This window comes from Ambystoma mexicanum, chromosome 4p (genome assembly GCF_040938575.1).
Source record: "Ambystoma mexicanum isolate Mex_15411 chromosome 4p, UKY_AmexF1_1, whole genome shotgun sequence".
NCBI classification, from domain to species: Eukaryota; Metazoa; Chordata; class Amphibia; order Caudata; family Ambystomatidae; genus Ambystoma; species Ambystoma mexicanum.
This window is the reverse complement of record NC_090927.1, coordinates 434,200,165-434,272,253: the sequence shown is the minus strand read 5'-3', so window position 1 is coordinate 434,272,253 and position 72,089 is coordinate 434,200,165.

Here is a 72,089-nt window from a genome sequence, read left to right as displayed (position 1 = left end):
ACAGTCTTTTGCTCGGGCTCCATTGACCTCATTTCTCATCTTTCCCTGTAGTGTCTTTATCTCTTGTATAGCTGCAATTAGAGTTCCATTTGAGGCCTCACCATCAGGAATTGCAGTGCAGCAGCTTGACCCAAATTTGGTGCAGACCCCCCTCCAAGTGCTGTTAGGAGTTCCAGAAAAACTGATTTTGGAGGGCCACCAAGCACAAAGCCCCCATCTCTTCCTTGATTGTGTTCAATTGTTTGGCAGTTGAATTAGTCAGTTGCAATAGCTTTAGCATGTAGCGTGTTAGCTGTAGCCTGTACTCCTGGAAACAGCAGAGAGATCAAAAAGGGGGCCGCCGTGGAAAACAGCTGGAACTCATCAGGTTCTCTGCACTTTTTCCATGAGTAATACTTATTCTCCTGTTTTCTCCTTCTCACTATCGGTTGCTGCTCATTTTGCTGTGCCATTTTTCCCCTGCATTGTAATCTTCATGACAGTGCTATTTTACACCACCACAAGTGCATGGCTCTGCGAAATGACCAGTGCACAGATTCCATTCCAGTCATGTAACCACATAAATACATGAACATATTTTCCTCGAATTGCTTGGCAGTTGTCATTAACTCTTGCTACCACATTTTGCTCAAAACCAAACAGACCTTGAGCACAACACTGCATTATTCCCCCCTCCCATTTGTCCCAATAACAAACTGCTCCCTCTATTTTCATCAGTGGCTTCGTATGACACCAGGGGACACTCTGCCCTTCTTTACTCGTGCATTGAAATCTTTTTTGATCTCTTATTTCCCATACCCCCTCCCTAGGGCCATCAGTGACATACTCCATTATTGTGTCCTGTTTTCCTGGCTTTGAAGCATTTGGGTACATTTTAAATAGTTGTTCTCATATACATTTTCCCCTTCATCCACTTCAAGTTCTACAGAGAGACAGGTGCATTAGGCACTCCGCCTCGTCATAGGACACTGCCTGGGGCAGGAGAACTTTGGACATTCCAACTACATGTGGAATGAGAGAGCACACGCAGCATGTGCCATTTGCGCTCTCTCCCCACACACATCATTTCATCATACCAGATATTGCCTGTCAATGAATTATGCTCTTCCTCTGTGCCATGGTCGAAGACCTCCCTATTAATCATATTTTGCTTCCCCATTTTTTTTACATTCAATTGTTTTTCACTCTTTCCCTTAAAAAGCATATGAAACGAAAGCATTAAAACTTTGGCCTCTTTTGGAGTCACACTCGGTTACAAATACTAAAAAGAATTGCCTTCCTCCAACCAACACTAGGAGTCATTGACATAAGTAATGGACAGGAAAGGGCAAGGATCGAGTATGTCATGCACAGTGGCGACTGAGAGTCCATCCTTTGCAGCCACACATAGATTGCACTCTCAGTCTCAGCCAGGGGATGTTAATCAGTTGCATGCCCCTAATAAACCCTGGAATTTTCAAAAAGACTAGCCAATCTATACTACTTTTCTAACTCTTCCTGACTGGATCCTTTCTCAGTGTATTCCACTCCTTCAACTATCCTTATATGATACCAAGTAAAAGTCCTGTCTATTTAGACTAGCAAAGCCACTAGCAACCTCTGACCACTTCCTCTGCACACTAGACTGATAACAACCTCCAACCATGTGCAGCTTATAAAGCCTTGGGTCTAATGCACAAACACCATCTTTCCTAAACCTAAAAGGAGGCTGCAGAAAGATTCTAAAATCTTAAATTTAATTAAAAAAATAAAATTCTACAAAATTACATAAGACAAATCTGTGCCAAATAGCTGTAAAGTTCAATGAGGATAGATAAATGACAATTGTCTAAATAACGTCTTTCCCATAGAATTTCCCAAGTGTTCAGCCTAAAACCTTGAACAGCACGTCAAAAAGTGTTTTTTCTCAGGTTTTGCAAAACAGGACAGTCAAGGAGAAGATGGTTTAGTGATTCAGGTGATATAATACAATATCAACAATTTACGCCTGCTGCACTTTTTTCTTTCCAAACAAATCTTTTTTCCATAGTGGCTAAAAGATTTAGAACAAAACCGTAAAATTGTTCTGGCAAATTTCTAGGAGGAGTATTATATTAGGTAAGGTGCACTAGATCCAACTTTCTTGTTACTCATAAAAAGTCTATACATCTTTTAAAAGACTATTTTTTTCCAAAGGTTTGAACCGAGTCTTTTGCCACAGCTGTTTTTTACCAACAACAAATTTGTCTCAATCTATTCCAGATTGTTACATATTTTTCCTATTTCCTACAATTATGTGCAAAAGGGTATTTAATTTTGATCTTATCTTTATTCATCAATTCATAGATCGAATTAAGCAAAGGATGATAAATATTCCTACAAAGTTGGATTTTCTTCCATACATTCATAGTATTTAAAGAGATGAGACCAAATTCATAACGTATAAGGGTCATGGGAACCGCTATTGGTAACCCAAGTGTGCCCTTCCATAATATTCCTTCGTTATAATCAAAGTTGTAAGTGTTGTGGTTGGATGCCCCTCCCAGGGGTCATCCAGTGTCATGTGGTTAGTGACACGTGGTTCCCCATCCATTGGGCTAATAAAAGGGGTGCACTGCTGCCTTGCGGCAGTTACCCACCGAATTCACTGACTCCCGTGTCTCTGTAATGCAAGTATGCCATACTAGGCCCCATAATATTGGTGACGAGGTCTGAGGAAGCTTGTGTGCACCCTGGAGCGTGCTGGTGGGAGCACCCACAATGCAGAACTCTCATATCCTGTTTCAGATCTGGTCCGACGATCATCAGCATGGCTGACAAGGTCCTTTGGTGCATAGGCACCCGCCACTGGAGTCCCAGGTGCAGGCTTTACAGTGCAGTCCAGCAATATCAGGTGCAGTCCTGATGACCGTTGGTCCATCGGCAAGGGCTGCACACGCCGTTGGAGTGCTCGGGGTGAGTGTAGGGCCAGGAGGGATGATGTAATGCTCCTGCCTTAATTCAGAGGAAGTGGGCCTCCACCGCTGCAACCAGGGGAAAAGAGACCAAGCCATGCTAGACCACTGCCGGCAGCTAATGCTAAAGAAATTAACTGCCACCTGGGGGAGAGATGGAGCAGTGCAGCCACAGCTGTGCTGACGAAGGTGGCATAATGCAGCACTAAATGAAGAAAGGCTCCCACCTGGGGGGGAGAATGACTGCCTGGACCGCAGCCGCATTGAGGGACATGTTTCCCACCTGAGGGAGAGCGTGATACTGGCGACGCCACAACAGTGAATCATGTCAAGCTCCTGCCTGAGGTAGATGTGCGGTGAGGAACGCTGCAGAGTTTAGGAAAGCTGTGTGCTGCCACAGCAAATAAATACATCTCCCAATGGAGAGATAGGGGCGGGTGCGTCTCCTACCGCCGCCACTTTAAGATGGTTCATGCTGGCCTGGGTCAGCCTGGGGTAGTGTGGCCAAGACACCTTGCCACCAGTGTCTTGCTGCCTGCTGTCAGCCCCTTATAGTAATGACTCATTGCCATCCAGAATCGTGGTGCTGGTCCCGGTGCTGCAAGCTCTGTGGAGAATACCACCAATAATCCTGCAGGGAGCTGCAGTACGTTCGCCCCAAAGACCCTCTACCACCTCCTGATGGTCATTGCCTGCCTCCCTCCTTCCCAACTATGGACACTCAGTGCTCTGCTCAACAGATATGGCCCCTGGTGTATCCGGGTGCGGCTTTGCCGGCTAGAGGAGTGCTCTCCACTCATGAACTTATAATGTACTATTGCCCAAGTGTTTTGGGTCCAGTGAACTATGATGTGTTTTTGGAAGCTGTGATCCTGCATGTTCTAGCTGCTTAAAATGGGTGCAGTAAAAAGTTAGGATCCCGCATGTTCAACCTACGTAAAGTGGACCCAGCAAAAGCTGCGTTCTCTCATGTCCACAATGCTGAAAATGGATCCAGTAAAGCTGCATGCTATTGGTGCTCCATCTCTACTGGACAATTAAAGTGTTTTTGTGTTTGTGAAATGCCCAGTGCCCACTGGTTGTCTTTGAAATGTATGTGACTTCTGTTTTATCACCCTATAAACAACTAACTGCCTAATCCTAAATGTGTTCATATGTGATCCAAGAAACAATTTGTTTTGTAAATGTTTGGGGGCTATATATAATTTTGCATCTTGTCATTTGTTTTAATTTACACTTGGCATGGGATGTTGTGGTTGGATGCCCCTCCAGAGCTCATGACGTTCCACGTGGTTGGTGGCACGTGGTGCCCCATGTTATCGTGCTAATAAAAAGGGCGTGTGGCTGCGTGTGCGCCAGTTACCCACTGAACTCAATGACTCATGCGTCTCTGTAATGCAAGTATGCAGGAAGGGGCCTGGCCATAACAGGCCTCATCATAGTAATCATTTAGCTGTGTAGGGTCGGCTCCTTCGTGAGCTGATCATGCTGTCTCCTGTGCAGAGAGCCTTGCCCCTGTAGGGTTCATGAGATAGAAACTAGGTCGAAGAGACGGTTGGGGAAGTAGGACGTGGCTGGTGCCAGCAGGGCTCCCTTTAATATCCTTATCTGCAATTAATATATAAATACTTTAATATCACTTACCTGTCCACGGCCCATCGTTACAGACTAGCGACGAGCAGAAACATGCTTCAGCGAGCCCTGTGTCTGCTGCCAAAGTGAAGCCACGTTACGGCCCAGGGATGTAAACCTCGCCTCTCGTTGTGTGGAAGCTGCTGCATAGTGTACCTTCCATTTCAATACAGCCCTCTGCACTGCCAATCCATTACACCAAGAAAAGTGCTTTAACCCTTCCGGTGAGCACTGCGAACATAAACCCCCACCTCGCACGCAAGAGTAAGTGGGAGTGTCTGTCTGCCTGAAAAATAAGCTTGCTTTGAAACAAATTAGAAGAAAGGACATATACGATTGCAGAACCGTCTTCTCACTGATCTTCTTCCGAGTACCAGCAGGAGATTTCTTCTTTGTGTACACTATACTATTTTGCGACTTGCCCTGCAAGTGCATTTCAGCTGATCAATTACTTTACTGCATTCAGAGGCCACACTAACAGAAACATTGCCTGCTACCACTGCCAACCCAGCAGTTACGGTGTCTTTGAGGGGTGCAGGATATATGGCTCTCGACAGTGTTACGTCACATTCTTTCTTTGTACCAGAAGTTGGAGAGCCTACTATACCATGGAAAAGGTGGGTACAATCCTTAGAACATTATGCTAATGATAGGAGGAACTCACTACTTTTGCATTGCACAGGCTCAGCAGGGCAGGAGGCACTTGAGGATGTGCCTGATCTCCCAGAAGAAGAAAGTGCAGATCTAAATGAATATGAGAAATTCATCAAGAAAATGGGAAAGCACTTTGAAAAGAAGTGAAGCACTATCCTCGAAGGCTATACATTTGGGACACGCGCTCAGGAAGAGGGAGAGAGTTTAGAGCAATATATTATAGTGCTAAGAAAAATGGCCAGGACGTGTATGTTTGACCAACAACTAGATGAAAGACTAAATGATCCGTTCATGTTAGAGTGCCCTAGTAGCAAAGTTAGGGAGAATCTTTGGTCTGAAGATGATCCACCCCTTGACACCGACTTACGCGTTGCAAAAGAAGTCGAACACACAGAACAGTGTGTTAAGATGTTGGAAACCAGGATGAAACATTCGAGCATGAAGTCTGATCACCCAAGCAGGTGCCCACCCCAATCACCCCAATTGACTCAATTGCCAGTGTGAGAGGTGTGAATCCCCTGGAAAGGAAGAAACCGTCAAATGAGAGGCCGTATAGAGGAAGATGGAACGTTGAGAAAATTGGAAGGTTTAACACTCGAGGAAGGGATTGTGGTGACAGTAGGAGCTTCTGATGTGAGAGTGCATATCACTGGGCAGATGTCCCTGAATGCCCTGCTCTGAAGATCATTTCTAGATTATGCAAAGGGAAAGGACACTTGGCAAGTTTCTGCCAAGTCAGAAAACACACCAATTGGATTGGAAGCGATCGCAGCAAAGGGGAGCAGGAGGAGGGTATTCATTTAATAGTGGATCAAGATGAGGAAGTCGATAGCCCGAAAGCACATGTCATGGTGAATGGGGTTCCCACGATGATGAAGGTGCCAAGTATACATCGATGCCAGACAAAACCTGGCTGGGCATGGGACCCGAGTATCTTAATGAGGTTGACATATGTCCAAGGGCATATGGAGGAGTGACCATAGACTTAGTTGGGTGGTTCAATGCAACCCTGAGCTTCAAAGGAAGGAACACTTCTAAAAAGGTGTATGTCTCCAGGAAGGTAGCTTCACCACTCCTAAGTTGGACTCACCAAAAGAAATTATCAGTCAAATTTGATCCAGATGCCCAAGATGGAGTGCTTTCAGTAAGAGCTCCATTAGAAGGGATGGGTGCAGTACAAGAGATATTTTAGGACAAAGTTTGATGTCTACAAGGTTTTTTTTTTTTCACCAGATGAGACTAAAAGACAACTGTGCATCAGTAGTGCAAGGGATTCTGAACATTCCTCTTTGTGAGAGGTGAGGTTAAATCAGAACTAAAGAAGTTAGTTAAACAGGACATATTTGAGAACATTGATACTGCAGAGTGGGTTTCTCCATTGGTTGTGAAAGAGTTTGGGCAGGATACAAATCTGTGTAGACAGAGAACTGAATAGATGAAACATGGTTGGTGTGCGTCCACAGACAGTTAGGACATACCTTCCTTCACGTGATCCGCCGGAAAGTCCCTCATCTGCCAGACCACAAGGCACCCCATCCATACAACAACTAATATGCCATGCATATGGACTCACGCCTAGAGATCTAGATCAACATGCTCTAAACATGTCATCATGACTGATCATCACTCTGCTACCTTTCTCACCAATATGGGAGCTTATCATCTGCTAGACCATTTTGAACCCAATCCACAACCATACCATCCAATTGGGTTCACGCCTAGAGACCAGGCACCATATCACCAAAACTGATCTTGGCACACGTATAACTCTCACCCAATGTATCAGCCCGTGGCACCCCATGGCCCTCCCTCCTTTCCCCCCCCATCATAGCCTTTAACTAAGGCTTACACTAATCACCTCCCTGGTCCACCGTGGTACAATCATGCCCTGTGGCCACATCCACTAATCCCTTCGCACATGCGCACAAAGGCAATCACCAATTCACGAACCATGCGCATGCGCACCAGCAGACGTGCATGCACTACTCCCCCACACATGCGCACGGACAACTATCCGTGACTCAACATTTTGCATGCGCATAGCATTTAATCCAGCCAACTAGCACGGTACCCAGAACGGTCAGGACAGAACGCGTACCAGGAACGCCAGGTAAGAGCGAGCCCCTCTGCCTTAAAGATCACCTTATCAGGAGGCTCTGCGCCCATGCACAGCCCAAAAGCCCAGCCTCAGCCATCTCACCCGGCTGCCACACTCACCTAGGAGATGGCCAGCCCCCAATCTGCTGCAACCACGCACTAACACAGACATCCAATCACAGATAACCCCGGGAGGGACTGCACCCAACAATCCCAGGCAGACAGGCGGCCCACCCCTGCACCAACCGGCACAATTCTCTAGTATGTTTCCCAATGGGCACCTCCAGCCCATGCCATTGCCCCTCTGGAAACCTTTCCCTTGGCTAACCAGCACACAGCCAACTGGCACCTTAAAGCAACCAGCTGGTTGGTACAGCACTGCCACACCGCCACACGCAGAGCCTCCAGAACATCTGCACACAAGACCAAACTCAGACATGTGGATATGCCATTATCAGGGACAGTCCCTCAACATGCCACCACCAACTGGGCCCACACCCCCCAGGCACCGTACCACTCCACAAACAGTGCCACACATACTACTTAACCTTGACTATATTAAACCTCCCACTCCTTTTCCTTACAGGACCCAACAGGAACCACTGTACTTACAGGACAAGCTACCTACAGCTTTCTACCAGGACCGCACAGGGGGCACCAGACCTGAAACAATAGGTAAGAGGCCGCAATCCTCACACATGACTAAATTGGAACCAACCAAACCTCTTGCTAAACCTTTTCTCTCCTTCCTTCTTTCTCCCTCTGCTTCAACGTTGGCTGATAATGCATTGAATATATTGTGTCATGTTTAGAATGTATCTGTCTTTTTTCTAACACACCACTATCACTCAACACCACTCACTGTACACTAATGAAACAATTTATGTCATAACAATGTCACAATTGATCACCTCACATGGTTTTGAATACGTATCAGCCTTGATAAAGTCCTACGGTTTGAAACACGTGTCGGCTGACAACAGGGGATGTAAGAGCCCCAAATGTACTACATGTGTACTACAAATTGAAGAAGAACCTACCACTTTCACAAATAAAAGCAACATTATATCACAGCAAACAGCATGAACGAATATTTTCCTTAAAATACAAAAGCAAGATAGCCAGGAGCCCTCCCCCCCTTCTTCAACTGGATAGATGCATTGTACCAGAAAGACAACCACTTCCACATTTCCAAGAGATCATCTCCACCATGGGTCCAGCAAGTTTTTGATGTTAGATCTCACTTTGGCTTACAACCAGCTGCAATTTCACAAGAAGTCCAGGCATTTAACTGCATTCATAACTCCCAAGGGTCTGTTTCAGTATAAGCAAATACCTTTTGGGCTCATCTCTGCAGCGTCAGTCTCCCAGAAGACCATCTGTCGAGTATTTGATGGAGATCCAGGAGTTCTTTTCTTACAGGATGACATATTGGTTTATGCGGACAGCCTGGACACTCACAACAAGATTTCAATAATAAAGGGGATTGGCCAAAAATCTAAGGTCCTATGGGCTAAATAATCAACAAAATACGGAATGGAATCCTTAGATACCTCAATCCCTGAAATGCAATTCTGGCAGTTTTGTCACAATTTCTAGACAAACGTCCTGAACCCCATTCTCCGCCTACAGGGTTTATTTTAGAATGTGCATGTCTTGCCATGATGGAAAACCTTTTTCTATATAAACAAAATCTATACAAGCAAACGTGTGAAGTGAACATGGGGGTGACTTTTGCCCCTGATGTCGCAAATCTTTTCATGGCAGACTACGAAGAGAATTTTGTTACAGGACCAAATAGCCTCCTTAAGCAGCAAAGAGACCTGTGCCATAGCCTGGTGGCGTGGTACAGGTACATTGATGATATTTTCATCATATGGAGAGGCACCAGTACTTCCCTGTTAGCCTTCAAAGACTGACTGAACACCTGTAGTCACGAGATTAACTTTAATTTGTAATGGAATGAGACCAAAGTCAGTTCTTTGGACTTAATGATCAAACAAACAGGCAATACCTTGGTCACCACCCTGTATCGGAAGACCACCGATAGAAACACTTTACTTCACTTTTTAAGTTTTCATCCGGTGGGACTGCCATATGGTCAATTTTTGCGAGTGCGCCGTAATTGTTCCGAAAAGAGAGAATTTGACAAGCACGTAACATTTCTAAAAGACAGACTGAATCAAGGGGATACCCCAGAAAACTTGTGAGAGGCAATCTCAAGAGGGTATCCAACACCAACTGAGAAATCTGTCTGACTCCTCATAATGAACAAAAACAAGACCGTTTAGTTTGTGTGACAACCTACAATCCGGTGAGTAATGATATAAAAAGAATCATCGACCGGAATTGGGACCTAATAAAACGACCAGGGGTCCTGAGTAAAAAAACTATGTTTGCTTTCAAAAAAAGTAAAATCTAAAACAGCAACTGGTACATACTTATCAAGAAAAACAGAAAGATCAAACACTGTTGAACCAGTGGGGCTTACTACCCATTATAGGGCACCACAAATGTGGTAACTGTGTGGCCTGTCCCCTGACTGAAACTAGAACAGAGTTTATCCACAGAAAAATCAAATGGCAATTAAAACATCATACGAACTGTAGAACAAAAAATTCCATTTATATCATCATCTGCCCGTGCAAGCTGTTGTATGTAGGAAAAACTACACGTGATGTAAGACAGCGTATTGGGGAACACAGGAGCTGTATCTGCAACAAAGTAGCGGATAAGCCACTTGTGGAATATTTTATACATCTTAAACATCAAGACACTGATCTTAAATGGTTTGTTCTTCAAACCGTTAGTCCATCAAGAAGGGGAGGCGACATGGCCAATATATTGCACAAGATGGAACAGCGATGGATTTATTCCCTAGATAGTGTGAAACAAGGTTTGAACTTATCGGTTGAATGGAATACTCTTATTACCCACTAGTATTCTTAACCAAAGGGATCTAGGGTTCCCTGTCTGCAGCGGGGAGTACATTTAGAGACCTGAATTGGATTTTAGGTTGTAAGGTGTTCTTGTACATTTGGAATACTTCCATAATGGACAACACTCGGGGTAGTCCCTGTTGACCCATTAACCTGTGTCTTCCCCGTGTGCCGGTATCGCTAATCCTAAAACCTTATTAGTCTGCGGTATTGAATACATTGTGATCATAATTAAAATGGACCCTCATAGTACCAGTGGAACCTTTTGGTTTGTGCCTTTTTTGCGATGTTTATTTCAGTTTGCGTTTTTACTTAAACAAACTTTTTGCGAAGCAAGATATAAATTACTTTAAGATTTCCCAATGAAAATCTTTGAAGAAGCAATACAACTGTGTAGAAGCACACAAATATGTGAGGAAAAAGAGCAGTGAAGCCATGTAAATATACAAAGCAGTAGTCCTCTTTCTATGCCCTCGGATCTCGGTCATGTGACATATAAGCGTATTCCGCTATAGTCGCGCGTACTTTTGTGCTATCAGAGGAAGTAAACACAGGAATTGCTGCACGGAGAGCAGGTAAGCGGCTGCGGTGAACGTGTGGACAATGGGAGGTTCGGGAAATAAATGCCTAAAGCCAAGCCGATTTTTCATAACACCTGGGACAGGGAAAAGAATAATAGGCATTTGTGATGTAACAAGCGTACCCTTCACAGGACCTCGGTTTGGGTAGATGGCAAACTTTGTAATATCTAACAGGGAGTGGATCTTCCTAAACAAGAATGGCCCTTCAGCCCGTGCATGAGTAAGATTATCGTTGGGGGTAACGAGCGTAATATTGCATGTCGAACAGCGGCGGGGACAGATACCAGAAAAAAGTCTTTGACTAAAGAGTACGTGGTACGATGATAAGAGATGTGTGTACAGGGAGGTGGCACTCCCGTGATAAAAATTGGTGATGTGGTAAAAAGATAAGAAATACCCTCAAACGTGCCTTTGTTGCATTTTTTCAGAAAGAAAATATCCCAAGGATCATTTACTGAGACCGGGGTTTACCAAATAGAAGGAAGCGTTGACTGGCCACTATTCAGCCTAACATAGATGGTCAGCATAATAAGGTGAGAAGAAGGGAAGAGAGAAGAGGTAGATATGACTCTTTTTTTGTAACAACAATTAGTGATACTGTTGCCTTTTTTTTAGGTATGGTCCATGAATCTGAATCTGGGACAACAGACACATATGGTCTTTTGTGTTAAAGAAACTGTGCATACAAAAAAGAAGGCCCGGCTGAGGACAGGTTTTTGAGACATCCTTAGTGAGTCTTCACCTGTGGCTTTCCAAGTGAGTGATAATGAGTGCATGTATTGGTCAACGAAAATAGACCTAAGTCTCCACGTAAAGTGTATAGTCCTTATACTGTGTTGATTTGTATTGTTGTATGGCATCCTTGTAGGTTTGTTCTCATTGTCTAGGGACTCCTACTGGGGGTCAGACAGGATTTATCCAATCTTTAGTCGTTCTCCACATCGCTATTAACAGATGAAGGTGGACACAGCGCTATGTTCTATATGTAGACATTGTTTCACAATAATAGTGTTTGATTAAATAAGGAGGATGCCATATATGAGATATGTAACCAAGGTGTTTTTATTGTTTTAGGTAATCTGATCCACCCTACTAGATCTGAAGGGACGCTATGTTTCGTTCCTGTTGTCTGTCCTGAAGAGGGTTGGTGTACATAGTGGACTGATTAAAGTCTACAAAATACAACCCGAAACACGTGTCGACTCACTGTCTGATTAATGACAGGCAGTTATCTACATGTTAAAACTGTATCAAGAGGATCTAAACTGAATAATGATGTACTAGAGTATTAGAGTGTGACTGAATTTGTGAGGTTATTTAGTAGTTGTATGAATGCTGGTGTGATAAAGTGAAATTAATGGAATGTAGGGTTAAATGTTTTTTGTGGATCTTAAAGAAATGTAATTTGTGTTTTATGTCTTAAATAATTCCACACCATTTTGGTGTTATTTTGTATAAAAATGTATAAAAATATTAAAACTTTAAGTTGAAGTGAAAGTATTGAATCATTTGTTCTTATTTATAAAAACAACAAATGAACATGTCATCCTCCATCTAAGGGTTCCATTCTGTATTGTGTTCACTCACAACAAGAGACTTGAGGGGGTGTTTGAAAAACTACACAGAGCAAGGATGATGCCCAGTAGGGAAACATGCAAAATGAACAGGAGTGAGATTGAATATCTGGGCCACGTTATTTCGAATTTGGCAAACAGAGATATCAGTTGCAAACATTCTTGGGAATGGCTGAGTATTACTCGAGATTTGTTAACAGTTTTGCAACTCACACGGTTAACATGAGAGATCTTGGAAAAAGAATGGGGGATTTGTGTGGGGTTACACCTGCGAGACAGAGTTTGCGTTCATAAAAGATGCCTTTGCTAATTCTCCTGCGTTGCAGAATTACAGGAGAGGAAGAAGTGCAATCATTACAACGGATGCTAGCAACATGGGTATGGGGCTGTAATGACCCAACTGAAAGGTGCTACAGAGTACTTGATAGCTTTTGCTTCAAGGTTTTCAAAGGGAGCAAATGAAAATGATGCCAACATTGAAAAGGAGGCTCTGGCAGCAAAGTGGGCCACAGAGAAATTCAGAGGTTTTTGTATGGGGGACAAGTTTCGAGTTTCATACAGATCATAAGCCATTAGTTGAGATAAACACCTTGAAGGGGTTGGACAAGGTGTCAGGAAGAAACAGAAGATGGGTCTCTTGTCTTCAGGAATATGATTGCTCTGTTAAATATATTCCAGGAGTGGAGAATCATGCTGCCGACTGTCTCTCAAGTATGTCTACCAGTGTTGAAAAAGATGATGCAGATGAAGAGGATCGATAACAGTTCGGTCTCTAGGGAAGACTGGGATAGAGAGACGAGGAGATGAGGAGTGATGTCAATCTGGGTCAGTTCATGAGTGCAGCACAAAGAGGAGATCTCAACGATAACCAGGCGGAAACCTGGGGTCCCAAAAGCCTTTGGGAGGTAATGGATGAGTTATCGATTCAGAATGGACTGTTGGGGAGAGGTGATAAGATCATTCACCCGGAAAGGGGTCAGGTTGAATTGAGCCATAAAGGGCATCCGTGTATAGCAAAAACGAAAGAAAGAATTTTCATCAACTTCGTATCCGTTAGGGATAGGGTTAGGGATTGTATCCGTTTGCAAGGGAAGTGACAAAGTGTGTGTGAGTGGAAAATGTCAGATGGCGGTAACTGATACACCCACACAGCCGTGGGACAAACTTGGTATGGATGTTTTGGGTCACATTTGCTATGATGGAGTACAGTCATACTGTTTGGTTGTGTTGTATCTACTCACCAGATGGGCAGAAGTTTTAGTAAAACAGTGTGACCGCGGGTAGAATGGTGGATTTTCTGCAAGAATTGTGTGAGAGAGAGGGGTATGCCAAAGTGATTGTGACTGATATTGGTACACAGTTCAGATCAAAGGAATGGAGTGACTACTGCCGTCTGCATGACATCACCCACAAAACCTGCGACATTTACCACCCACAGACCAGTAGGGTGGCGCAGCGTTTCAATAGGGTTCTGAAGGAAGCAATCAGGTGGGCATGGGTGAATGGACACAATTGGAAAATGGATGTACAAGAGGTTGTAAGAGTTCACAGGTTTACACCGGATAGTACCACTGGTGTTTCACATTTTGAGCTCAGTTGGGGAAGGAAAGCCAACACAATGCTTTTTCCACCCTACCTTATCAGAGGAGAGAGTGAAACGTGTGAGAGAGAATATAGAGAGAAGTCAATTGAGGAACAAGGAGCTGTATGATCAGGTTGGAGTGAGAGACAGAATGGCACCATGTATCAGGGACACTGTAAGAATGAAACTGCCCCTGGCCCTTAGGGTTGGGGCAAGTAAGTAGTCAGATCCTATCAGAGTAAAGCACGTTTTCAAGTTTGGGGTCAAGACTGAGGATGGCAGGGTTTCTGTTTTAAGTTCCATGCCCAGCATTCCAGATGGGAGGTTTTCCAGTGGGATGCTACTCATGCAGAGCTGACTATTTAATATGTTCAGTTTCCCTTTGTTGTGCTCCTGTTGGACAGTCTCTGTGAAGAAGAGGGGATGTGTAGGGTTGTGAGCCGATCCTGCTGTCTCTCGTGCCTAGAACCCTGCACCTGCCTGGTTCACAAGAAAGGAACGAGGACAGAGAGAGACGGTAGGGGAAGGAGGACGTGGCGGTGCCAGTGGGGCTCCTTTTATTCACCCTTATCTCTAATTACTAAATAAATACTTCAATATCACCTACCTGTCCACGGCCCGTCATTGCAAGCTGGTGATGCACTTCTAGACTATACGATATGGCTGGAATCACCTAAAGCAAATATTACAATCCTCACCACTATTGCATCTTTCCGTTCATATTTTGAAACACTCTCAAAACGAATATTTGTTTACATTAAATATTCATCGTTCTATTCTCCCATTCCTCTCGTGTCACGTTACCTCATTTCCTGCCGTTCCCGGCACTTGTAATTCATGTCTCATGTCGATGTATATGTTATTCCTTCCTGTTCCGGGGCGTTCGTTCACCCAGGGTTAATTAAGTGTCTTAAACCTTCCTCTATGCTACATATCGCTGCCGTCTTCTGGAAGGATTCTTTATGACACACACACGAACCAAGGCAGTGCAGTTGCCAGTGTAATCTTCCATTGTTTATTTATTGATGTTTTGTATTACACTAAAGATGCAGAGCAGTTTGGCTTCGAATCACTGATGCGTGACGAGAGGAGAGGAGGGGAGTAGTGTGTGGAAAAGACAGAACATAAGGAAGGGGGCGTGCGGGGTTGGATTATTTGACCGAAAAACACATCAATTCGCATTCCAGTTGTAGGAGACAAACAAACTGAAAACATAAGATTTAAAGAAAAAAAAACACGTGTAGGTGTAATTTATAAAGTTTTGCAGGTGATTATCAACAAGGACGGTTTACTTCAGCATCAGAGCGTCACCAAGTGACTGACCATTGTTGTGGCAGCGGATAACGCAGCGTCAGCCACACTGAAAGCAACCCGCTGGTGCGAAGTTAGTGTTTGGTTTCTTGTTGAAATACGCCGACAGAGTGACATTTAAATGGCACCGATACTCATTTCTAAAGAGAAACAAAGCTATGGATGAAATGTAAAATCATTCCTTTAATAATCGTCGTCAACATTGCCAAAAATGGTACAAGTACATCTGACGCGGCTTGTGCATTTATCACGGACAGCTCCTGCCATCTAGTGGATTTTCGCAGAGTTGCAGGTCTGTTGTGTTTCATGTTACGTCATGTTCAATTTACAGATTTTGTTCTGTTTAAGGATCGCTCCAAGCAAAACGAGTTCGCATAACCGATAACTGTCAACATACTACCATAAAATTAGAATTCCTGGCAGAAATTCATCATGAAGCGAATGTGAAATGCAAGCTATGCAAAATGCATCTGTTAAGTCGTGCTGTTGCCGGAGGCCCAGCACGAGGGGCTGGCTCCGGTCCAAGAGGCCGCATGGCCTGGAGCGCGGCCTGGGCAGGAGAGCTCACAAGAAACACACACACACGCTGGCTTAGCTTCGCCCGGAACTACCTCCCACTCAGGGGGCGGGGCTTTTTTTAACTTGCCCTACGTCACCGCGCTGCGGGACGTAGGGCGGATATAACATTCCTCCTTTATTTCAAAATGACCTAACAACATCAACATAAACATAAACATGAACAGCAGGCTCAACTATAAACTTCTGTCATCGCTGCTGGAATTAGCATACATAGTCATTCAGCCTCGCAGGCGGTCTCGTGGCCTTTCTCAGACTGTACCGCTTCGCTTGGGGGCTGTCCCCGCTCGGTTCGTAAGTCTGCTCACCTTCGCTGCCTGTGTACTCACTGCTGGGCAGTCTCGGTGATTGCCAGCTGCAATCCCCCGCAGATTCTTCCTCGGGGTCTTGCGCCGACCCGTCGCTGCTTTGTTGCTCGTTGTCGTCGTGATGTTCTTCGCCATCCATCCAGAGGTGCTGGGGCACGGGCTTGAACCAGGACGCGTTCCTTGTTACTTCCCGACCTCCCCGTGTGACAGTTATCATGGTCCCACGCCGATTGCTGACGGTCCATGGCAGTTCATCATACCTGGTGTCCATCTTGGATTTCGTGGGATTACGCAACATGATGACTTGGTCGCCCACTCTGTGGTTTGAGGGCCTTGCTCTTCTCTTGGCGCTCATGTGAGCATTGGCACGTGTTCTCCTCGCTTCCACGCGTGCATGGTCGACGTCGTCAGGGGTTCTACTTGGATGATGAGGAATCGACGAGTTGATGACGGTTCCGAACATAAGGTCAGCAGGTGGTATGCCTGTGGTGCTGTGGGGGGTGACCCGATAGTTCCTTAGGAACCGGAATAGGTCGATCCTCCACGGGCTGGTGTTGGCCTTTGATACTCGGAGTACCTTGTTGATAGTCCTCATGAATCGCTCGACGTCCCCATTAGCTTGCGGCCACCTTGGCATAATATGGTGGTATTTGATGCCCAGTTCCTGTAGGTATGACCTGAATTCCTCCCCTGTGAATGGGGGCCCATTGTCGCTCTTAATGGTCGTGGGCAGACCATGGGTGGCAAACATCTTTTCTATCACCGGGATGACCACCTCCGCGGCGGTGGACTCCAGTATCTCGACCTCTGGATATCGTGAGTGATCATCGATTGCCACCAGTAGATGTAGACCCTCTCTGATTTTGCAAAAGTCAATGCTGATCGCTTCCCATCGTGCCCGGCCACGCTCGGCCGATAGGATCGGTTCTGGGTCTGGGGGTCCACTCGTTATTTGGCAGGGCAGACATGTGTTTACTAAGTCCTCCACACGATCGTCAATTTGAGGGAACCATACCCTGTGTCGGATCCGTGCCTTTGTTCTCGCAAGCCCTTGGTGTCCTTCGTGCGCTAGGGCAACTATCCTGTCTTGCAGCCTTGGGGGTATGATGATGCGGTCACCCCTTAGCAGGAGTCCTCCCTCAGTAATTGAGAGGTCTTGTCGAACCGTGAACATACCTGCTAGGAACGCCTTGGCCCCCTCGGTTCTGTTGCGGGTGTGCGACATGAAGTCTTTCCAGTTGCCTGACAAAATGGCATCTTTTACCAGATCGCAACATGGGTCATTCTGGGTTTCTGTTGTAATGTCCTCGATGTTTATCGCTTTGGGCCTCATAGTGTGGACCACTTGACAGATGTGCTCCTCCGTCTCTTCGGCGACTAACACTTCCTGCTGGGTGGCTGGTCGTGGGTGCCTCGACAGGAAGTCAGCGGGGTTGCCGCTGCCCGGTTGGTAGACAAGTTCGAAATCATATTGCTGGAGGTGTAGCAGCCACTTGGTGATTCTGGCTGGTGGGTGTGCCGATGACCCAATGAAGATTGGTAGCAGGGGCTTGTGGTCGGTGATCGCCGTGAACTTGCGCCCATATAGGTACATGTGGAAGTGTCGACACCCCCATAGAACGGCGATTGCCTCCTTTTCTATGTGGGAGTACCTTTGTTCCGTTGCTGTGAGCGCCCTGGATGCATAAGCAATCGACCTTTTTGTACCCTCCTTCGTGACCTGCATCAGGATTGCTCCGAGTCCGACTGGGCTGGCATCCACAAATAGCTCTGTCGGGAGGTCCGTGTCGTAATAGGCCATCTTGGTATCCGTTGACAGGGAGTCCTTTATGCTCTCAAATGCCTCCTGGCATTCGGGTCCCCAGTCCCACTTGGTGCTGGCCTTTGTTAGCTCCCGCAGTGGTTCGGATAGGGTTGCTAAATTCCGAATGAATCTGCCACAGTAAGTGGCCATACCCAGGAAACTGCGCACCTCGGTGGGAGTCGTGGGGGGGCTGGCAGCTTGTATGTCCGCCACTTTCTGGGGATCAGGCGATATGCCGGTGCGGTCGAACCTGTATCCAAAAAAAGTTATTTCTGGTTTTAGGAATTCGCACTTCTCACGATGGATAGTGAGTCCGGCGCTTTCCAGCCTGCCCAGTAGTGCCTTCAGTCTCACGATGTGTTCCTTGGTGTCCGGTGCATGTATCAGGATGTCATCGCTCACGTTCAATACCCCTGGTATGCCTCTGATGACCTCCTGGATGGTTTGTTGAAAGACCTCCGCGGCCGACGATATGCCGAAACTCAGGCGCTTATACCTCCTCAGGCCTAGGTGGGTTGAGAACGTGGTGATATAGCGCGATTCTCTGTGTAGCTTCAACTGGTGGTACCCCGCCTTTAGGTCTACCTTCGAGAACACACACGATCCCGTGAGGTCAGTGATGATTTCATCGATTGTCGGCGTTATGTGTCGCTCTCTCTTTATGGCTGCATTGGGCAGGCGCATGTCAATGCAGATCCGAACTTTCCCTGGCTGTTTGGGTTTCCGGGTGACCACCATCGGGGAAACCCACGGTGTTGGTCCCGTGACTTCTTCAATAATACCAGCGGCTTCGAGTGACCTTAACTCCTTCTCGACTTGTTCCCTCATGTGGAAGGGTGTCCTTCGGTGTCTTACTGCGCGTGGTTGCACTGATTGATCAATGTGTAGTTTGATGGTCTTTCCTTTGAGGCAGCCTATCCCCCTCTGTAGCATGGGGTGTTGCCTGAGGAAGTTCTCGACCTCGGATGTGTCGTCAACGTGGCATATGAATTTGACCACGCCCAGGTCTTCAGCCGCATCTCCGCTCAACAGGCTTTCGATTCCCGCCTTGACGACATAGATCTTCGACCACAACTTCTGTTCGCCATGCTCAAGCGTGGTGCGGAACCTCCCGATGACAGGTAGAGGTTTCCGACTGCCGTAGGCAAATAGGCGAGTGTCTGTGGGTTTTAGCTCGGGTCGTGGAGCGAGGGTTCGGAAAACGGTGGTTGGCATGACGTTTACCGAGGCCCCCGTGTCAATGGTCATTTGTATGTCCTGGCCTTGTATGTTGACCATGCATTTTCGTCGCCTGGCGGTTCTTTTTGACTGTGCTGGCCCGTGGTTTAGTGTGGATACTAAGTACACCTTTCGGCCCTTTCCTTCATTCTCCGTGCCTGCTGTTTGTCGTAGGGCTGAGAGGTCATCTCCTTCTTCTTCCGTCGAGGAGTTGACTACTGCTACCCTCCTCGCGCTGGCTTGTTTCTTTTTCTTCGATGACCCTTTCTCCTGGGATCCTTGTGGGGGTTGCAGTGGCGCGTTCACGGATCTGCACACTTTCGCGTAGTGATCCTTCCGGCCACATGCTCCGCACGTGGTGCCTTGCGCCGGGCAGTTTCGCCTTCCGTGCCTTTGGCCACCACACCATCCACATTCGGTTGGTCCTGGTGCTCGAGGCTGCCACCTGTTCTGGGTGTAACCGCTGCCATTTTCGCTCCTCGTTGATGGTCTGTCCGAGATTTGAGCAACCATCGCTGTGGACAGTGACGGCTGGAGTTTTTGTAGGGTCACTTCCATGTTGGCGGCCCTGGAGTGGGCAAGCTCCCTCTGTCGGCCCAGTTCCAGGATGCGTTGTAGAGGGATGCCCTTTTCACTGAGCACGAGACGCCTCAGCTTCTCCGAGTGAATTCCATTTATGATTTGCCTCCTAATCTCCCTTTCAGTGTTCGTAAACTCACACGACATGGCCAGCTTCCTCAGCCTCATGTGGTAGGCGTCGAGAGTCTCGTCGGTGGCCTAAATAGTCGTGCAGAATATAAAGGTTTCATAGTCTGGATTTAGTTGCGGGAGAAAATGTGCTGTTAGAGCGTCCTTCGCACTCTGGTATGCTTCTTGGCCGTCGTCCACATCCAGGGAGTTAAGGATGCGCAGCACCTCGTCGCCCACACTGAGGAGTAGATGAGCCTTCATCTTTCTGGATGACGTGACGTCCTTACATTCCATGGCCATCTCGAACTTCTGTAGCCATAGCTGCCATCTGGGCCCACTGGACGATGGGTCTGTGAATGGGTCGAATGGTTGGATCAACGTCGACGAGCTTCCCTGCGTGCGAGGCGGTGGTGATGCCATGGACAGGTTTGCCGCCATTCTGGACGGTGTGGAGTGTCCAGGGGTAGATAGCCCAGTCGCCATGGTGTTGCGTGCGCTCGGTCGCCGAGTGTCTGCCCTTCGGGTTCGTGCGTGCCCTGTGGTGAGGCAGCGTCTTACCGGCACATGTGCTCCGATGGATTGATGCAGGAGACGACGTGCTGGTGGTGACCGGGCCGATGCATGAAAAAAACTTTTCTTTTTTTTTTTTTTCACCCCCTGAGGATGAGATGTGGAAGGGGGAATAAAAAGAGAAGAGAAAAAAATTTTTTTTCTTTTTTTATTTTTTTATTTTTTGGGGGTGGGGGTCACGTGGTCGTGGGGGCCCCCACCGGGTGTCCAAAAATTTACACGGAGCGACCGTGTGGTCTCCGCGTGCGAACTCGCGTTGGAGCGCGTGGATGCTCGCTCACTTCCTCGTCGCCATTGTTAAGTCGTGCTGTTGCCGGAGGCCCAGCACGAGGGGCTGGCTCCGGTCCAAGAGGCCGCATGGCCTGGAGCGCGGCCTGGGCAGGAGAGCTCACAAGAAACACACACACACGCTGGCTTAGCTTTGCCCGGAACTACCTCCCACTCAGGGGGCGGGGCTTTTTTTAACTTGCCCTACGTCACCGCGCTGCGGGACGTAGGGCGGATATAACAGCATCTATGTCTTCTTTTCAATGACACTGATTTGAGAACAGAACAACAACCCTGTAATAGACTTCAAACAAGGGGATGACATATAATCACACCTTTACAGGACCACTTTCTATTAAGCAAGTCTCTTGAAAGAATAAACAATGCCTTTTTCCTGTACTGTCCTGAACTGTGGTTCAGCAGATAGGGGTGTGGGGGGCGGGCAGGGAATGTTTGCATTTGCAGGACCGAACTACCACTTGGATTTATAGTACTACGAGCAGGGACATAAATTCACCAAAATGCCAGGGGTAGTGAAAGTGACATACCATGACCCTTGAGCTTTGATGACGTCACAGGAAGTGATGTCATTTAACCCCACCCCGAAGTGACATCACGGGAAGCGATGGAACACAACCTTTCACCCCTTGACAAAACAGGAAGCGGCATCACATAGCATTGAACTCAAGTACACTACGAAAATGATGGTTACACTATCACTATAATGTTATATAAATTTCATCCAAGAATGGATCACCATATGTATTGTTAAAATCAATGTGAATAAGCTAATATTACCAAATTATTATGAATGCAAGCAGCAGACCTCCAAGACCCAATGATAATGATGTGTTATTATATATCACTTACGCTTAAGCACTTTATATAGAACAATACAATAGCACCCAACCTGTGTTGGTATTTATTTATCGACCAAAATCAGTGACTCACCCCATGAAGTCTGCATGAAATAAATCTTGAATGAGTCCAGCAATTATTGTATAGAATTCCAGAAAAACAATTATTTGTTATTCCTATTCTTTCTTATTTAGGGTCAAGGTTTAAAGTGTTACACTTGTGGAACCCCTTGTTTTTTTCAGAAGCCTTAACAAGAAAGCCAGCAACTCCAAAAACAAAGAGCCACATGTTGCTGGCCGCAGTCCAGGGGCTTACATTTAAAAACAAAAAAAACCTTTAAAATGTCTTTATTGGGGTAGCAAGGGAGACCACTGGGGTAATGGTAATTGTAATTGGTTATTTATAATGCGCATAATACCCAGAGGTTTCTAAGTGCAGACCCAGGGAACAAACCTGTGTTGCACCACGTTGTCTTGCTTCCAAGGCCAGTGCATTTCCCCTGAGCTATCGTCTTGAGGGGTAGCAAGGGAGACCTTGGTGGTCGCAGTTGCGACACCTGGTGACACCCAAATGACAACCCTGACTACGAGCACAAAAATACATTTTCGCTACCTCCCCACAAGGCAGGATTTGCACCAAAAATAAACATATTATTATTTTGTAAAAGCATATATATGATTCTAGACTCTGCTTGTGTATGTCGTACTAGGAGAAGCTTGGAGAAGGGGGAGATATCCCGGCTCCGACATTGCGTTGAACCTTACTAATGGTGCCAAAAAGGTGACAGAAAGAAGAATATTGCACAACACCGTAAGTAAAAACTACTAGATTGAATGATGGAAATATTTTGGAAATTAAATAATAGGAAATCAGAGTTATCATGTTTTATCATAAAGCAAAGGTATGTATTAGATGCAAACCAGCTCAACCTCATTACATGAAATTGGATTTCTGTGTTTCGGAACTTCAGGAGTCTCTAGCAGAAGATTATTTGCCATCCATGTCAAACTAAAGTACAGACATCGCCATATTCCAACTTCTCTGATTGAGCAGGGCCTGTAGCAGATGCAACACCTGACCCTAGCATCAGAGCTTAATTTGTGGGGGTGTTTTCCATGGCTCAGGCCTGGCACTTATTTCTGAGCCCTAGCACTTACTGTCTCAAACACAGTTTGATTATGATGTGGTGTTTTTGTTCTAAATGCCAGTCACGTGATAAAAAACAATAGAATCAGAGCAAAATGTAAATGATGATTGTGTTTAAAGACACGATTAAACATGTCTCATGTCAAGGCATGACGAGTATATTATTTTATGTGTATGTTGATTGGCATGTGTAAATCACACTTCTGTCGTGGTGAGTACAAAAGTCAACCACAATCTCTCTCTCTATTCTTCACTCGGACCGACACACTCTGCAGAGCACACCCTGGATGTTCTGATCTCCTCAGATCTCCCCCTCACCAACTCTCTCACCACTCCTCTCTCCTGGAGTGATCACTTTCTCCTTTCCTCCCACCTCTCCCTCTCTACCCCTCAGTTGAAGCCGACTCCAGCACAGCCACCTACCTTTTCGGTATCCGACCCATGAAGCGTATGTCTGCGGAGGCTTTTGCTCTACTTTATCTCCTCCTTCTGCACCTTTGGCTGACTCACACCCTGACACAGCCCTATCTAACCTTCATCTTTCTATCTCTAACACTCTTGATGTACTTGCCGCTGTCATGAGGATCTGCTGGAAGCCCAAATCCAAGTGCAACACTTGGTACGACTATGACCTTGTCACCCTCAAATGCAAGTGCAGGGTGGATGAGAGGAAGTGGAGGGCATCAGTTGTACCCTCTGACAAACTGGCCTGCCGCCTGCTCCAAAGACTCTCTGTCCTCACCAAGAAGAGAGCCCACATCCAAGCCTGTGTCTCTGCGGCATCTAACAACTCGGCCGAACTCTTCAAAATCTGCAAGGAGCTGGCCAATCCTGCTGCAGTCTCTACCTCTCCTATTCCTTCCCAGGCCCAATATACAGTCTTGGCTTCTCATTTCATCACTAAAACCCAGGACATCCTGTCCATCCTCTCTTCCTCTTCCTCCCCTCCTCCTCCTCCAATCCTAGCCCACCTGTGGCCGTCCCTCCTTCTCCCTTCTCTTCCTTTTCTTTGTTCACCTCAGACAATGTTTCTAGACAAGTCTGATCTATGAAAGTCTTGTCAAAACAGGTTCTCCCCTGTTAATCCAGAACCATCAAGGATCACATTGACACCCTTGCTCCAGCCCTGGCCAATTTCTGCAAACACTCCTGTGCCACTGGAACCTTCCCCTCCCACCTCAGGCACTCTCTTGTCCACTCCCTGCTAAAGAAACCCTCTGCTGGTCATTCCTCTCCAGCTAACTATTGCCCCATCTCCATCACTCCTTTCCTGGGCTAACCTTTGGATAAGCTAGCCATCTCCCAGCTTAATCCGCACACTGATTCTGTTGGTTGCCTCCACAACCACCAGTCTGGTTTCAGAGCTGCCAGAAGCACAGACACTGCTCTCCTGAATACCTGCGAAGACCTGCTCTCTAACCTTCCTTCTATCCTCATTCTCTTCGATCTTTCTTCTGCCTTTAATATAGTCAATCAGGCCATCCTGCTAAATCACCCCCATGATAACCTGGGTATCACTGATCAGGCCCTGGCCTGGTTGACCTCCTGTCTCACTGACCGGCCCTCTCAGGTCCAGCTGGGGTCCTTGCTCTCTTCTATCTCTCTCTCTACTTGTGGTGTTCCCCAGGGGTCTACCTGGGGAACACCACACCTCTCTACCTGGCTGTTCAGCCAATACCTGGCACCTCTTGTCACTGTATCACTTCCTTCTGCTCCAACTTTCAGTGTTATGCGGATGACACACAGCTCTCCTACATGCTCCCTCTCATCCATCTCTCATTCCAGATTGTCTGACTGCAATTCAGGAATGGTGTGCCACCAATGATCTCTGCCTTCATGCCAGTAAGACTGAGATCCTCCTCATCAGAACACCAGCTCCCTCCTTTCCTCTCTCTCTCTGGCCGCCCACTCTGGGCCCTCTTCCTGCTCCTACCTGTGAGGCTAAGTATCTTGGGGTCATCTTCGACTCCACCCTCTCCTTCTCTTCTCACACCTCTGACGTTTCTTGAGCTGCACCTCCTCAGAGGTATTCTTCCTTTTCTCACTTTCCCCCAGAAGCTCACTGTGCCCAGAGCTCTGGTCCCCTCTAGGCTGGACTACTGCAACATCCTCTTTCAAAATCTTCTTAGCTCTACTCTTCAACCTCTACAAATTATTCAGAACAGGACTGCAAGACTTGTCCTTGGACTCAAGCCCAGGCATCGCATCTATCCAGGTCTGAAATCTCTTCATTGGCTCCCAATGGTGGCAACAATCAAGTTCAAGACCCTCTGCATCATCCACAAGGCTCTTTGGGACCTGGGACTGTACTACCTCCAACTCTCTCTTCCTAAATATTCTCTCTTTTAGAGCTCTACGCTCATCCACCCCCAACTCTCTGAGGGTCAGTCGCTTTTCCAAGCCGAGAGTTGGTGGCAGACCTCTGTCTTCGGCTGGGGCCTCCCTCTGAAGCAGCCTCCCTGCCCTTCTCAAACTTGGGCCTAGGCTCCTGCATGTCCAGTTGCACTTTGCACTGCCTCCGAGCTCCCTTAGTACTTGTGGTCTGTTTCTGTAACCCTACAGTCCCTTCTCTCTGCACTAATTAGCCACCCGCTGGCTGCACATTTTGAATTACCTTCACTGAGCGACACGCTGGCTGCACTTTTTGAGTTACCTGCACTTCTCTCCCCCCATCGGCACGTCTCCCCTTCCACTTCCCTGCACTTGCGTGATCTGGATGACACAAGACCTAGCAAGATAGTTGTTTTGACCTCCCTTGTTTCCCCCTCCTTGTCTTGTCACGCCTAGAAACACTTGTGTACAGGCACATTATAAATACCATATCATATCATATCAAAGCCGGTGGGAGTTGCAGCTTTAACACCATAAATGTTGACGGCATGGGGAGCAGCTGTGGGTGGTGGCAATAGTGGGTGGGGAGATGCCCATACTGTCGTGTCATGTGCATGTTAGAACATATTTGAGTCCCGGCGCTTATTATTATTATTTTTTACTAATTAAGCTCTGCTTAGCTTAACAAAATATGTCATGCAATATTCAATAAGCACCTCCAAAGAGCCACCCTGAATACCACTCAGCTCGAGCGTGGATGAAGAATGTGGGAAGCAGTGGACATGTGTCTGAAGTTTAGGTAGTGATTTACAATTTTGGTACATCATTATAATCACCTAAAGCACTTTCTGAGCATTGATTGTGCACTCGTACACAATTACTAAGATGCATCAAGGATGATGCCAATAACAACAGATAGAATGCAACATCCATACACATGACACAGTAAAAGCATAAAATAAAAGCATCACATATCGGGTGGTATGATTAACAGGGGGACAAACAACCAATAGGAACACATGCATCCCCTTGCCTCTTAGGTTTCTAGCTACTTAGAGGAACCCCCCGCATTCCTCTAAATACATAACAACAGAACAACACCTTATAGAACAATGGATGAGTACAATTAGGATCACAGCGATTTTTATTGAGTGAATACTTCCATCAAGGGAAGGCAATCACCAATATAGTGTGCACAAACCAAAAGAAATGCCAACTTGGTTGGTGACATATTCACAGCTAGACGTGCGGTCCCTTTGCCCGCCCTTGTTCGCACTACAAGGCCATGTAGCAAGATGGAGACAGCTCAACCGGAGTTTCAAGTATATAATTCTAGCTTGCAGTGGAACCCAGTACCTAAATACTCTTCTGGACAGAGTGTCGACTTTCTCATTAAAACAGGCTGGGTAAAAAGTGTTCTTGGCTCCTCATCAAGTTGTGCATTTCTAGTAAAGCACCAAAAAGGTATACATGGGTCTGTGTGTTGCATCTGTTTAGATTTGCCAGAATTCCTATCTACCACCCGCACAGGTTGCAATGCAATACTCAGTGCTGCAATTTAGCTTATGGCTAAAGAATAGATATCGTATGTTGGCAGCATTGGCATCACTTAACAGTCTGCCTGCATAGTAGAAGCTCCTGCTCCCATCCCTGTGAATTGTACACAAGGCCTGTTGGTGGATTGGGTACCTCTGACCTGCTGATTTGTCAAATTGGTCATGGACCAAAGAGATTGGTCAGGAGAACGCTTCTTCCTACTTGTGGAAATATGATGCACTCAACATTTTCACCTTGGAGGAAGACCTTGCTCTTTGAATGCCCTCCATAAGATATGGTATCCAATGTTACCTCCTAGTTGCATACATGTTGAATTGAAGGCTGTCTAGTTTAGCACAGGAAGCCTTGTTAGGTATTTGTAATTTCATAGACTTGTCAACTGTATCATAACTGGTGTTTAACTAAAAGCTTTCGCGTTGTAATAAAACATGCTTAAATGATCATTGTAATTCACCTGACTTTAAACACCAAAGGAAAATAGTCTAAAATCTGGAGAAGTCAAAAGTGAGGACATGGTTGTCGTCTATATTGTCAGCTCTATGACACTACACAAAGCTATTGTAGTCTGTATTTCGATATTTGATGAAGACATGTTCATATGAACATGAATGTGGATAATGTAAGAGTGCTGAAGTAAGACTCTGACATGGAGGAGGAGTCAGAGTGATTAGCAGAAAGGTTTATTTAAGTGAAACAATTAAAAGAAAACCCCATCTTGCCCTAACATGGCATCTTGAGCCTCCTGCGACAGCTCTTAACATTTGTCCCGGTAGAGGACCATTCTATGGTGTTGGGGGCTATAGTGAATGCCCGCTTAGTCTATGGTAACGACCTGATGGCAGGCATCCCACTCAATCAAATGCAGAGTTTGCAGAAAGCCCAGAACGCTGCTGTAAGGCTGATTTATGGAGTAAGGAAGTCCTCTACAATCTCAAGTCTCCATCGTTCCTTGCACTGGTCAAGGACTGTGTAGACTTTAAGATACTGTGCTTAGTGTACACATGTATAAATCATTTGGCTCGATTCTACTTGTCCAAGCAAATCAGGCAGTATCACCCAACCTGCCAATTGCAAATCAGTGACAAAATCTCTGCTGGAAATACATGTGTCGAAGCACATGTTTAGAGGTGACCACACACTAAAATTGGTCTATTAGTTTGGCTTAGTTGTGATTGGTGTGCTGACCTGTGTAGTGGTCCTTCTGTGACCTATGGTCAGAACTTTGTTTCAACCTACACCTAGATAAGATTGATTTTGTCAAGTGCGCGTTACAAATATTTCAAATCAAATCGAATTCTAAGAGGGGTTTCCCTGCCTCAACCAAAATAACTGGTGTCAGAATCTCCAGAAGCAAAAGTCCCAATGTCCAATGTCAGAATTATAACTCTGTCCCTCACACTTTAGTTAGGCCAAACAAAGTGACACCCTTCCCCTGGACATAAAAAAAAAACAGTTCTGTAATCTTCAGTTCCTCAAGTGTTAGGGAATTTCTCCCTACCCCGGACTCACTTAGGCTTCTTGTAAAGTTTGTCAAATACTGGGGGAATGTCTCCAGGCGCAGCATTCCTCAGGCTTGAAATACAGTGCAACAATTACTGGGAAAATCTCTGTTCCGTAGTTGTCCCTTTTATGGCTTCTTCTCTGTCTCTGAGCCCCTGACCCTGATTGGTAGAACTGGTTCTCTTTTTTCCAGGCACAGTTGCAAGGTAGAGAAGTTTGAATGCATCTCCAAACTATGGTGAGTCTGTGGCCCCCGTTGGAAGAGCTGTTTTCTTCCTAACATGCATTGCAACAAAGAATAGTAGCGTGGATGCACTTCCAAGTTCTGCTGGGTCCTTGACCCTGGTTGGCAGACATGGTTTCCTGCTACCAGGGACTATGATGAAGAGTAGCTTGGAGCACTTCCAAGCTATGATATCAAATACAGACTTGCATTACTCCACTGCCAAGTGCTGCTTTCATGTATATCACTCTCGCAGTTCTCCTTCTGGTTTCTTGAGTTCACATACAGGCTTGGTTTTATATGGGTGTGGGTCCCAGGCTCGCACTGCAGGCTTTCACCAGTATGCCTCTAAACTTGTTCCCCTATTCTGCCAATTGTTTTTATCTCATTTTAGTTTTCTAAATGTCCCTTGACTTACACCAGGGTCCCAGACCCAATCATGTGGCTTATTTTGCTTACTCGCTCCCTCAAGTTGTCCCTGCCACTCTACAGGTGCCCCAGTGTCTCCCCATCCATCAGCTTACTTTATTTTGTGGTTTGTGATGGTTTTGGGTCGTCCCATGTGCCTTCCGTCTGTAGTGGAGCTTCTTCTGCTTTCTTCTCTCATCTCTGGGTACCAGCGGCTCCACTGTGCCTGCTTCTTTCTTGTCAACATGGGACCATTCATCCATGGGTGCCGACTGTCGAGGATGCAGGGAGCATCTTCCTTGCTGCTGACCACACTGTCTCTGCACATCGCACCAGCTTGACAGCAACCTCCTTCTTTCTTTGCTCCCCGTTTGCCTCTCTCCTGCCCTGAATGTACTTTGTCGTGCTTTTTCTCTGAGGCAGGCTTAACACTTTGTCAAGTCCTTCCTTGCTTTTAACTTGGTTCTTTACAATCGGCTGTTGAGAACCACTAGACTGGGCAAAGTGGTCTGGGAGGTACTCTGTACTGCTCTGCATCTCCTCCTCTTCACAGTACTGATCAGGGAATTATGTTTTGACTCACTAGAGATCTTCCTCATCTTAACACGTTCTACTTCTTGGTTGCTACAGAAGTACAGGGGACAGGAGGGTAGTGGTGAAGAGGAAGGGGGCAAAGGAGAATTGGGGGTGTTCTAGGGATACCACATTCTCCCGATATAGTCATCACTGATTTTGTAGGCGGTTCCCCTCCCATGAGATCCACCTACTGAGTACCACCCCCCGGAGACTATCGGAAAGAGGCCTCAGCTCCCTGCCCCATGGGAAAGGGCTCCCCCTACAGAAGCAGTGATGACAGCCTAGGATTTGTCACTAAATAAAGCTCTCTCAGCTGCAAAGATCTCCTTCATTACTAGCAAATATCACATTTACATTAAGAATGATTGAGCAGGTTGCTATGCCCCACTATTAAGATCATACTGAATTATGACAGAGGTCTACCACAAACTTTGACTATCCATATGTTTTGGACTACAAATACCACCATTTTGTCCTCTTGACAAGATCATTAATTTTGCTACCAGCACTCTCTTTGAACTGTGTCACTTCACACCAACTTTTTCTTACTATCTCCTTGCTGAATTGCTGACAATGCAAAACAGGGTCAGATTTAAATTTCTTTTCCTGGTTCACACATCTATGCACAGTAAGGAACCAGTGTATCTATCCTCCTCTATCCAACTCTACAAGTCTTCCTGTAATCCCTGCTCTGCCTTCTCGACTGCCCATTTGAGACGTTGCTCTTCATGTGATTCCTCTCGATTCAGCTCTTTTCTTCTCCTTACTTCGCTTGCATGGAATTCTCTTCCACAAGACATCCAAAAAACAGTCCACTCCGATTTGTTAAAAGTGAAATTGAAAGTCTATCCGCTCACCTCCGAGTTATCCTCTTAACCTAACTCTCATCTACTTTCGAGCTAACATTTTCCCACCAGACCAACCTTGGCCTAGTCAGTTGTGAGGGATCATGGGAGTTGTAGTCCAAAACATGTGGAGAGACAAAGGTTGGAGACCTATGAATTAGGCCAAATATGGACAATGAACTTAGAGCACATTACCGAAAGTCCAAACAGGCCGTTCAAGCCTTGGGACAATTGCATCTGAATTGATAGGTATGTTGTTAACTTATTTTCTGTTCATTGAATTTCACAAGCCATCACTGATGAGCTCTGATTTCAAGATGGTATGCTACGTTTAGCTGCCCAATCAGTCATGATGATTCTCCATTCGCTCCCATGTGACCTCCTTTACTAGCTTGTTGTGAAATGATATTCCTAAAACAAAAGGCCACAACTCACCATTTCACTTAGTCAGGTATAAGTAACAGAAACCACAACAGCAAATCAATACTCTTATACAGACCTGAACATAACTTAAACAGAGGGGACTGAATGTGCTTGTGCCAACCTTGAACAAGGTGAAAAAGACAAAGGGCCTCATTATGAGTTTGGAGGTGTGTGAAAAAAGTGGAGGTAATTCCGTTACCAATTCAATATAGGTGAAATTTGGGAGGTCCCCATATAAAGGTCTATTGCACAGACCTACTGACATCCACTGCCTGGGGACACCACGACAATGTTACTATATATTCATTTAAGGAAATCAGACTTAATTATTCCTAGCTGTACTCACGCCTAAAGGTGTCAAAAAAGCTCATAACATTATTTTCAACTATAAACCATATTAAAAAAATATACAATTTTATTTGAAAGTTACACGATTTCATACAAAAATAAATCTTTTTTAAAAGAAAATCATTCAAAACCCTACAACCAGGTTGAAAAGACGATCACACAAAACACATAACTGCATATTACATAACACATATTGCAGATTTATTTGAAACTCAACAACACTAAACATAACATTCTTTTGCAATCGTTTGTTGTGTTCTACTTATAACCCAACATGTTTCTGTCCAACGGCTTATTACTGTCTGACATTCATCGGGTGATCCTGTTTTCTGTTTTTTAATTCCGTAATTCTTGTTTAAGATTCTTTATTGTACTCTTCAAAATTCATGTTACAAAGCTCCATTCATGGAAACTGATGTCTCATATCCGTTTAGGTAGGACTTCAATAGAGTGTATCTATCCGGAGCCCAAGTGAAGGGTATTTGAAGAATTGATGAAGTCCTACCTGTTAAACTTGATAGGCATCTTGAGCCTTTTGTATCGACCACTCAATGTTGTGATATATTGTGCCCTACATGGGATCTACAGAGGTTAGTCTCTATTACTACTTGAAGACTTCTGTAATACTGAAGGCTGCCTAAACTAGCAATGTAGCTATACCTCCTTTCCACACCACCCCAGAAGCTGCATCCATATGTGTTTACTGCACTGACTAGATTGATATCCATACCAGAGGCAGAGATTTGGTGTTAATGGGCTTGCTTTGACCTATTGTCTCTTAAGGGTACTTGCCTACTTATAGCTCCAAAATCTGTCTTTACAATAAAACATAGAAGTGATGTAGGATTGTGAGTGGTAGCTAAATAATGACTAAGGAGGGGGAGTGAAGGTGTTGCTGTTGAACCACAGAAAAGACAAGCTTGTGATTCAAGAAGGGGAGCCAGTTGCCAAAATCATTTGTGAAAAGTTAATCTACTGTATCCCTAAGTAGGACACAATTCTAAGTAACACCAAGATGTGGTTAAAGAGGTCTTGGGTCTTTCCACTCAGCCCGACTGGAACTCAGCATGTTATCTGTCACCTACCGATTACTCTCCGTCCATATTTTTTGGCATCTCAAAGGAATGACACCCTTGATATGGTTGACTTTTGAACAAATTATAATGGAGGAAGTTGGGGAACACAGGACTGATCAATACATTTTTAAATAGATGGGGATTCTTTTACAGAATGGAAAATAATAATGAGGGGGGTGGCCAGAGACAATATAATTTGTTAGTTCCACCGCATTTAGAAGGGAGTTTTGGACTACAGACATTCCTATTCACCAGTCACTCATTATGGGGTCACCAATTAAAAAGTTATTTTGGCAAGTATTATGTAATCAGATCAAGAAATACTGTGAAACCAGTAGTGTCTGCCAAAAGATACTGCACGCCAATGTAAGGTAGGCCCCACTGCAACCCCTTCCTATAATATTTCCCTTACATGTATTCATAGGGACATTATGGACACTTCAGTCCTTCATTATTCAAAATAACACCTCACATAACATAATCAAACACATGGTTCAATATGTCTTTATTGTAGGTTCCCAAAGGAAATCCATACTAACCAGTGTAAGTTTCTGTCCATTCTAATTTGTGATTTAAAAGTTCTCTCCCATATTGGCATACTTCAAACTTCCATCAATCAAACCCAAATGGAAGTCTTCATGGGGGGGTTCAGCCAGACCCTTAATTAGCTTCTGTGGTAGCTAGTAGAGGAAGATTCCAAGAAATTGATGATCTATTGCCTTGTACCTACTTTGCAGTTTTGAAGGTGACCCAAGCTTCCACTGGATTTTCCCTCTTCAATTTGATCTATGTCAGAGAGCCACATGAAGTCCTCGATATTCTGCAGGAGGTGTGGGGAAGCCAGAAGAATCACGTCCGTTTTCTCCATATCAGTGCAGAGAGGATCCATCTGGTGAGAAGTTTAGCTCTGCAACACCTGCAGCTCTACTGCAAAGGTTTAAAGCTGTGATGCTGCCTACTTAAAAAAACAAATATCTCACCAAATATCCTCTTGAGTAACCTAGGTTTTGGGTGCCTTAAACATTGAGCTTTAGCAGGACTATTTGGGAAAGACTTTCCAGGCTTATAACATGAACTGGCTTAAAGACTGGAAGACCTTAAGAAACTGAACACATCACTATCACTGAGCAAAACATCTACCAAAGAAAACAGCCAAGGTACATAAATGCTCCTGCCGGCCTCAAGCCACTTCATGGAAAAAAAACCATGAAATGACTGACATTACTTTAAGGACTTGTTCACCAGTACACTCAGATAAGCTACTGCTTTGTAATGCTTTGTACATTGAAGAGAAACTCCAGCTGAAAAAGCAGTATGTTTACATCCTATTATTTCACCATGGGTGATGCATCAAGCCAGCACAACTGAAATGCAGACGATGCGTGACCTCAGAACAATTGAATGATTCCAAAGCAATTGGTCATCCTCCATTGTGCTTGTGGGAACACTCAATGGTTCCTGACAGTTCTATGTTGATAATAGACACGTCAATGAACTACCAAGGTTTGTCGCCCACTCAATGCCCAATGTGGATGAAATAATTGAATGAATTTTGCCAGCCAAATGAAATTCTACCTTAGATATAATTAAGGGATTTTGGAAGAGACCTTAGCACGAGAAGGTCGGGAGAAGAATATTATTTGCAAAACTCGGGGGTCTGTTCCTCTTCACTGTCCTTCTGTTTGGCCTCTATGGAGTCCTGGGAACCTTCCAGAGAGTCATGGACTGTGTTGTTGAGCCACATGAGGCATATACTGTGACACACCATTTAGGAATTTTCATCTATAGCAAGACCTGGCGCTAAAGCTTGACAAGTCTGTACCAGGTGACCCAGATCTGAAATATTCACTTTAAGGCATTTTGGGGCCTGATGCTCAGGCATGTGGGGCCATTCCCAGACTGAAGCAAAGAAGGAATCCAGAATTTCTGGTGATCCTCCCCTTGTAACAATCACAACCCATAGCTTGGCATAATTCCCTAGCATCAAAATAAGCCTGGGTGTTCCGTTACTCCCTTCATGCTTTCTGGATTCAAAATGATAAACAAGTGGCAGTTAAAGGTCAACATTAGCAGTCCACAACAAGAATAGTTGTGTCCTTGCCCAGATACAGCACATTTTTGAACAATTGCAACCACGCGGAAGCTATACAGGCTGTAGTGTAAATACATGGCCTAGGTCAGTAGCTGTATGAAAAAAGGCTCACAAGCATGCACACAGGAGACCAAATGGAAGCTGTGGAAAAGTTTCACATATCCTAACTTTGGTATTGAATATGGAGATTAACTTAATTTGGGGGTAAACATGCAGGTTATATGCAATGCCAAGGGAATCATCACCTCTGTCTATGCAAACTATCCTGGGTCCACCCATGACAGTTTCATATTCAGAATGTCGGCCCTACACCGGGACCTGGAAGCTGGGAGGCATGGCAACACATGGCTCATTGGTGAGTACAAATGCCTGTGCACATGCATGCATGTCACACAGAGACAAATAAACAAACCCAATTAATGACAACCATTATCACCTCCCCAGGGGACAGTGCCTACCCTCTGAGCACCCACATGATGACACCAATATGGAAACCCACCACACCACACCACCCCAGGTAAGATACAACGCAGCCCATATTGCAACCCGGGGAATAGTGGAACACACATTCAGAGTGCTCAAGTCACGTTTCCACTCCCTTGACCGCTCCGGTGGGCAGCTACTATATGCGCCCCAGTAGTGTGCAGGATCATTGTGGCAGCTTGTGTCCTGCACAACATTGCAACCCGACGGGGCATACTGGTGGACATGGTGGTGCCCCCACATCACCAACCACATGCACGCCCGCTGTGCATGGGAGGGGAAAGGGCACGTGGCGAGGCAGCCCGTACCTAGGTTGTGGCTACATTTTTTCACCTAAACTCCCCCCGCTGTGGAGTGCACACAGGCCTGGCATATTCCAGGTGACAATCGATGATGACAAATGGAGAGTCAACTGTCACAACCTTAACACCCTGAGAATGTGTCCTTGGAAATGGAGCATTGTGTGCATCCCTAGCCACTTAAACAAACACAATCCCTTGTGACCAAAAGGCACACATGCAAGCCACAGATTCCGAACACCCCATGCAAAATAGCGCATTCAAATGCTGGTATGTCACCTAAACCTCCCTCAACCCCAGGTCACCCACCCCACACACCGTGAAAACCTCAATAAAAATATCAACACACATGACACAGATGTCACAAAGCGCACTGTTACAAATGGAAACAGGCCGCAGACAATCCCCTCAGACAAGCACTCTGAAGAAAAGAGTGAGCAAAATCATCCAGCCTATACTAAAAGTACGTAAATGCATGTCAACAAAGGCCTGATCCCCAAAACCTCGAACCTTTGGTGGCATGCATTTCAGGGAATCCCAAAAAAGAAAAGAAAATGCAGTGTGCTGCAGGGTTGTCCCCCGCAACACCCCGCTGACTACACCACTCAGTACAGTGAGTGGTGTCAGTGGCCTGGAAACCCCTGCAGCTGCATAAAAAACACAGGAAAAAAATGAGCCAGCAGCACCAGTTCACGATCACGAAAGTGAATGTGAACATGTGCAGCAGGGACACAGCATGTCTCAGAAGGCAAGTAGTGTGTGGGTGGATGGATGTTGGGGTGGGGTGGGGTTGGGGCTGTGTTGTGTGTGTCGTGGGGGGTGTTTGCAGGGCGATTCAATGCATGTTAGCATGGGAAATGCATGAACACACAGTGTAGCATACATTTTTCATGTTAACCACTCGGTAGTGGACACATCTGCAACGGAAACATATTGTTGATCCTGTGATACATCATAAGCAAAGCCAACACAGGACTATCAATTTACCAGTATACCACATCATGAACACAGGACCCAACAGTGACAATGTCAGACAGTGAGTAAACACCATAGCACAAGTGCCTCAATGTGACATTGCTACCACAAGTCCCCCTACCATCATGAGAGTAGCCTTGACAGCTAAAGGCAAACATGAATTAGCAGAATTAAATCATGGACAGTCAACAATATACTCACCAAAATGCTGCCCAAACATGCACTGGAGAAACCATCATGAATCCCCACTAGGGGTGTATACACAAGTTAGACTTCAGACTGGCCACAGATAAGATGGAAGTCCAATGCCTCTGTGTAAGTTACTGTCACACGATGACATCCTTGCAAGCCCACTGAAAGGGGAAGTAGAAGTGACATATGTGTCTGGACCCCAAGCCACAAACACGAGACAAGCCCCAGCCGGAACACACAGTGGATGCCATTGGGTGCCAAATAGCAGCACACTGCAACATAAACACACAATAGACAACCAATAAAAATGGCCATAGTGGACCCGTGGGGGTGGGGGCCACCCAGGAGGGGGGAGGTGCATGGTGTACCTAAACACCCACATGTGACGATGTTGAGACTAAAAACGAAATTCCTCCATGGGCTCATGGTCTTCACGGCATGACTTGAGTGAGAGATAGATTGAGTCATTGTCACCCCCTGGTTGTACATCAGGAGGTGCGCGTGGCACAGGTGCCTGACCATGCAAAGCCCCAGAAAATCCCTCCATGGCAGCAAGCATGCGGGCCTGGTGAGCCTGGTTCTGAATTAATATGGCACAGATGTCCCCATGCATCACCTCACGTATAACACAGAGTTCTGCTAGGGAGGCCTCATGTGCCAGATGGTCCTCCTCCTTCAGCTGAGAGTGTGCATTCCAGCTACACCATCCTCTGGTCTGCCCGTGTATACTGGGCCATGATGAGTGCACCCAGATTACTTCTGAGGGAAGAGTAATATTCCCTTAGGGCATCCCTGTTGGCCTGTGCGTCAGCAGCAATAGCTAAGCGCAGAGCCGCCATTTCAGCCTTGTGGGCCCTGTTGGACGCTGCTGTGCCCAGCCTGAGTGAGAGGCACGTGGATTGCGTTGCTAGCTGCTGGAGTGCCACCTGCCTATCAGGGGGGAGAATGGAATCAGCCACACATTCCATGCCTTGAGCCAACATCTCAATTGCTCCCCCCTGTTGCTGTGCAATGGCATACATGGATTGCTCCCACTCAGTGTTCCCCGGTGGCGCATGGCCATCGCGTTGACGGGCACCACACCTGCGGGGCCCGAGGAGACGTGTTCCTTGCTGTACCGGCACAGACTGCAGCTGCAGGACTTCATTCCACCATCGATCTGCTGCCCCAGGAACAGCAGCAACTAGTGTGGAGTGTGAATCTGCACCCGAAACCACCACAGGCTGACATACCAACACTGACTGGTCCCTTGAGGGGTCTACCGTCACTGCTGTTGTGACAGACAGAACAGAATCCATTGCAGAATCACCCACTGTCGACGGCATGGATTCATGAGCATCTGATTCAACATCAGAGTCAGAGAGATCCTCAGAGCCATACCCAAAGGCAGGCCTGGACAGGATGGCCTGGAGCACCGAGGGATGTTCGTGGCCTATCAACCCACGACCACCACTGGTGCATGGTTGGTGACCTGAACCCTCCACCTTGTCTGCCATCTCCTCCTCCACTGCTTCTGGTGCATCATCACCTGTAAAAAAGATAAAATAAGCATGAGTACACATGTCAGCAGCACATACCACAGACATATATAACACAATATTGAGGGCCAACACATGAGGCAGCCATGTCACACACAACACACACTCCGGCATGTATGCAATGGCAATGAAATGGAAGAGGACCCTGAAAGCAGACATGGATGCGTGTCAAATTCGAAACCCACACATGTACTGCATGTTGCATATCAACTGCATCACACACAACCTTCTGGCAGGCCTATATCTTTGTCAAAAATGACAGATTTCAACAAAGAGATGGCACGCAGCATAGCCATTGCACAATTCCCAAATAGCCACAGCAGTAAATCAAATAGAAGTGTCCATGACACATGCAAAATGCATGTCAACATGCACTACAATAACATAAATATCAATAAAAGCACATGTGTCACAGGAAGCAACAACGCAAGTGCCTTGAAATACAATGAAGGGAGGCAAATGGATACATACATGCCAGGTCACTTTGACAACACACAAGTGAATATGCATGTTGAAGGGTGAAACATGGCTCAGAAGTGCGTGGGTACAGTGCAGCACAAGGGTACGTCCTCAACTAGCAACAGAACCAGAAATGTACTGATGTCCATCTTGTGACATGACAGCACTGTAAGGGCAAGTGCAGTCATAATGTGAAAAGTGTTGGCACTGGGTTGTAGGGATGCACTGCACCCCCACAAGCACCCTGGGAATGGCAGGGAGTCAGTGCCTGGCTCTGAATGGCTGACCACAGTACAGTGAAGTCACAGTGTTTGAATGTGTCAATTGCATATTCTGAGACAAATGAGACTACAGCAGATGAGAGCGGGACAGAAAGCAGGACACATGAGGGACCAGCACAAGTACATCTATGCAGGCAGAAGTCACAACACCAGTCGCCTTGAGGCAGGGTGGCTGTAACAGAGGGAGGCATGTGCTCGACACAGACAAGGACACCATAAACATGTGCATGATAATAAAGTGACCCTGAGTGAGCATGATATGGATGACCAAATATCACAAGACGGATAAAATACTGGAGATGTGGTACAATGAATAGCCTGCCACGGTCCCATGGGTGCTTGCAGGGAATGCAATGGTCCATGAATGAACACTCATGTGCACGCTGAGCCTGTGCCATCTGCACAGTCCAAATGAGACACCTTGCATCAAGGACAAAGGATGTACCCCACAACAAAGGTATGGCAGGGTTGGACAGGGAAGTGTGCATGTCACAGGAAAGGGGAACAGGCCATTGCAGTAGTCCAACACAAAAACCGCCAGTACCATGGAGACAGTGAGCTGCAGGGTAGTGGAAAGGCAAGGAAGCATGCCCGTGAGGGGGAGCAGCTTGCAGGGTGACCTCACATAGCTGTCAGTCATGTGATGACATAGGCTGAGTATTGGGTGGAACTACACCACAGGATATATGCACACATGTCAGTGAGCCTGTACATGGACAGGAGAGGCAGCCAAGTGACTTGCATGTAAATAGGGTGCATGTGTGGTGATGAGGACTGCTCCGTGTGCAGCACATGTCCTGCATGCAGACTGCATGTTGACAAGCACGCATCAGTAAAGCATTGCATGTGTCACAATTGTCACTCATTAATACATAGCCTGAACTGGCAGTCAATCACAACACATCACACAAGCAAAATACACATGGGCTGGACACACACGCATCAAGACTCACCGGACGTTGTGTCATAATCCTGCATCTCTCCCACTCCCTGGATAAGTCCCTGATCGATGAACTCCACAGTGATGTCCTCATGCGGATTGAGTACATCCTCCTCTGGTGGAGGCCCACTGCCAGGGTCAGGGAGTAATTAGATGCCTGCTTTTGTTTTGCACAGCGTCAGAGGTCAGTCCAACGCTTGTAGCAATCCTGAGCTCTGTGCCTCTCATATCCCATTGCATTCACACCATCCTCAATGAACTGCCAGTGGACCTGACGCTGGGCAGGCGTAGAATGGCAACCTGAGAAATCCAGCAGATCGTGTTTGTGTGCAGACACGTAGTCCATAAGGAAGTCCAGCTCGTCTTTATTGAAGGGCTTCTTCCTTGCCGTGCCAGAGGCCGATGCTGTGTCTGGGGTCCTAGCCTCATGCGCAGAAGCACACTTCCTCCTCTTGGCCAGTTGTGCGGACCCTGAGGGGTAAATGCCGCTGTGGTCAGTTGGGGCAGTGGTGATGGTAGACTGGTCAAAGGGAGTAGGAATTGCCATGAGGACGGAAGGCCTGCATTTTGTGATTGGCTTCTAGGTGCTGTTGCCAGGACCCAGCAGCACAACTGCCTCAGTGCTAAGGGCTGTGACCAACACAGTCCTGGCTGGCAGACTCACTGCCGGGATGGTGTCGGCTGCATCTGCCCATGTACCTCCCACCACCTGGATGCTTGGGGCAGCAGATGTCAAAACTGCACCAGGAACATGTGCCTTGATCACAGCTACCTTGGACACACATGGCTTGGCCTTCCTCACCTGAAAATCTGCCTGCGAGTCCTGTGGCAAGGCAGCCTGCGCTGGCGGACCCCAAGCCTGGGTGGTGGTTGCCACAGCTGCACCTGTAGCTTCCACCACCTGGTGGCCCGTGAAAGCAGATGACAGTGCCTGTGGAGCCAGGTGTGCACTGGGGATGACTGCAACAGCAGCATCTCCCTGAGGCATTGGGAGTGGTAACATGGCTGTCCCAGCAAGTTGCTGGACATCCTGCCCCGGTGGTACACCCTGGCCACGTCCCCCTCCGTGTCCACCTTGGCCTCCCTGGACTCCACGGACTCCATGGCCACCCCAGCCACGTGCCCCACCACGCCCAGCCTTGGGAGGTCGCCCAGCTTTGCCACACTTCCCTTTTGGTATCTTCCCAACCATGGCACAGATAGTATGTTGCCAATGGGAGGTGCACACAACAATTGTCCTGGGCAATTGGGGTGAAGGGGGCAGGGTACGTGATGTTAGACGCACCCCTGTGCTCTTGCAAGGCTGTCTGTGACCCCTGGTGATAAAAGACAGGTCACACAATGCTCAGGCACCCCAAAAAATGATAATAAATGTGCACACAACCCCCTGTAGCCCACGTGCGTGAAATAAACCTCCCGCAGTATGCTTTGGCACCCAGGGACACAAAAAATACGTATTTGTGGAACACGCAGGCTACTCTAATCTCAAAAATGGGTGCGCGACACACAGGGGCAACCACAGTGGGAACAATAAGCGTGCGCGACTCACCGTCTGCCTTGCATGGAAAAGAAAAACACACACACGTGTGTGTGTGTGTGTGTGTGTGTGTGTGTGTGTGTGTAGGCACCGCCCCGCCAAAACAAGAAGTACAAACTTTAAGCGCTGTGAAGTAATCGTGTGTGAACTGTCAAGAAGAAGAAACACACGCGGTCGGTCTTCATGAAAAAAATGTACAGCGAACTGCTTACCTGCACAGACCTTTAACCCCTGGTGAAGACAACACCCATGCACGTCATGTCACTTACGTGCTTACGCGCTAAGGGCCTTTCCTCAAATTATGTGCTCACATGCTGTTTTTTCATGTGCAGACTCACTCTGCATCAAGCTGGCCACGCGACAACACATGGAAGACCACACTCCTGCCCAGAAGGCCATTTACCTGCCCCCCAGAACCACGAGCAGCCTTCTACGAACCATCTGCTGCTGCCAGCCTGCCTGCTGGCAACATGCTGTGCTATTTGGTGCCTGCACACAAGCCATAGCAAGAGATCCTGTACCTGAGACCACCTCTGCTGACCCAGAAGACTCCCGACTGGTGTACCATCGCTCCACAGCCCAGCCCCAGGATAAAGTTGCCCACCCACACCTGCCTCAGGGGTTGCCAGGTCCAACTCAACACCATCTAGGGCCAGTGGCAACCCCCAGTCAGAGAGGCAGAGGGCTGCCAGCTTCACTGAAAATGAAGTTGGCATCCTGGTGGAGCGAGTCCTGTGGAATTATAATGCCCTCTCCTCAAGTTCGTGCCTTGACAGGGATGGACAGAGGACGATCTGGAAGAACATTGTGGATGCCATGAACAAGGAGTTGGTGGCATCCTGCGATTATGACCGTGTTCTGAAGTGCTGGGAGGACATCAGGTCCAGGGCCCTCAGGAAGGCCTGGCGTCTCGTTGATGCTCGTGGAGAAGTGCGATGCCGGGACCAGCTTACCAACATCCAGATGAGGGTCCTGGAGTGCATTAACCCAGCGTTTCACCACCAGGTCCTCGAGATGCAGACCCAGCCAGAGTTGAGTGATAAGTGTCCATGTGCTCATCTCCAGCGTAGTGCATGTTGAGGTGTGTCAGGTGTGTGCACCTTTGACGTATGTCTGGTATGCCCCATGTATGGATGTCTGTGTGCAGAGACATGACAGTGAAGCATGTGAGTCTGGTGTGTGTGTTGCTAGGCATGATGTGAACCTGCATGTGATGATGCACACATGATTGCATGCCTGTGTCTGCACCTAGCCATGTCTGTTGTGTGAATCATGGATGCTGATGTCAACCTCATGGACGTGCATGGTGTACATGTGCGTGTTACTGAGTGGTGAGTGTGTGACTGGGAAACACCATAGATGTATGACACATGCACATCTCGATGCGTGCATTGACTGTTGTGGCCTCGCTGTCCATGAATGCGCTGTGATGGGAGGTGGACACGGATGGATACATGACTGTGCGGTGGTGTATGTGCATGTGTGTTGCTTGCAAGGACACGTGTGTTGTGGAAGGCGATGATGGCTATGACGTATGACAGTGCCACACATGTGCATTTGCTTTGTGTCTAGCAGACTTACATTCAGTACCATGAACCATGTACCCAGAAAAAACATTGCATGCAAACAATGACAAAGTATCTAACATTTCCCCATTGCTCGTCTTGTCATTTTCATTGTTAAATACTCACTCTCTTTATAAGCATGGAGTAGAAATTGCAGACAATGTGAATGAAAACAACCCTGACATTTTCGGCATAACCAAAACATGGCTTAACCAAAGCCACGCTCTCAACTCCTGACGAGTACACCCTTCATAGGGTAGATCGTTTAAAAGGCAGAGGAGGCGGAGTAGCACTTATGTGCAAGTCCAGCCTTAATTGCCACGTTTTACCACATATTTCACCTGATGTATGTGAATCTTTGTGGGTAAAAATTAAAACCTCCCCGCATACATCCCTCAACGTGCTCACCATATATCAACTCCCTAAGGTCATGCCCCTCTTCGAAAGAACAATTGATCAATCTAATGGCCCACATCTGTAAAATTAAAAGCCCTCTTATCATCATGGGCTACTTTAACTATTGGGCTAATGAACAACTGGATAAAGCGGGTCTCAGCCTACTAGACTTTATCAGCTTAATAGGACAAAACAATGAATTAAAACTCCTACACAAAACAGTGGACATACACTCTATTTTCTCCTATCACAAAATGTAGACATTTCCCAACTTATAGTAACACCATGCATGTGGTCAGATCATGCTCTTATCCAGGTGAAAATCTTCCTGCCCAGTTCTCCACCGAAACTCAATTCCTACCCACGCCTCCACAAATTAACGTGTAACCTGAAAAACACAACTGCCCCCAAGTTCTCAACTCTGCTATCGTCCAAACTGCAGCCTTTAATCAACTTTGCTGACTCTTACGCTTGTTGATTATTTGGCTCTTGCTATCAAGCAAGTTGTGAATGAATTAGCCCTTTTGAACATGAAAGTAATAAATCGGAAGCCATTAAAAACACTGGGTTCTCTGAAGAAATTGTCACCGCCAGACAATCCAAAAGGGCCCTAGAAAGAACTTGGAGGAAGAACCCCAATGCTAATAATTTATCTGCCTACAAAAATCCATACAATAATTTAAAAACTCATAGCCAACGCTAAAATGGCACACTATGACAAAAGAATCATTAACGCCCAATCTAATGTTGGAGAGCTGTTTAAGATTCTGGCAGAATTTCAAGACCAGTCTCCACCATCTAACAACATAACAAAGGATTCAGAATGGTGCCAAGACATCCAGGATGACTTTCTGTCTAAAATCAATTCCCATAAGGAAAAATTAAGAAATCGCTTAACAACGTGGCCCCGTCGCTTACCACAAAAACTATAACACATCCCACCAATGCTCAGAGCAATATATCACAATTCTCCTTCTGTCATTACTCGGAAAAGGATGTACTCAAAGTGATACAGGACTTAAAAGCCACCTCTTGCCCAGGAGATGACTGCCCCATGAATATTTTCAAGGAATCGACAGATCTACTGGTCCCTTGGATTACTAAATTAATAAACGTATCTTTTGATAAAGGCACGGTACCGGTTGAACTTAAATCCGCCTGGATAACTTCCTTGTTGAAAAAAGAGAATTTAAATCCCACCAATAAAGACAATGACAGACCAATAACTAATGTACCCTTCATATTGAAGATTTTGGACAAACTTGCATACATCCAACTTCAGGCCCATGTTGAAGAGCACAACATCTTAGGCACTCAACAGTCAGGCTACAGGACTCGACACGGAACAGAAACTGCCATGCTCGACTTGTCTATTATAGCTGGCATACCGGATAAAAATCAAGCTGCATTGTTGATGCTGCTCGACCTCTTCGCAGCCTTTGATCTTGTTGATCATAGCTTGCTAGTGACAAGGCTCGGTGAGGTCGCGAATTGCTCCAGATTGGCATCCAAATGGATAGCGTTCTTCTTGGGTCATCGCATGGTAAGGGTCTGTTTGGGTAATAATCACTCCATCCCCATCTCTCAAACATGTGGTGTTCCACAGGGCTCATGCCTGTCGCCTCTGCTTTTCAATTTGTATATACGACCACTACTGGATCTCCTAAATGAATTAGGTTTTCAACATACAAGCTACGCGGACTACACTCAGATTGTCATCCAGCTGAGAGGTCACTATAAAAATGATGCTGAAACTATCAATACCATCTGTAAAGCCATCCAGGACTGGATGGTCTACAACTCATTGGTCCTGAATAACAATAAAACAGAGCTCATGATAGTATCCTCTAAGAACACCCGAAACAAGCTAGCCACAGACTATGCCAACTTCACTATCGCGGACAATGTCATCATGATTCCAGGAAGGACAACCCACATCATCACGAACAGCTGTGTGCCACCCAGAACTGGCTAGGACGGCTCATTGTTGCAGGGTTCCTCCATGTGCTGGCCGCTCTTGCAACCGTCTCCTCCTCTGCACCCACTATGCACCAGTTGTCCTCCATGCCGTCTTCCGGTCCAGTTGCCACCAGGGCACCCTGTGGACCTGCCTCATCCACTGAGGCCAGGGTGGTGGTGATCCCATCCCTGCCACAGTCGGGTGTTGGAGGTTCAGCAGAGGTGGTCACCCAAGCAACAGGATCCCTGGTAATGGAGGATATGCAGGCAACTTCCAGCAGTGCACATCCACAACAGCCCCAGGGGTCATCAGCATCCCGGAACCAGTCGTGGTGGCACAGGCAGATGACATCAAGGCAGCAGCACCAGGCTCGACGTAGGAGGCATCCGGACTCGGGACATAGAACATCACGGGGCAGGCATCGGCCGAAGGGCAGTAGGACCCTGGACTATGTGTGTCTTCCGTGTGGCAGCAGATGGGCCAGCAAATGGATGCAGAGCAGCGGCGGGCAGAGAGGCTCACCATGGTCAGGGCGGAGAACTCCATGGGGCGGGCATTGAGGCGGGCACAGTTTCTCGAAGAGACTCGCAGGGAGTTGGTGGAGAGCATGTTGGCATCCCTGCGAGCCCTAGAGGACAGAGCCCAGTCCGGCCTCCGGGACATAGACCCAGAGTTTGATGATGCCCTGGCCAAGACTCTTGGTAAGAACGGTGAGCTGTAGGACTAGCCCGCCATCATTGTATATAGTTATTTAGGCTTAGGTTTCCTTTGTTTATTTTTTTTATTTGGAGTCCACAGACATTGCTCCACTTTTTTAGTTGTATTCTTGTAGGTTTTTTGGTAAGTTTCATTTTTGTTTGGGGATCATGGACCCTGAGAGCTTCATAGTCAATAGTTCAGGTACTGTGGATTGTTTTCTTCTATTTATTTACACCCATGAAGGAATGTTTTTTTTTTTTTTCTTTTTGATTCTGATTTTTTTACTTTGGACATGGACCACTTTGAGGATTTGATATTTTTTATTTTGGGTCACATCTATTTTTTAATTTTGCATTTCTGTTCAATTCACATTCATTTATTTGTCATTGTCATGCTTGCTTTTCATTTGGTAGATTTGTGTTTCTTAATACATTTCATCAGTTCATATATTTGTGTTGTCTGCTCTCATTTGTTTGGTGCATGTGTCAGTCGTCATTGCCTCAGTCATGTGTTGCTGCTGTGTGGCCATATGGGGCATGTCTTTGGGTGCATGTATGTGTGCTTCTGTGAATGACATGCCATGGGGCCTGTACTGGGAAATGGAGAGAATGGATTGGTGTGGAGTTGCACTGTGGGGGTGGGGGGCAGCGTGGGGTGGCATTTAGGTGGACATTTGCTACATGCATGTATGTAGTGACAATGTGTTGGCTGGGAGGACATGAGTCTGGGCCTGCTGGCAGGTGCCCATCAGTGGTGGGGGTCATGAGTCGGGCCTGCTGGCAGGTCCCCATCACTAGTGGGGGGACATGAGTCTGAGCTTGCATGTGCAGGGTGCCATGTGGGCTTCCTGCAGGTCATGGTCTCGGGTGATGTGCTGCCTGTGGGTCATGGTCAGGGGTGACAGGCTGCCTGGGGGTCATGGTCAGGGGTGACGGGCTGCCTGTGGGTCATGGTCAGGGGAGTTGGGTGGTCCCCTGTGGTGTGGGCTGCCTGCCGCTCCTGGTCAGAGGTGATGGGCTGCCTGTGGGGCATGGCTAGGGGCGTTGGGTGGTCCCCTGTGGTGTGGGCTGCCTGCGAGGCATGGTCAGGGATGTTGGGTAGTCCCCTGTGATGTGGGATGCCTGCGGGTCAGGGGAATTGGGTGGTCCCCTGTGGTGTGGGCTACCTGCGGGTCATGGTCAGGGGTGATGGGCTGCCTGCGGGACATGGCCAGGGGTGTTGGGTAGTTCCCTTTGGTGTTGGCTGCCCGCGGGCCATGGTTAGGGGTGTTGGGCAGTCCCATGTGGTGTAGGCTACCTGCGGGGCATGGTCAGGGGAGTTGGGTGATCCCCTGTGGTGTGGACTGCCTGCGGATCATGGTCAGGGGTGTTGGGTGGTCCCGTGTGGTATGGGTTGCCTGCGGGTCATGGTCAGGGGAGTTGGGTGGTCCCCTGTGGTGTGGGCTGCCTGCGGGTCATGGTCAGGGGTGATGGGCTGCCTGCGGGGCATGGCCAGGGGTGTTGGGTGGTCCCCTGTGGTGTGGGCTGCCTGCGGGGCATGGGCAGGGGTGTTGGGCGGTCCCCTGTGGTGTGGGCTGCCTGCGGGTCGTGGTCAGGAGTGATGGGCTGCCTTTCAGGGAATGGCCACTGTTGATGGGCTGCCTGCGGGGCATGGGGAGGGGGAGTTGCCACCCCACAGCCAAATCACGTGAAAAGCGCACTTGTGTACCCCAGAATACATGTATCCCGCTCGCTCCAACCAAATCGCGTGAAAAGTGCCCTCGCGTACCCCGGAATACACATGCCCCGCTCACGCCAGCCAAACCGCTTGAAAAGCTCTCTCGCATACCCCGGAATACACGCACCCTGCTTGCGCCAGCCAAATCGCGTGAAAAGCACACTTGCGTACCCCGGAATACACATACCTCGCTCGCACTAGCCAAATCACGTGAAAAGCGCACTTGTGTACCCCCTGAATCACGCATCCGCATGGTGAGGAGCCGCGTGCACTCCCTGCAGGCAGCCTGTCACCCCTGACCGTGACCCGCAAGCAGCCCGTCACCCCTCGCCATGCCCCGCAGGCAGCCCAAACCACAGGGAACAACAGACACACCTGCCCATGCCCCTCAGGCAGCCCATCACCCCTGACCATGACAGGCAGGCAGCCCACTCCACAAGGGACCACCGAACACCCCTGACCATGACCCGAAGCCAGCACAGACCAGATGGGGACCACCCAACACCCCTGGCCATGCCCCGCAGGCAGCCAACACCACAGGGGGGACCCCCCAACACCTGTCACCACACGCACAGCCCTTTCCATCTGTTTTGGCTGCTGCGTGCAGGGTATGCGTATTCAAGGGGGTGTGCCGGGATATTTTCACGTGTAAGCGAGGTACGCATATTCAAAGGGGTGCACAGGGATATTTTCATGTGTAAATGGGGTACGCTTATTCAAGGGGGTGCACGGGGAAACTTTCACGTGTTTTGGCTGGCGCGAGCGGGTTACACATATTCAAGGAGGGGCGCTGGGATATTTTCACGTGTTTTGGCTGGCATGATTGGGGTACGCATATTCAAGAGGGTGCACAGGGAGGTTTTCACGCGTTTTAGCTGGCGCAAGCGGGGAACGCATAGTTTTACACACAATTACTATGTAGGGCGGCTGTAAGCTGGTCAGAGATAGCGGCCCTTTGTGCCATATTGGGGATCTCTATGACTTTTTCTGGTGCAAGGTTTTTTTTTGGAGTTGTGACTGGCGCTGCGGGATGTTCGCTGCGCCACAGCTGCAAATGGCTTGGAAAATCCATGACTACGCGGTGCGCCAAAATCCTGTTTGGCACATGTGGCTGGCGGACGCTGGTGCACACTCCCACTCTGCGCCAGCCGCGTGTGCTACATCTGCGCCAGATTCTATGAATTGACCCCAGAGTTGGTGCCAGTGGTATGGAGAGGTGTAGAGGGTGAGTATTTAGTTAGAGACATTTGCAATTAGTGTGGTCCCTTGTCCCAGACAGCCTTGTGGATGAGGCAGAGGGATTTGAATTTGATCTGTGCAGCAACCGAGAGAGATGCGGTCCCTGCGCTTAAGGCCAAGGATAAGTCTTGCTGCCATATTCTGGATTAGCTGGAGGGGTTGCAGAGTGTAAGAAGGTATGTTCAGGAGGAGGTTATTGCAACAGTAAAGCCTAGAGGGGACCAGGGCTAGGGTAACATTGAGCTTCTGTGGGAAAGTGAGAAAAGGGAGAATTCCTTTGAGAAGGAAGAGTTGAAAGTGGGACTGCTTGGTAATGTCCTGAGTGTGAGGGAGGAAGGAGAGAGAGGAGCTGAAGATGGATCCAAGGTTTCTGGCTTCAGAAGAGGGAACGGGAGGCGAGCCCGTGGAGACAGGCCAGAGTGAAGAGAAGAAGGTGGGAGCAGGAGTTCCAATGGGAAAGATTTCAGTTTTGCTGGCATTGAGGCAGAGATCACTGGAAGTGCACTAGGACTGGATGGCAGATAGGCAGTCAGCGTTGATGGAAGGAGCAAGATGGTCAGAAGGAAGTTTGAAAATTAGTTGAGTGTTGTCTGCATAACACATGAAGTTGGGGGAGAAGGAGGAGATGAGGAGTGCCAACTGAGCAAGATAGATATTAAAGAGCCAAGGGGAGATGATATAAGCCTGGGGGACACCAGAGGTGGACTAGGAAGTAGGAGAGGAGAAGTTAGCCAAGATGACTTGGAAGGTTCAGTCAGTTAGGAAGGAGGTCAGCCAGTCCAGTGCCCGCTCTGAGATGCAAAGAGTGTCATGGAGCCTTTGTATGAGGATGGAGTGGTTTACCGTGTCAACAGCAGAGGAGAGATCAAGAAGGATGAAGACAGCTGGGGAGTTGGAATCTAGAGATGCGAGCAGTTCTTTACGGGTGTTCAGCAGAGCAGTTTCCATGCCTCTGATGCTCAGAACTCAGATTGATGTTCACGGAGACCACCAACATGTTCAGTGTGAGAGTTGAGTTGGGGCATCAGCAATTTCTCCAGCGGTTTCCCCAGGAAGGGGCTGATGGAGACAGGGCAGTAGTTGACTGGACAGGTGGGGTCTGCTGATGTTTTTTTTTCAGGAGGGGCACACAAGGGGGTGCTTGAGGGAGGATGGGAAAGAACCAGTAGCAAAGGAGTGTTTGCAGAGATCAGTGAGTGCAGGGGTAAGAGAGCCAATGTTGGCCTTGATGGTTCTGGATGAGCCAGGGGAAATCTGTTTGGAACAGACCTTCACAGAGCAAACAACTCTGGTGACTTGTTCAGGTGTGACAAGGGCAAAGGGGGAGAAGGAGGAAGGAGGAGGATGAGTGGCCAAATGAGGCAAGGGGATGAGGGAGGGGTTGGGAGAGTGAGTTTTCGTGGTGAAGTGATTGGTGAGTGCATTGCAGAGGGCCTGAGAAGGAATTGGGGAGGAGAAGACTGCGGACGGATTGGCTAGTTCCCTGCAGATTGTGAAAAGTTCACCCATGTTGTTGGATGTTCTTAAAATGACCCTCTTTTTATACAGTAGAAGGGTTAAAGATAGCTCGGTGAGTTAAGCTAAGTGCGTGTTGCTTCTCGGTTTTAGTTCCAAGAAATGACTCTCACGCACATCATTACAATGTTGATGACTCTTATACTATAGTTTGGATTGCATTAATATCTGTTCATTGTAGTGATAAAAAATGAAAAGTTTGTCAAGCAGTGTACAGAAAGAAATACACAATTACCTTTACCCAATGTGTTTGATAACTTCTTTTTTTATTTTCAGTTTGATTTAGAATGTGCTTTGGTGCTTTGTAAATCCGTTTTATAAAACACAAGCAACGATTCTGCTCATGAATAAAACAATCCAGAAATATTAGTGTGTTCGATTTATGTTCGATGTTAAGCAAGGAAGACACACAATGTGGCCAAACGTGTATATTTAAAAATCAGAATCAAGGATGGCTGTTCTCAAATAGTGGGTTCTGCACTTAATCAAAATGTGTGATCCTGGGCAAATCAATTTTCCTTATGGCATTTTATTTTCCAAAACTGCTGAAATTGAGATTTCATAAAAGGGATTCAGTTCAGTTTTACAATGCACAAATTGAAACATTTACCCATAAATGTGCCCTAATCCCACCCAAACTCCACCCCCACTCTGCGTCCACACCCTATGCATTCTGGGCTCTCTTGGACATGCTTGATTCCTGGACCATGTCTACGACATGTGACAGTGCTGCGTGCGTGGATGCCAAAGTGGCACAAGGCAGTGCCTGGGCAAGTGAGCCTACGCATTACATGTGATGGAAGCACCTGAACATATGAGTCTATGGACCTGATTCACAAAATTGGTATGAGATGAAAGGAACTGGGTAGATGAGGCTTCATTGGCGTGTGATTGTTCTACAGGGCGTGCCCCTAGCACACAATGCAGCACACATGGCTTATTGAGGCCTCAACATAGTTAATACATATTTAGAATTGAGCATATTCTTTAGAATTATACGTTATGATATTAATCTTACCCTTGTTTAGACATTTATTATTACAATGGGCCTCATTACAACCCAGGCGTTGAGGGTTAACCCTTAACGCCTGAATACCATTTTAACGCCTGCTTTTAGCAGGCGTTAAAATGCAAGGCGCTAACCCGCCTTGGTGCTAATTACGGCACCGTAATTTACGGTGCCTTAATTTGCGCCTTCCCCACTCCCATTGTGCCCTATGGGGCAAAAATGGGAATGGGGAAGGGTAAATGGGGAATGGGGATTTACCGCCCCACTCACCTTGGAATGGGGCGGTAAATCCGCCATCCACCATGGTGTAAACAGAGTTTACACCATGGTGGTAAAGTAGGGAACTTACCGCCTGGGTTGTAATGAGGCCCAATGTGTACTATCACTAGGGCCTAAGACCATATGATATAACTTCCTTTGATGTCATAAGGGTCGAAGTTCACGTGATGACACTTCCTATAATGCCATCAATTATGTAATGCCCCTTTTGGAATTTTGATGAAGTGATGTCCGTGGATGGATTAGAAGCTACCAGGAAGGTGTACATGGCTGGACATAGACATAGATCAGAAGAGGACCATCGTTTTCAAGTGGTTTTATCATTAGTGAGCACAGAAACGAATTAATTGGTGGTGTGCAATACATCAATAGTCACAATCAACACTGTAGTATGATGATCCATGTGTGTGACTTTTATGAAGAGTGCCCAGAGAACGAAATCACTCTTTTAAGACTATTTTAAAATTGTATAGGACTGGCAAATTTGGCAGGCTAAACACTGTGAGATTAAATGAGTTGCCCAGTAACATACACTTTGGTTAAGAGTTGAGGCTGGGATTTGTGTGCAGTCTTTAATTCCTGCATTTGCCCACATGTATTCCCAGTTATTGTCATACAGAAAGGTGCAGACATTTGTGAATATTTGACTTTCATGAACGAATATGAACGAATATAACATCCTAGTTTGTAACTTTGAGATGGAATGTAAACACATAACATAATAATAGCCATTCATGATAATAGAAACAGGTTATGATAAAGGATTATTATTCTCTACTCATATTCTCTATCATCCAGGGACATTTACACGTACCAGAATACTTATTCATGATAGCTTAGTAAAGTTCATCTGGGTTTTACTATTGTATTTAACATCTTTAAAAACAACCAACGCACAAACTTGCAGTTTGTTTTTCAGGCTGTGCAGAAGAAAAATTGAAACTATAAAAAAAGAAAACCTTTCTTGTGTAAAATAAGCCAGTGTGGAAATATTCTTGCCATAGGCCTGTGACTCTTTTGTTCCACAGTCACGAATGTGCTCAATACTACCAATGAATGCTCTTTATTGGGTGTGGCTGCTTAGTTTTAGCAACCCTGGCTTGGAGGAACTGAGCACTAAACCGGCACAATGCTATTGCTATGTGAGTGTTTATCGCTAGCACTGCCTGGTGCAGGTATGTTATTTTGCAGAACATCAGGTGATAATGTCGCCATACTATGCATACACACTCAGGTATATCCATCAACATTGAGAAGAGGAAAGCAGAGCCAGTCTTTCCAGAACTTGGTGCTGTAAACAGGCTTCGAAACATAGACCTCTGTGAAACTGAGCTATCTTTCGAACCATCACTCAATTGTATCAATATGAAATGCACCTTCAGTTATTTCAGATGATCAATATATTCCCCATATAAAGGTAAACACGCAACACAATTATAAATAAACAGTGGCACTTATTGCGGATGGACAAGCAGCTTAAAGATCACAAAGGCATTAACCAGCAATTAATTTCCGTGTGGCAACCACCACCACACTCAGGAATACACTTTGGGGCCGATTCATGGAACAAATGTGCACCGAAAATTGTGGCGCAAGCCGGCACAAGCATGAAAAAGCAAGCACACGCGCACGTGTGCGATTCTTGGAAGGCCCTGCGCGTGTTTCCCCCAGGAAGTGCACCAAATCTGTGTGTGGCGCACACGGGCACACACGTCATTGCAACATCCAGAATGCCGTGCGTGAGGCACACAGCGAAAGCGTACAACGTTAGCCCACACACCAAAAAGGGGGCAGAACATGGGGCGTAATGCATGGAGTGGGGAACAACGTGTGAAAAAAAGGGCATAATTGGGGATGTACTGCTGGGAAGTACACGGAACACCCACACGCACGCGAACCACACGTATTCATGGAATCGAATAGGTGAAAGCCGTGCACGGCCAAAGACACGCACAGGCCTAAACACGTCCGCCACACGAAGGCAGGCAGTAGCGTCCCTGTGCATTACAAAAGTGTGCGCAAACAAAAAACACGTATATACAGTTACGATGAATGTCCCATTCTGGGGCCCCCTAGGAGAAATGACGTGTCATGCAACGCACAGGCATCCCAGAAAAGCAAGAAAAAGAGATAAGCCACCCCTGATGCCCACATGCATGTAAAACAATACACACAGTACGCTGTGGCAGTGAGGAGCCCAAAAAATACATACACGATCAACACGCAGGCAAGTATGCCCATAAAAAAAGGGGTACGTGACAAACATGGACACCCTCAGTGGGAAAAATAGCGTGTGCGACTCACCGTCTGCCTTGCGTGTAGAAGAAGAATGCGGAGCCAACACCCACCCACTGTGAAGTAATCACGTGTGAACCTCAACACCTGGAAAACACATGCACCACTTCCCACGACAAGCACGTACATAGCGATGGAAACCCACGTGGGACCTTCAACCCATTCCAGGGGAACGCCCGCGCATGTCACGTCACAGACGCGCTTATGCACTAAGGGCCTTTCCTCCAATTACACGCAGTGACACCCGGACATGCAGTTTTTGCACGTGCACAATCAACATGCACCTGTGTAGAGGGAAATGCCCGCGCATCTTACTTCACAGACACGCTTACGGGCTAAGGGCCTTTCCTCGAATTACACACTGACGTGCAGTTTTTTCACATGCCAAATCACTCTGTATGAAGCTGGCCACAGGATAACACATGGAAGACCACGCTCCTGCCCAGAAGGCCATTTTCCTGCTCCCCAGGTGGACTCCTCGTCAGCAGAAGGGGCAGCTGAGACCCCACAGGGGCCTTTGGAGGAAGATGGCACGGAGTCATCCAGGTTGGTGGGGGGTTTGGTTGAGGAGGAGGCTGTGGAAAGGCCAGACACAGGGTCTAGAGGGGGGATTCCACTGGTGCTAGTGATGCAGACCAGGGGCAGGGACAGCAGGCAGCACAGGTGGCCGTGGAGGTGCCTGTGTGTAATCCTGTCCCGATCCTGTGACTGCATCATCCCGCACCAGCAGGGATGCCTTCGTCCAGACCCATTTTCAGCGAGGGGATCTGCTAACAACAACTGGCCTTCCTCTCCCTGCGGAAGTGGCAATCCGGGACCGTGTAGAGCCTGACCCTGGCTGGGGTGGCGTTGCGTCAACTTGGCATCTGGGATGACGTGCAGGGTTCTTGTGTGGACACTGCGTGTTATTTCAGATGCCTCGTTGACCACATTGACCTACTAGGACAGGTCACCGATGTTGGGTTCCTCCATGTGCTGGACCTTCTAATGACCCCCTCCTCAACTGAACCCCCTATGCGCCAGTCGTCCTCCATGCCATCTTCTTGCCCAAGTATCACCTGGCAACCATGTGGAGCTGCCTCTGACCCGGTGGCCAGGCTGGTGGAGGACACATCCCAGCCACAGTCGGGAGTCGGAGGTCCAGCAGGAGTAACCACCCCAACAAAGCAGGAGGAGGACATGCAGGCATCAACAGGCAGGGCCCATGCACGGCAGCAGCAGGCTCAAGGTGGGAGCGATGATGGCTCCGGCCTATCAACATTAGAGGGGCAGGCATCAGCCGGAGGGCAGGAGGACCCTGGGTTGGGAGTGTCTTTCGTGTGGCAGCGGTTGGGCCGGCAAATAGATGCGGAGCGGCGGCAGGCAAAAGAGGCACTACTCACTATGGTCAGGTCGGAGAACTCCATGAGCAGGGTGTTGAGGCGGGCTGAGTGCCTCGAGGAAATTCGCAGGGAGTTGGAGGTGGACATGGCTTTATCCCTGCGAGACCTCAGGGCCAGGGAACAGGCCTGCCTCCAGGACATTGAAGAGCAGTTCGATGATGCCCTGGCCCGGGACATCAACAAGTGAGCCGTTGGACTTACCCGCCGCCTTTGTAAATAGTTCTGTAGGTGTAAGTTTCCTTTCTATTTTCTTTTCCTTTGGGGCGCATGTACTATGCCCCACCTTTTTATATATAGTTATTTATTAGGTAGGCTTTTTGGTAGGTTTCCTTTGGATTGTTGGGCTCATGGATCCTGGATTTTTACATTGTATATAGTTCTGGACTGGAATTTACTTCTTTGAATTTTTTTTATACCATGGAGCAATGGTTTTCTTGGTTTTTTAAACTTTGGATTTGGTTTAATGGACGAACGATTTGGAGCCATTTTTATTTGGATTTAATTGGTTTCAGCTTTCACATTTTTTCATTCATCCAGGCTTTTTATTATTTCTTTTCTTGTGTGATTTTCTCTCATTCCTTCAATTTTGTATATAATACATTTTTGTTTCATACTTCATTTGTGTGGTATTCTCTCATTGGTTTTGTGCATGTCACAATCTGGGTTTTCTCATTCATGTGCCCCCATTGTTTGTGTCTGACGGACATGTATTGATGTGCATACTTGTCATTTGGGATCTTTCATGACATGGGGATTTCAATATGGAGAGGATGGAATGCTTGGTTGGGTGTTTGGACTGGGGTGGCATGGGGTGGGATTTGGGTGGCCATAAGGGCCATGAGTGTGGATCGTGATGACGTGTTGTGTGGGGGATGAGTCGGGGCCTGCTGGCAGGTGCCCGTCACTGGGGGTGGGTGGATGGTTGGTGGACATGAGTCGGGGCTTGCTGGCAGGTGTCTGTCACTGGGGGTGGGGTGGGGGACATGAGTCGGGGCTCACAAGTGTGCTCACAAGTGCATGGTGCCATGTGGGCTGACTGCAGGGCATGGCGAGGGTTGTAGGTTAGTCCCCTGTGGTGTGGGCTGCCTGCAGGGCATGGGGAGGGAGGAAACCGCACATCCGGGAGAGCCCATGATTCCAAATCGCGTGTGAAACTCCCTGCGTACCCCCGAAATGCACGTACCCCACTCTCGCCAGGACTATCTCGTGTGTAACTTCCTACGTACCCCCCAAATACATGTACCCCACTCGCACAAGGCCTATCGCGTGTGAAACTCCCTGCGTACCCCCTAAATACACGTGCCCCGCTCTCGCCTAGAGTATCGCGTGTGAAACTTCCCACGCACCCCTGAAATACGCAGAGGCAGCTTATCCACCCTCCCCATGCCCTGCAGGCAGCCCATTCACCCCCCCATGCCCCGCAGGCAGCCCATCCATCCTCGCCATGCCCCACAGGCAGCCCACACCACACGGGGGAATTTTTCCCTGCAATTTACCTGGCACAAGCAGGATACGTGTATTCCGAGGGGTGCGCGGAGAGTTTTACATGCGATTGGCCTGACGCAAGCGGGTTCCGTGTATTCCGAGGCGTGCACAGGGAGTTTTACACACGATCGGCCTGGTGCGAGCGGGGTACGTGTATTCTGGGGCATGCGTGGGGAGTTTTACATGCGTTTTCATGGTTGGGGGCTGTATGCTGGTGTACTGGCCTTTGTGCCATGTACTGGATTTGTGTGATGTTTTTGGCGCACAAGGCGCGGTTGGGGGCGTAACTGGTGCTTCTGCAGGGTCGCTTCACCACTCTGTGCCACAACTGCTTATGGCTGTATTAATCCATGAATACGCTGTGCGCCTAAATGTGTTTTGGTGCACGCGGCGGGCGCAGACTGCTGCACGCGCACTTCTCAGAAATCTGAATTTCAGCCTTTTCTTTAGTGACCACACTCTCTTTGGATCTCTTATTCATCTCTGCCTATCTATCAGCCACTAATACTTCTGTTATACCATCCCGATCTGATCACTCATATGTTTCCAACACTATCTCCTTTCCACCCTCTGCTCTCTTCTCAACAATAAAAGGACATTTAAGCCTATTACTTAAAGGACATTTTAACCTTTTGCTGTTCCTGCCTTTCTCTAGGACGTACAGTACTCTCCTCCTTCACACCTGATGCCTTTTTCACCAACACTGCCTTCTACAGCTTCCAATCCTTACTAAATGATTCATATCCTCTCCTTTGCCACTGCTAACTTTCACTCCTAAGTCTCAGCATCCTCAACTGTGGGTCACTCCATTCATATGCTGTCTATACACAGGCATGCTTCAGCTGCTGTGCAAATGGAGATGTGCCCACTCGCACGAGGACCTGAAACTCTACCTCTCTGCCCTGAACTCTCTCAAATCTTCTCTTGATAGTTCTTGATAGAGCGAGAACAGGGGGGGTATAGGGCTGATTGCTCACTAGGCTTGCTGAACTTTTGCTCCCAAGGCCACAGTTGCAAAGTGCAACAAAGTTCAACAAAAAAGAGAACATTTCTAAAATTCCAGCCTTCCTAGAATGAGCTGAGTTTTTAAAGGCTTACTGGCTTCTGTGTAGATCTACTCCAGCAATCATCTTGATTTCAGCTACGTTGCACGTGTGCCTGAGTGGCCTCCAAATGTGGGCCTCCACAGTGAGATTAATAGGAGCATGAGCCACAGGCTCATATTCATACTGCACTTGGGCAAAATATGCATTTAAATGACACATTCTATCACCCGGGATGTCAATGTTGGCTAACACTGTGGCCCATAAACTTTGGTATATTACAATCCACTGCCACTTACCACTTATCCTATTTGCCAATGACGTTAGACTGCATGGCTTATAAGAGTTTTTCCTTGCTTTGATTCTGTATGACTGCTTCTCCTCTTTTCTGATGACAGTCTTGGGCACTTGTGAGTTCATTACAAAAAAGTGTTTGGAAGCACCATGAATAATAACCGTGAATATTAAAAGTATGGTAGTTTGTGATACTCACTTTTGGGCACCGTTGAATAACATACTCAGAAGGATAATACAGTCAGGTATGGCTTATTATTAGAATAGTACCATTAATGGTCAGATTATATTCACATAATTGTCAATGTTGTCCCTTTTACGCACTACTTGTGAAAGTCCCTGAGAATGTGGGTATCTGAGATGCCATCCTTTTCACCCCTTTCCATGGCCCTTTCTTAAGTGTTTTGAAGGAAAGCTACTCCACTTCATTGGCAACACAAATACATATTATTGTTCACACTTACTCCTTCTCCATCACCATATCCCAGGATGAAACCCCTCGCTGTTACCTCTGCTTCCATTAATTGAAATATGCAGCAAACTTTACAAGAAATTGCAATATGTCACACAATAAATCGCAGGTCCACTCAGCGACATTTGCTGTGTTATCCATGAGCAGACCCCATAGTTTCAATTAACATCAAAGGCCCGACCAAAACTTTTTCCTCTCTGCATAACATGAATGGCAAATAAATGTGATCTACCATGTATATATGAACCAGGGCAATGGAAGTGGGTGAGCTATAAGCAATTAGTCAATGGGCTATGTGAGCACATGAAAAGGGTTCCATGCCAGGTAAGGGAAGGGAAATCAGCAAAGAGTAAAGGGATGGCACAGAATGTTAACAGAGTTATGACATTTAATTTTAAGTAAGCAGAGGAGAAAGGGGCATCAAGGATATTGTGCAACAGAAGAATACCATAGTGTAAAATAGGGTAAATGAGACAGAGGTATGAATCATGAATGGTAGGTCATTAGATTGAGTGGCCATTGCGAAGTATCTATGCCGAACTTGCAATCCAATCTAACGCCTTGTGGAACTGGCATGACTCCTTACATGTTCTTACAAGATGATGCCTAGTTGCATTCAGAACATACGTTTCAATTATGACTCGTCTTAGTGACTCTCCTTAATGCGATGTGACAGAGAAATCCTGTTCGTCAAAGTTTATAATTAAGTGCATCTTTGTTGCATGATAAATCCACACATCATCAGCCTATTTGCTCAGCGCTGTGCATGATCAGACCTTCATCCAGTGTTCAAGTCCCACCGGAAATTAACATATGAAGATGCACTTTGAAAAAAGTGGGGGACTACTGAAAACAGTGGGGCTACTCCATCTACACTGGTGTCCCCTCGACTTCAGCCCTGTCCTAATGCTTGATTACTACCAACCACACAACTAAATGTGCTTGTCCTGTCAGTCCATGTTCTCTGTGCAAGATACATTCTAACAATTTTAATATTACATCTTGCATCTGTTGTGATATAAAGATTACATTTTGTGATTGCATTACTTTTAGTCGATGTTCCTAATCCATCTGCTGGAATATATTCTTTGCCACCCACTGTGTGCAACTTTTTTGTAAAGACCATGTTGTAACAAAGCCTCCAAAAAGTTCCTGCAGATTTTGCTTGTTCCCTACCAATGTTCTCATTTTGTGCAAGTACAGTCAGTCTTGCTCTGGCCGCCATACATTTATGCTGAAATGCAACCTTTTAGGCCTGTACTTAAGGCACATATTACAGAACACCTCCAACACTCCTATTTGGCAGAATTCAGAGAGTTCCTTCATGTCTCTTGAAAGTGTTGTGTTACACCACATTTTTCTTGAGTGCTGTGTGAACAGGGGAGCCTTTTGCCAATCACTTTTTCTTATGCTCCTGCTCCTTACTCAAAGGGCCATGTGTTTGTGGAAATGTTTGTTTTCTTCCCAAGAGTGTTTGTTTGAACAATTGTGCAGCATTGAACGGCACTTTTCAAGAAGAATATCTAACGATCCATTACATGTTTTTGAGCTCCACCAAAGATGGTTGCTGATAGACTTTGACCAATTTAAAATGTTTTCTGTACCTTTTAGTTTACTAGCAGCTGTTATTTTTTTTAGAAAGTGATTTTGTGAAGTGCCATATATCATAGTGATGATATATGTGTGGGAACTGATCTTGCATAGGCTTTGCTAGTCCAATGTGCCAGTCAGTGACTATCAGATCGATTTGCATTCCCCTGAATTGCAGAAGTTTGGAAACCATATTTCTCCATGGCAACAGAAGATGTACATTCATACACTTGCATGACGACTGAACTCACTGTTTATTTTATTTCCATGTCTTGGAAGTGGTAAGTGCAATATTTAGCAGAAAAAACAGGACTGATGCACTGTCCATCACCAGCAAGCTTGAGCCTTTTGCCAGCAAGAGCATTGTCTATTGACATCTGTTCGAGATTCCAGGCCTGGCTAATAGCAGGGAATAAGAAATAGTTCTGATACTTATAGGATTGGGTTTTTAGCAAGGAAGTCAAGTCCCAAAAATGTACAGGAACTTGATTTTTTACTGAGAATTGACCCTCTTAACAACAAGCCAGATTAACAAAGTAAATTTCCTGTAGGCACTTTTCCAAGGATAGGTTGAGCAGACCATGAAAATGTGTTTTCATGGTGGAAAAAGATACCCTATGTCTTCAGGTTGGTGCCATTGACTACACAAGTAAACTTCACCAATGGCTCCCCACACATTCTCCAACATATTTTATGATCACCTTTAATCATTTTGATCATCTCTAGTAGGCAGCAGTCGAATACAAGGTATTTTGGATCCCTTAATAGCCAATCATCCTGAAGTAGAGTTATTTGTGATTCGATGGTGGTGGACAAGTCCTCCACACTAGGAACAGTGAAGTGCAGATCATGATCAAATTCATAGATCAATTACAAAAATGCTTCAGTTATTTCAGTCTGTGATATTTCTGGATTTTCCGCATGTATTGGGCAAACAGGGAACAGGGAACAATGTCTCTTACTTTGATTGAATTTCTTTAGAGGGTGTGGATTGTGTTGGCGGGTCTTCAAGCGACTCTGAAACATCTTCTATGTTGTCTGTCTCTTCTGGGGGACGTGGTGAGTGAGCTATAACAATGATCCATGGATACTTTCCATGGGTCACTGGTGACATTCAATTCAAATTCTGGTCACTGGACATCTGCATCCTGACTCTGAATCTTGAGAGGATCATGCTGAGCCTCAAAATGTAGTTTCTCCCAAATGACATCAGTTACATCTTTAGTTTGTGTTGAGGTCTCAGTCTTCCTACTCCTCTCCTTCTGAAAGTCTCTAATCGATTAAGAAAAACCTGCTTAATTCATAGAACACCTACACAATATATGAATTATAACCTTAAAATGTAATATAAATGAAATAACTTGTAAACAACCTCTTTTAAAAAGAAAGCCTGTTTGTTATTTACGCTTGTTTTCCTAGAGTACATTGTTTCAGTCAATTTTGATTGGCTGACATCAAGACCAAGCTGAAAACGTTTTGGGGGAAATGTATAAACCCAGCATTTTACTCTTCCATTTCAAGAAACATATTGACAAATGTACAAATGGAACCTAATTTCTGTATGAAAATCATTATCTATATATATTCAAGGAAAACAATTTAGTTGCAGGGACGTTAAGGTGGCATCAGTGATGTGATTTGCAATGTCATCAGTGTTCTCATGCAACATGTAATTAGTGATGTCATCAGTGATGTGATCTGTGATGTCATGTCATCATTGTGGTCATAGGCTGTGCAACAGGGGGCGTGGAGTTAAGGTGGCTTTAGCTGAATTTCAGGGGTTTTGTTGCATTACATTCTCACCTTAACGTCCCTACAACTAAAGTTTTTCCTTGAATTCCAAGGGTTTTGTTATTGCATGAATACTTCACATGAATAATACAGTTAATTCAGCTAATAAACAAAAAATGGTATTATGTCCAGAAAGTAAAATAAAAAGCAACTGGAGAACCACATACCCCCCAAATAAACATGTAGGTACAAAAAAAGAGTTTGCATGTGTACGTAACATGTTAAAGTATTTACGTGTATATGTATTGTTCATGAATAGTTATTACAATCTTAAAGTACCTGGCAATATATTTTAAAATTAATATTTGCCATGCTACAGCCATATGTAGATATTTTTTTTAAACAATTTTTTTATAGCTGCATCAGCTAATGATGCATGCGCGACTGTGCACAGCAATGACTGAAGGGCAGCGGTAACCCGCATATGAAAAATGAGCCAAAATAACATCTGCATCCTTTGACATGGCTATGCATCTTCACGCCTAATACACCAGCCAACGGTTTCACGCTCTGCGGTTTCGTGCCTACACGTTATACACACCAACAAATGAACCAATCATACTCTGCAAAATATGGATGCAAGTACACCCATGTCATTTAACGTAGCCCACGCACACGAGTAAACCAATGGGATGTAGAACTCCTGTGACGTGGGTACGCCTCTTCTCGCAAAATGCATAAGCCAATCATAAGACGCTGCAGCTCAGCGCCTACACATAACCTGTATGAGCATCAACAAACTATCCCATCAAATGTTGTGCTGCATCAACACGGCTACGCCCACACCGTTTGACGCATCTGCGCATGCAAGTCTTTCCAATCAGGTAGCGTGGCAGTTTTTAGCTGCGAATAATCACCACACCCACAAAAACATAACTTAACATTAATCATTGCTTTCTGTACTTGCTAGTGAAAAGTTTAGTGTGTAACTGCAAACACTTTTGGCATTTTACCCCTTAATCTCCTCATCCTTTTTACCCATTTTTCCCAAAATCAAAGTTTTCTTTGTCTTGTGATTAGTTTAGTTTGCCTTTTTTTTTAAATGTTTTTTTTTTGTGCTGTAATTTTTATTCTTTTATATTTTCCTCCCCTGTTGGATATTGCAACATGTCCAACCATGGCAGTAGGAGCAGTGAGGAGGATGTTATCGTTTGGGTGGACAATCCTTCACCACCAAGGAAGAAGCACACATGTATGAAGAAAACTGCAGACAGTTTGCACTTCTTTAAAGTGAAGGAACGTCACTCGAAGAAAGAGTTAGAAGAGGTACTGTGCACCTTCTGCAACAAGACTCTACGCCATGGGCCTTCCAATATTCTGTCTCAAAGTCTGGGAACATCAAAAATGATTAATCATCTGGTAGAGTCCATGGGACGATGTCGATGATGAATATTGTAAAAGCCCATGAACATCAAAAGACTAATTCTTCGTATAGACGAAGATCAGCACCACCTGCAGAACCTCCAGCCACCAGTACAGCAACAACGCCAAGTGCAAATGAAGGATCTACATCAGCAGTGGTATCCACTACACTGACTCCTCTATTGCTGACACCCAACCTTTCCAGGATGCATGTCATGTTTAAAGGATGCTGTGAATGGGTAGTCAAGGGAGATACCACAATTGAGCAATGGCTAAGGTTAACCGCTGAACACCAGATTACCTGTCATGCTTAGTATTTCTTTTTTTTATTCTTCCCTTTTTTTCTAAAAAAAAAGAAGAAAAAAATAGGTTGCATTTTATTTTTATTCCCTTTGTTAAATGTGTCATCCTTATGTGTTGTCCTCCCCTATTCCACCCAGCTCTTTCCATCCCCCAAAAAGGGGCCCTTAAGGGACAAAAATAGGTAAAACTAAACACAATGGGCCTCATTATGAGGAGTGCGGTAGGGGGTTAATGGCACCGGTAGAGCTGTCGGCACCGTGAACCCACTACCGCACTATTACGAGGACCCCTCGCGGGACCCGCTAAGGAGGCCTGGATTTACCAGACATGCTTAGCGGGTCCTGCGAGTGGACCAGCATGCTAACAACGGGCCCGTAATTAATGGGCTTGTTGTAAGCATGCTCCCCATTCCCATTGAGCCCTATGGGGGCTCCAATGGGAATGGGGATGCACAGGGTCTGGGTTCCCTGAATAGGGAAATACCGGGCCCGCCAAGGTCGAAATGGCCTGGTATTTCCCCATTCAGGGAACCCAGACTTGGTATCCGGTATGGGGTAGCCATGCCACTAAAAGCGGCATGGCTACCTTCATACTCGGAATGAGTCCCAATATCTATTGTAATTTATTTTATGCAGTTTCAGTGCTGAAAATTGTCAATTGTTGCATGTAGCCGCTGCTATCAGAGCCACAAGTAAAAGCTCCCCAGTCTTTGCTCACCTTAGCCGTGCCCAAAAAAATCCCACTATCCCTTGGCTGGCAACGTAACGGCAGCTAAAAATAATCTTATGAAAAACTAAACAATTCTTTGTATGTTCATATATACATTGCACATATATATTTATCTAATGTCTTACCAAATACATATGTCCTTGCATCTTTCTTCAATATATGAACTCTGAAAAAAAATGTACTTAATATTAATGGTAAATGTCATTTATATCATGCACTATCACCACTGCATTGGTGCTATGGTGTTCATCATGACAAAATAAATACAAAATTCTATATTTTTTCTCATAATGATACTAAAAGAATACTGATTGTATTCCAAGTATACAACTATTATGAAGTTGTGTTAATTAATCATGCTATAGAGGAAAACAACTTCTAAATGGAGAAAAGAAACGTTGTTCTGTTATTTAAACTACTTAACATTTAAGTTATTATGAACAACTTTTTGCATCAGCCAATTCGAAAAAGAATTGCCTAAAACATCCATAGTTCGTACAATAATAAACGCATTTCACGACAATGCACAGATGTTACAATACTATACAAGGATTACTTTATGCGACACAATGACTAATTTACAGATGACTTCATGCAAACGTCACCAGGAAACCAAGACATATAAAAAACTATATCTTCAGTTATACTAAGAAATAAATGAAGACATGCAGACATTATTTTGAGTATTACTCATTTTAGACTATAGCCATACCTATATTATTAATAATATTTAGGCAATAACATATGTTGTGAATATGCATATTGACACTTACCAAAAACTAAATGAATAAAATAACAAATGTCACTTCCATACTTTGCATACAATCTGGGTGTGTCCTTTGTTTGGCCACCTACATACATAAGAAGTTCATAATGACATTTCATATCATACACATCATATTTAAAAAAAAAGTAAAACTACAAATTATTTCCTAAACTTTTGTTACCACTGATACTGCTACACAGTGTGGAATACCTATTTTATCTATATCAAATTTATTCTAAATTATACAAATTATATCTACAATGAACCTTCATAACTTCTTTCATAATTTGGTGTGCGTCCTAGTTCTGTCCACCTGCACACCTTAGAAGCTAATTACAATTATCTTAAATGTACCATACAAGAAAATGCACAGTTTAATGGCTGAGAAGATTGTCTGACTATTCTAAAAACTACACACTGCATACAAAACATATTTATACAATTAACAAAGTTACCTTTTCAGTCCGTTTTTTTTATTTTGTATTTCAATTGCACTATAGGGTTTTGTATCTACAACCTATTGTTTACTTGTTTCATAGGTAAACAGTCATCAGCTTCTACATTACCTGACACTCAACATAATGTACATGGAACCATTTATGTAACGTCACACTTACAGGGAAGACTTGTACTCTTAAAATATACAGGGCCCGATTCATGGAACAAATGTGCGCCGAAAATCTTCGCGCAAGCAGGCGCAAGCAGGCGCAAGCGGAAAAAAACAGGCGATTCATGGAAGTCCCTGCGCGTGTTCACCTCGGGATGTGCACCAAACCCGTGCATGGCGCACAAGTCACTGCAACATCCCGTAAGGTGTGCGCGACGCGCACAGTGAAAGTGCACAACCTCGGCGCATACACCAGAAAGTGGGGGGGACACAGGGCGTAACGTGCGGAATGGGGAACAACGCGCAAGAATAAGGGCGTAACTGGGGATGTACTGCAGGGAAGCAGACGGAACGCCCACACGCACTCGAACCACACGTATTCATGGAATCGAATAGGGCAAAGCCACGCACAGCCAAAGACACGCACAAGCTGAAACACGTCCGCCACACGAAGGCAGGCGGTAGAGTCCCAGCGCATCACAAAAGTGGCAACATACAGCAATTGGGCCTGTGTGAGCGGGGCACGTGTATTGCGGGGATGCGCGGGAAGCAACACACGCGATCGAGCGGGGTACGTGTATTTCGGGGGCGCGCAGGAAGTTACACACACGATTGAGCGGGGTACGTGTATTTTGGGGGTGCGCGGGAAGTTACACACGCGATTGAGCGGGGTACGTGTATTTTGGGGGTGCGCGGGAAGTTAAATACGCGATTGAGTGGGGTACGTGTATTTCGGGGGTGCGCAGGAAGTTACACACGCGATTGAGCGAGGTACGTGTATTTCAGGGGTGTGCGGGAAGTTAAATACGCGATTGAGCGGGGTACGTGTATTTCGGGGGTGCGCGGGAAGTTACACACGCGATTGAGCGAGGTACGTGTATTTCGGGGGTGCGCGGGAATTTACACAAGCGATTGAGCATGGTACGTGTATTTCGGGGGTGCACAGGAAGTTACACACGCGATTGAGCGGGGTACGTGTATTTCGGGGGTGCGCGGGAAGTTAGATACGCGCACCCCATCCACCATGGCCATGCCCACCAGCCAACCCACATGTCAACTTGCACTACTGCCCACCAATGCATGTCCCCCTGCACCCCCAGCCACCAGGGGCAGCCTCCACCAGGCCCCCACCCATGTCTCCAAACACCCCGACCTCCCAGCCACCAGGGGCAGCCTCCACCAGGCACCCACCCATGTCTCCCACCACCCCCACCCCCCAGCCTCCAGGGGCAGCCTCCACCAGGCCCCCACCCATGTCTCCCACCACCCCCACCCCCCAGCACTGTGGGGCAGCCTCCACCAGGCCCCCACCCATGTCTCCCACCACCCCCACCCCCCAGCACTGTGGGGCACCTGCCAGCAGGCCCCCACCCATGTCCAACTCATGTTCCCCACCACCCCCACCCCCCAGCCACCAGGGGCAGCCTCCACCAGGCCCCCACCTATGTCTCCCACCACCCCACCCCCCAGCACTGTGGGCCACCTGCCAGCAGGCCCCCACCCATGTCCAACTCATGTTCGCCACCACCCCCAACCCCCAGCCACCAGGGGCAGCCTCCACTAAGCCCCCACCCGTGTCTCCCACCACCCCCACCCACCAGCACTGTGGGGAACCCGCCAGCAGGCCCCCACCCATGTCCAACTCATGTTCCCCAGCACCCCACCCACCAGCACTGTGGGGCACCTGCCAGCAGGCCCCCACCCATGTGCAACTCATGTTCCCCACCACCCCCACCCCACAGCACTGTGGGGCACCTGCCAGCAGGCCCCCACCCATGTCCAACTCATGTTCCCCACCACCCCCACCCCCCAGCACTGTGGGGCACCTGCCAGCAGGCCCCCACCCATGTCCAACTCATGTTCCCCACCACCCCCACCCCCCAGCACTGTGGGGCACCCTCCACCAGGCCCCCACCCATGTCTCCCACCACCCCCACCCCCCAGCAGTGCAGGGGCACCCACCACCAGGCCCCCACCCATGTCTCCCACCACCCCCACACCCCAGCAGTGCAGGGGCAGCCTCCACCAGGCCCCCACCCATGTCTCCCAGCACCCCCACCCCCCAGCCACCAGGGGCAGCCTCCACCAGGCCCCCACCCATGTCCCCCAGCACCCCCACCCCCGAGCAGTGCAGGGGCAGCCTCCACCAGGCCCCCACCCATGTCTCCCACCACCCCCAACCCCCCAGTCACCAGAGGCAGCCTCCACCCGGCCCCGACACATGTCTCCCAGCACCCCCACCCCCCAGCCACCAGGGGCAGCCTCCACCAGGCCCCCACCCATGTCTCCCACCACCCCAACCCCCAGCCACCAGGGGCAGCCTCCACCAGGCCCCCACCCATGTCTCCACCACCCCCACCCACCCAGCAGTGCAGGGACAGCCTCCACCAGCCCCCGACCAATGTCTCCCATCACCCCCACCCCCCAGCACTGTGGGGCACCTGCCAGCAGGCCCCCACCCATGTCCAACTCATGTTCCCCAGCACCCCCACGCCCCAGCAGTGCAGGGGCACCCACCACCAGGCCCCCACCCATGTCTCCCACCACCCCTACCCCCCAGCCACCAGGGGCACCCACCACCAGGCCCCCACCCATGTCTGCCAGCACCCCCACCCCCCCAGTCACCAGGGGCAGCCCCCACCAGGCCCCCACCCATGTCTCCCAGCACCCCCACCCCCCAGCCACCAGGGGCAGCCTCCACCAGGCCCCCACCCATGTCTCCCAGCACCCCCACCCCCCAGTCACCAGGGGCAGCCTCCACCAGGGCCCCACCCATGTCTCCCACCACCTGCACCCCCCCAGCAGTGCAGGGGCAGCCTCCACCAGGCCCCCACCCATGTCTCCCACCACCCCCACCCCCCAGCACTGTGGGGCACCTGCCAGCAGGCCCCCACCCATGTCCAACTCATGTTCCCCACCACCCCCACCCCCCAGCCACCAGGGGCAGCCTCCACCAGGCCCCCACCCATGTCTCTACCACCCCCACCCCCCAGCACTGTGGGCCACCTGCCAGCAGGCCCCCACCCATGTCCAACTCATGTTCCCCAAACCCCCACCCCCCAGCCACCAGGGGCAGCCTCCACAAGGCCCCCACCCATGTCTCCCACCACCCCCACCCCTCAGCACTGTGGGCCACCTGCCAGCAGGCCCACACCCATGTCCAACTCATGTTCCCCACCACCCCCACCCCCCAGCCACCAGGGGCAGCCTCCACCAGGCCCCCACCCATGTCTCCCACCACCCCCACCCCCCAGCACTGTGGGGCACCCGCCAGCAGGCCCCCACCCATGTCCAACTCATGTTCCTCAGCACCCCCAACCCCCAGCACTGTGGGGCACCTGCCAGCAGGCCCCCACCCATGTCCAACTCATGTTCCCCACCACCCCCACCACCCAGCACTGTGGGGCACCTGCCAGCAGGCCCCCACCCATGTCCAACTCATGTTCCCAAGCACCCCCACCCCCCAGCAGTGCAGGGGCACCCACCACCAGGCCCCCACCCATGTCTCCCACCACCCCCACCCCCCAGCCACCAGGGGCACCCACCACCAGGCCCCCACCCATGTCTCCCAGCACCCCCACCCCCCCAGTCACCAGGGGCAGCCCCCACCAGGCCCCCACCCATGTCTCCCAGCACCCCCACCCCCCAGCCACCAGGGGCAGCCTCCACCAGGCCCCCACCCATGTCTCCCAGCACCCCCACCACCCACCCCCCAGGGGCAGCCTCCACCAGGCCCCCACCCATGTCTCCCACCACCCCCACCCCCCCAGCAGTGCAGGGGCAGCCTCCACCAGGCCCCCACCATGTCTCCCACCACCCCCACCCCCCAGCACTGTGGGGCACCTGCCAGCAGGCCCCCACCCATGTCCAACTCATGTTCCCCACCACCCCCACCCCCCAGCACTGTGGGGCACCTGCCAGCAGGCCCCCACGCATGTCCAACTCATGTTCCCCACCACCAGGCCCCCACCCATGTCTCCCACCACCCCCACCACCCAGCCACCAGGGGCACCCACCACCAGGCCCCCACCCATGTCTCCCAGCACCCCCACCCCTCCAGTCACCAGGGGCAGCCTCCACCTGGCCCCCACCCATGTCTCCCAGCACCCCGCCCCCCAGCCACCAGGGGCAGCCTCAACCAGGCCCCCACCCATGTCTCCCACCACCCCCCCAGCAGTGCAGGGGCAGCCTCCAACATGCCCGCACCCATGTCTCCCACCACCCCCACCCCCCAGCACTGTGGGGCACCTGTCAGCAGGCCCCCACCGATGTCCAACTCATGTTCCCCAGCACCCCCACCCCCAGCAGTGCAGGGGCACCCACCACCAGGCCCCCACCCATGTCCAACTCATGTTCCCCACCACCCCCACCCCCCAGCACTGTGGGGCACCTGTCAGCAGGCCCCCACCCATGTCCAACTCATGTTCCCCACCACCCCCACCACCCAGCCACCAGGGGCACCCACCACCAGGCCCCCACCCATGTCTCCCAGCACCCCCACCCCTCCAGTCACCAGGGGCAGCCTCCACCTGGCCCCCACCCATGTCTCCCAGCACCCCGCCCCCCAGCCACCAGGGGCAGCCTCCACCAGGCCCCCACCCATGTCTCCCACCACCCCCCCAGCAGTGCAGGGGCAGCCTCCAACATGCCCGCACCCATGTCTCCCACCACCCCCACCCCCCAGCACTGTGGGGCACCTGCCAGCAGGCCCCCACCCATGTCCAACTCATGTTCCCAACCACCCCCACCCCCTGCACTGTGGGGCACCTGCCAGCAGGCCCCCACCCATGTCCAACTCATGTTCCCCAGCACCCCCACCCCCCAGCAGTGCAGGGGCACCCACCACCAGGCCCCCACCCATGTCTCCCACCACCCCCACCCCCCAGCCACCAGGGGCACCCACCACCAGGCCCCCACCCATGTCTCCCAGCACCCCCACCTCCCCAGTCACCAGGGGCAGCCTCCACCAGGCCCCCACCCATGTCTCCCACCACCCCCACCCCCCTAGTCACCAGGGCCAGCCTCCACCAGGCCCCCACCCATGTCTCCCACCACCCCCACCCCCCTAGTCACCAGGGGCAGCCTCCACCAGGCCCCCACCCATGTCTCCCACCACCCCCACCCCCCAGCACTGTGGGGCACCTGCCAGCAGGCCCCCACCCATGTCCAACTCATGTTCCCCACAACCCCCACCCCCCAGCCACCAGGGGCAGCCTCCACCAGGCCCCCACCCATGTAGCCACCACCCCCACCCCCCAGCACTGTGGGCCACCTGCCAGCAGGCCCCCACCCATGTCCAACTCATGTTCCCCACCACCACCACCCCCCAGCCACCAGGGGCAGCCTCCACCAGGCCCCAACCCATGTCTCCCACCACCCCCACCCCCCAGCACTGTGGGCCACCTGCCAGCAGGCCCCCACCCATGTCAAACACATGTTCCCCACCACCCCCACCCCCCAGCCACCAGGGGCAGCCTCCACCAGGCCCCCACCCATGTCTCCCACCACCCCCACACCCCAGCAATGTGGGGCACCCGCCAGCAGGCCCCCACCCATGTCCAACTCATGTTCCTCAGCACCCCCACCCCCCAGCACTGTGGGGCACCTGCCAGCAGGCCCCCACCCATGTCCAACTCATGTTCCCCAGCACCCCCACCCCCCAGCAGTGCAGGGGCACCCACCACCAGGCCCCCACCCATGTCTCCCACCACCCCCACCCCCCAGCCACCAGGGGCACCCACCACCAGGCCCCACCCATGTCTCCCAGCACCCCCACCACCCCAGTCACCAGGGGCAGCCTCCACCAGGCCCCCACCCATGTCTCCCAGCACACCCAACCCCCAGCCACCAGGGGCAGCCTCCACCAGGCCCCCACCCATGTCTCCCAGCACCCCCACCCCCCACCCCCCAGGGGCAGCCTCAACCAGGCCCCCACCCATGTCTCCCACCACCCCCACCCTCCCAGCAGTGCAGGGGCAGCCTCCACCATGCCCGCACCCATGTCTCCCTCCACCCCCACCCCCCAGCACTGTGGGGCACCTGCCAGCAGGCCCCCACCCATGTCCAACTCATGTTCCCCACCAACCCCACCCCCCAGCACTGTGGAGCACCTGCCAGCAGGCCCCCACCGATGTCCAACTCATGTTCCCCAGCACCCCCACCCCCCAGCAGTGCAGGGGCACCCACCACCCGGCCCCCACCCATGTCTCCCACCACCCCCACCCCCCAGCACTGTGGGGCACCTGCCAGCAGGCCCCCACCCATGTCCAACTCATGTTCCCCAGCACCCCCACCCCCCAGCAGTGCAGGGGCACCCACCACCAGGCTGCCACCAATGTCTCACACCACCCCCACCCCCCAGCCACCAGGGGCACCCACCACCAGGCCCCCACCCATGTCTCCCAGCACCCCCACCCCCCCAGTCACCAGGGGCAGCCTCCACCAGGCCCCCACCCATGTCTCCCACCAATCCCACCCCCCCAGCAGTGCAGGGGCAGCCTCCACCAGGCCCCCACCCATGTCTCCCACAACCCCCACCCCCCAGCACTGTGGGGCACCTGCCAGCAGGCCCCCACCCATGTCCAACTCATGTCTCCCACCACCCCCACCCCCCAGCACTGTGGGGCACCTGCCAGCAGGCCCCCACCCATGTCCAACTCATGTTCCCCATCACCCCCACCCCCTGCACTGTGGGGCACCTGCCAGCAGGCCCCCACCCATGTCCAACTCATGTTCCCCAGCACCCCCACCCCCCAGCAGTGCAGGGGCA